Below are 72,089 nucleotides of genomic sequence, written 5' to 3'. Positions count from 1 at the left end.
TTCGTGGCAAAGTGATATTTCCAGCAGAGAGTACGGGTGTAGGACAGTAAATCTTTGACGAGGGCTGTTTGGTTAAATCTGGGTGTGGGGCTGAAGGTGAGGCCTTTGGATAGGACAGAGGTTTCGGATTGGGAGAGAGGTTTGGAGGAAAGGTTAACTACTGAATTGGGGTGTTGTGGTTCCAGATTGTGTTGATTGGAATTTTGAGGTTTTGGAGGGAGTGGAGCTGGAAGTGGGAGATTGAGTAGATGGGAGAGACTGGGTTTGTGTGCAATGAGAGGAGGTTGAGGTTTGCTGGAAAGGTTGTGAAGGGTGAGTGAGTTGCCTTTCCGGAGGTGGGAAACCAGGAGATTGGATAGTTTTTTAAGGTGGAGGGTGGCATGCTGTTCTAATTTGCGGTTGGCCTGTAGGAGGATGCTCTGAACAGGTGGTGTGGATGTGGGACAGGAAAGATTGAGGACTTTTATTAAGGATAGGAGTTGACGGGTGTGTTGATTGGCTGAGTGGATGTGTAAGTGAAGGATTAGGTGGGTGAGGGCAATGGATTGTTCAGTTTGGAACTGGTATAGGGACTGATGGAAAGAAGGGTTGCATCCAGAGATGGGAACTTTAAGTGTGAGGCCTTTGGGGGTGATGCCAAATGTCAGACAAGCCTGAGAAAATAAAATATGGGAGTGTAATTTGGCTAGGGCGAAGGCATGTTTGCGGAGGGAATGTAAACAAAACTTAATGGGGTCGTTGTGGAGGTGTTGTGAGGGTGACATGGTACTAGAAGATGGAAAGTGTAACATGAGGCTGAAATGAAAATGAAAATAAATATAAAAATATATGGGGAGAGATAAAGGTGAAGTAGAAAGTAAATGGAGATCTGGTGTGAAAAAAGGGCGAAAAAGGGTTGCTTAGAGCTGGGCTATGTTGATCCTGTGGTGAACTTGTGTAGGTAGATAACGATGTGCATAAAGGTTAGGTGGTTGTGTTGCCACCAAAACACGTTAAAGGGTGGAGAAATTCGGGAAAATTTCGAGAAAACTACGTGAGGATGTATTAAAAGGAGTGGTATGGTGGTGGCAGATTATGGAAATGAGGCTAAAAATTGTCTGATGAAGAAATAATGACGTTAAAACCTGTGGGAGGCAGCTAAAAATGATCGGTGATGTGAGAAAAATGGAAATGGAAATAAAGCAAAAGTTATTAAAACTAGCCGAAAAGGTTGTTTAATAGCTGAAAGGAACTGTTTGTGAACTAGAAACGGTGGATTTTATAGCAGCGGTAGTGTTGAAAGCGAAAAAAAATTTTTTTGGTTATGGTTTGGAAGTGGGTTACGTGTTATTACGTATTATTGAGTATATATCGGCGGGATAAAATTGTATAGTGGATTACGGTACAAAGGAGAAGGTGAATATAAAGTGAAACTACTGGCAAAAACAGAAGGAGGAAATAAGACGACAGAAAAGACTTCGAAATGTAACAGTGACAATAACAAACGTAATTGTTGGGTTCAAATTAATGATATGAATATAATAGAGGGAAACATTCCACGTGGAAAAAAATATATCTAAAAAGAAAGATGATGAGACTTACCAAACAAAAGCGCTGGCAGGTCGATAGACACACAAACAAACACTAACAAACACACAAAATTCAAGCTTTCGCAACCAACGGTTGCCTCATCAGGAAAGAGGGAAGGAGAGGAAAGACGAAAGGGTTTGGGTTTTAAGGGAGAGCATAAGGAGTCATTCCAATCCTGGGAGCGGAAAGACTTACCTTAGGGGGAAAAAAGGACAGGTATACACTCGCGCACACACACACACATATCCATCCGCATATACACAGACACAAGCAGACATTTGTAAAGGCAAAGAGTTTGGGCAGAGATGTCAGTCGAGGCGGAAGTACAGAGGCAAAGATGATGTTGAAAGACAGGTGAGGTATGAGCGGCGGCAGATTGAAATTAGAAATTAGCGGAGATTGAGGCCTGGCGGATAGCGAGAAGAGAGGATATGCTGAAGGGCAAGTTCCCATCTCCAGAGTTCTGACAGGTTGGTGTTAGTGGGAAGTATCCAGACAACCTGGACGGTGTAACACTGTGCCAAGCTGTGCTGGCCGTGCACCAAGGCATGTTTAGCCACAGGGTGATCCTCATTACCAACAAACACTGTCTGCATGTGTCCATTCATGCGAATGGACAGTTTGTTGCTGGTCATTCCCACATAGAAGGCTTCACAGTGTAGGCAGGTCAGTTGGTAGATCACGTGGGTGCTTTCACACGTGGCTCTGCCTTTGATCGCGTACACCTTCCGCGTTACAGGACTAGAGTAGGTGGTGGTGGGAGGGTGCATGGGACAGGTTTTACACCGGGGGCGGTTACAAGGGTAGGAGCCAGAGGGTAGGGAAGGTGGTTTGGGGATTTCATAGGGATGAACTAAGAGGTTACGAAGGTTAGGTGGACAGCGGAAAGACACTCTAGGTGGAGTGGGGAGGATTTCATGAAGGATGGATCTCATTTCAGGGCAGGATTTGAGGAAGTCGTATCCCTGCTGGAGAGCCACATTCAGAATCTGATCCAGTCCCGGAAAGTATCCTGTCACAAGTGGGGCACTTTTGGGGTTCTTCTGTGGAAGGTTCCGGGTTTGAGGAGATGAGGAAGTGGCTCTGGTTATTTGCTTCTGTACCAGGTCGGGAGGGTAGTTACGGGATGCGAGAGCTGTTTTCAGGTTGTTGGTGTAATAGTTCAAGGATTACGGACTGGAGCAAGATCGTTTGCCACAAAGACCTAGGCTGTAGGGAAGGGACCGTTTGATGTGGAATGGGTGGCAGCTGTCATAATGGAGGTACTGTTGCTTGTTGGTGGGTTTGATGTGGACGGACGTGTGAAGCTGGCCATTGGACAGGTGGAGGTCAACGTCAAGGAAAGTGGCATGGGATTTAGAGTAGGACCAGGTGAATCTGATGGAACCAAATGAGTTGAGGTTGGAGAGGAAATTCTGGAGTTCTTCTTCACTGTGAGTCCAGATCATGAAAATATCATCAATAAATCTGTACCAAACTTTGGGTTGACAGGCCTGGGTAACCAAGAAGGCTTCCTCTAAGCGACCCATGAACAGGTTGGCGTACGAGGGGGCCATCCTGGTACCCATGGCAAATCCCTTTAATTGTTGGTATGTCTGGCCTTCGAAAGTGAAGAAGTTGTGGGTCAGGTAATGAGGAAAGAGGTTTTAGGTAGGGTGGCAGGTGATTGGCGTGAAAGGAAGTGCTCCATCGCAGCGAGGCCCTGGACATGCGGAATATTTGTGTATAAGGAAGTGGCATCAATGGTTACAAGGATGGTTTCCGGGGGTAACAGACTGGGTAGGGGTTCCAGGCGTTCGAGAAAGTGGTTGGTGTCTTTGATGAAGGATGGGAGACTGCATGTGATGGGTTGAAGGTGTTGATCTACGTAGGCAGAGATGCGTTCTGTGGGGGCTTGGTAACCAGCTACAATGGGGCGGCCGGTATGATTGGGTTTGTGAATTTTAGGAAGAAGGTAGAAGGTAGGGTGCGGGGTGTTGGTGGGGTCAGGAGGTTGATGGAGTCAGGTGAAAGGTTTTGTAGGGGGCCTCAGGCTCTGAGGATTCCTTGAAGCTCTGCCTGGACATCAGGAATGGGATTACCTTGGCAAACTTTGTAAGTAGTGTTGTCTGAAAGCTGACGCAGTCCCTCAGCCACATACTCCCGATGATCAAGTACCACAGTCGTGGAACCCTTGTCCGCCGGAAGAATGACGATGGATCGGTCAGCCTTCAGATCACGGATAGCCTGGGCTTCAGCAGTGGTGATGTTGGGAGTAGGATTAAGGTTTTTTTAAAAAGGATTGAGAGGCAAGGCTGGAAGTCAGAATTCCTGGAAGGTTAGGAGAGGGTGATTTTGAGGAAGAGGACGTGGGTCCTGCTGTGACGGAGGACGGAACTGTTCCAGGCAGGGTTCAATCTCTAGAATAATATCCTCAGTCAGTCTGAGCAAAATAATATCTTCAGTCAATTACACATTGGACTTCAGAAGAGTTGCTCAACTGAAATGCCATTTACACACACACTCAACTAATTTTACATTCACTGACTGTTTGCTGCACCAGTAGTGATGTTTCACTACCAGGTACTTTGTGTTAGGTGTGAGGCTACGCTGTGGCTGGTCGTGGCCAAATAGCAGTCAATGTGTTAAATAATAAAATAGCATCATTTGGTATATTCTGTGGCCTGTCCAAGGTGTTCAACTGTGTGAATCACAATATTTTCCTAGATAAAATGAGGTTTTATGGAAATAGTGATATAGCCAATTACTGGATAATGCCATACCTAGCCAGAAGATTGCAGAAAGTTGTACTTAATAAGTCAGTTAATGTAAGAATGTGTGATTTTTCTGCCTGGGCAGAATTCACTAATGGGGCTCCACAGAGCTCAATCTTAGGTCTAATATTCATTCTCATCTTCGCAAAAGACCTTCCATCTAATATACAGGAAGCAGAATTAGATTCTTTTGCAGATGACACTAGTACTGTACTCAATCCAGACGCAAATGGTAAATAATGTCCAAAAAAGTATTATCGAGTGGTTTTCTGTGAACAGTCTTTCAATTTCAAAAAAATACAAGATATTCAGTTCTGTTCAAATAGTCGTACGGTACCAATTAAAAATATAACATATGTTGAGGAAATAATAAATAGGATTGAAACTTCAAAAATTCAAGTGTCCATATTAGTGAAATTTTAGACTTAAAAAGCACATTTTGGAATGCATAGTACAATTTAGTTCAGCTATATTCACACTTAGAATCATTGCAAATCTTGGAGAGAGACAAATCAGTAAGTTGACATATTTTCGTTCAATTTTGTCATGTGTAATAAGTTCTGGGGCAGTTTACCATTATGGAAGAAGTCTTCATTTCCAAAAACATGCTGTACAAACAACATTTGTTGCTCACCCACCATCATATTGTAGACAACTGTTTAAGGAGGTAGGGCATTTTGACAACTGGTTCTGGAATGTTTTGTGGTTTATTTTACTAGTAGGGACAAGAGGAATGGGCCTTTTAAACAGTTCAGTAGTCAATCTGCAGCTCTCGTATTTTACTGGATTTTCCAATTCTGTTATGTTTTCTGTTGGTCACTGTACAATATCAATGCTGCAACGGTCCTGCTACACAGTGCCCTTGAGCTGTGAATCAGCTTCTCTCCCTTCCTCTAATCGATGAACTACACACGTGTAAAATTCCAGCTAGATGTTTGCACAAATATGTGTCATAAGACACACTGAACAAATTTTACAATAAAATTGAAACATCCATCACCTATTTGGTGATGATTTCTTTAATGTCATGGAGGGCACAAGTACACCATGCCCTTCACTTGCAGCCCCACAGAGCAAAAAACTCCACCCAGCAGGTAGAAGTGGCACTGTATTGCTCTTGTCACTGATTGCACAGGATCATTACAACTCCAACCTGCACAAACCAGCAAAAACCACCTGGTCACTAACTATCTTAACCTATGAACATCTTCCATTGGCCAATGGAGATCATGGACATGGAACATCTCTGTCTACAAACGATGTGTTACACCCCACTTCACAGTATATGTACTCACTAAGGAAGTTTGTTGTAAGTAATCCATTGCAGATCAAAAGGAACAGTGATGTACAGTTTTAGACATGTAAACTGGCCAAGAGTCAGCCTCTGCAGAGTCCGAGTTGTTCAATAAAGGTGCCAATAAAACCAGCCACCCTTCAGAACTCAGTGCAGCCATCTGCAAAATCTGGCAACACTGTGTGATGTGAACGTGTCTGGAAGAAGTGTTGTCTTCCACTCAAGATATTACTGAGCTGTAGCTGCTCATAGTCTAGTAGTAAATATTGCATAATGTAGACACGAAGATTCGAGTTCAAGTCCACTTTTTTAAACTGCAGTTAAACTGTCTACTGAAAATGACAGTCTTATAAAACCTAGAACATAATTTCTTTCATTTTCTCACCCACCAGTAACAGCAAAACCTTCCAGAGAGATTTCCACAAAACAGCTTGTGGGTGTGTCAAGATCAGATCAGTTTATGATCGGGGGTTCACTCGCCACTCAGAGGACACCAACCATTTGCTGCCTGACACCAGCTGCCATCGAGTCAGGTGATTGTGGCACACCAGGCTGCACCTTGGGAACGTTTCTCCTCTTCCACTTGTAAGCATAAAATTGTTTCTCTTTATCGTTTGATTTTATGTGTGAAATATCACTTTGATAAACTGAGTTAACACCATGCAGTACCCTCAATAAGGGTATTTATCATGTGCCATTTTTGAAATTTAAGTTCTAATATATGTCTTGCAGTGAATATTGAATTTTGCATACTTGAATGTTATGAAAGCTGTTCAAGCATTATAAAATAGAGCAGCAACTAGGAAAAGGTTTAAAATTTGTGACATGTTGTTCAGATTGGATTTTACAGAGGGGTTCACGCAATGGAGACAGCTTTAAACATTTGTTTTGTGTGAGGATAATGGAATGTAGTCAAATTAAATCAGGTGATGCTGAGGGAATTAGATTAGGAAATGAGACACTTAAAGTAGTAGATGAGTTTTGCTATTTGGGGAGCAAAATAACTGACGATGCTCGAAGCAGAGAGGATATAAAATGTAGACTGGCAATGGCAAGGAAAGCGTTTGTGAAGAAGAGAAATTTGTTAACATCGAGTATCGATTTAAGTGTCAGAAAGTCTTTTCTGAAAGTATTTGTATGGAGTGTAGCCATGTATGGAAGTGAAACATGGATGATAACTAGTTTAAACAAGAAGAGAATAGGAGCTTTCGAAATGTGGTGCTACAGAAGAATGCTGAAGATTAGATGGGTAGATCAAGTAACTAATGAGGAGGTATTGAATAGAATTGGGGAGAAGAGGAATTTGTGGCACAACTTGACTAGAAGAAGGGATCAGTTGGAAGAACATATTCTGAGGCATCAAGGGATCATCAATTTAGTATTGGAGGGCAAAAATCATAGAGGGAGTCCAAGAGATGAATACACTAAGCAGATTCAGATGGATGTGGGTTGCAGTAATTACTTGGAGATGAAGAAGCTTGCACAGGATAAGAGTAGCACGGAGGGCTGCATCGAACCAGTCTCTGGACTGAAGACCACAACAAAAAACATCATGTGAGAGGTGAGTGCTGTCAGATAATCATTTCAGAAAGGAATTCTCTCATTTCAAGAAAAATTTTTCTCACTTGACTGATTTTCTACATTCAGGAACTCTTGATTAATAGACATATGCAAGAGGACTGCATTCTCTAATTCAAAGCAACAAAAAACAATGGGATGCCTAGTTAAACTTTTTTTTTTTAATTTGAATGTTGCCAGTTCACTCAATAAGAATTCCTATGCAACATTCTTACTGGTAAAGAGTTACGATTCCTTTACATTAACCAAAAGCTGTCTCATTTGCTGGCAATAAATGACAACTGGATGGACACTTCTGCGGGCAGGAGTTTGTACTGCACAACACTCTTTTTGTGTCACCTGATGCAAAATATTATCTGTTCACACTGCTCTTTGCTCAAGGAGATGTCTTTTGTGAGGGCTCAGCCATTACTTGTCTTCTTAAGAAGTTAACATGAAGGCATCATAATTCATCACTAGTAACAACATTACATAGGAAGATTCCATGAGCAAACTATTATTGATGAATGCAAATGTCACACGAATGTTAATTATGGACAATAATGTTCAATCTCATAGAGCACGGGTGGTTGGTATTTTCTTGGCAATGGAAGAACTTGCATGCATGACATCGCCTGCTCACTCTCCCAATTTGAATCTCGTAGAGTACGTGTGGGATGCACTAGAGGCACTGGCTTCATGATGTTAGCATCCACCAATCACTCTCAAAAACTTATAAGCAGCTCTGCAGGAAGAATGGCATTATTGCCTCAAAATGAGATTGTTGACCTCACTTACAGCATGTCCCATCACTTCAGGCCTGCACTGATGCCAGAGGTGGTCACACCCTATACTGAACGCATTACCCAGTTTTCGGAGTGTATAGTGCCCAACAAGTGCAGCGAGGTGGAGGTTCCCTGTTGTTTTGGGGTGGCATTATGTGGGCTGACGTACGTCGCTGGTGGTCATGGAAGGCGCCGTAACGGCTATATGATACGTAAATGCCATCCTCCGACCGAGAGTGCAACCATATCAGCAGCATATTGGTGAGGCATTCGTCTTCAAGGATGACAATTCGCGCCCCCATCGTGCACATCTTGTGAATGACTTCCTTCCGAATTACGACATCGCTCGACTAGAGTGGCCAGCATGTTCTCCAGACATGAACCCTAACGAATATGCCTGGGATAGATTGAAAAGGGCTGTTTCTGGACGACATGACCCACCAACCACTCTGAGGAATCTACGCCGAATCGTCGTTGAGAAGTCAGACAATCTGGACCAACAGTGCCTTGATGAACTTGTGGGTAGTATGTCACAACAAATACAGGCATGCGTCAATGGAAGAGGACGTGCTGCTGGATATTAGAGGTACCGGTTTGTACTGCAATCTGGACCACCACCTCTTAAGGTCTCGTTGTATGGTGGTACAACATGCAATGTGAGGTTTTCATGAGCAATATAAAGGACGGAAATGATGCATTTGTTGATCTTTATTGCAATTTTCTGTACAGGTTCCGGAACTCTTGGAACTGAGGTGATACAAAACTTTTTTTGATGTGTGTATAAGTCCGCTGCCATGCAACAGCGAGCGTAGAACATAACAACTCATCTGATGCAACTGATATCCATGTGTCTGAATCCATTAAGTCAGACAGAACGAAGAACATACACTCCTGGAAATGGAAAAAAGAACACATTGACACCGGTGTGTCAGACCCACCATACTTGCTCCGGACACTGCGAGAGGGCTGTACAAGCAATGATCACACGCACGGCACAGCGGACACACCAGGAACCGCGGTGTTGGCCGTCGAATGGCGCTAGCTGCGCAGCATTTGTGCACCGCCGCCGTCAGTGTCAGCCAGTTTGCCGTGGCATACGGAGCTCCATCGCAGTCTTTAACACTGGTAGCATGCCGCGACAGCGTGGACGTGAACCGCATGTGCAGTTGACGGACTTTGAGCGAGGGCGTATAGTGGGCATGCGGGAGGCCGGGTGGACGTACCGCCGAATTGCTCAACACGTGGGGCGTGAGGTCTCCACAGTACATCGATGTTGTCGCCAGTGGTCGGCGGAAGGTGCACGTGCCCGTCGACCTGGGACCGGACCGCAGCGACGCACGGATGCACGCCAAGACCGTAGGATCCTACGCAGTGCCGTAGGGGACCGCACCGCCACTTCCCAGCAAATTAGGGACACTGTTGCTCCTGGGGTATCGGCGAGGACCATTCGCAACCGTCTCCATGAAGCTGGGCTACGGTCCCGCACACCGTTAGGCCGTCTTCCGCTCACGCCCCAACATCGTGCAGCCCGCCTCCAGTGGTGTCGCGACAGGCGTGAATGGAGGGACGAATGGAGACGTGTCGTCTTCAGCGATGAGAGTCGCTTCTGCCTTGGTGCCAATGATGGTCGTATGCGTGTTTGGCGCCGTGCAGGTGAGCGCCACAATCAGGACTGTATACGACCGAGGCACACAGGGCCAACACCCGGCATCATGGTGTGGGGAGCGATCTCCTACACTGGCCGTACACCACTGGTGATCGTCGAGGGGACACTGAATAGTGCACGGTACATCCAAACCGCCATCGAACCCATCGTTCTACCATTCCTAGACCGGCAAGGGAACTTGCTGTTCCAACAGGACAATGCACGTCCGCATGTATCCCGTGCCACCCAACGTGCTCTAGAAGGTGTAAGTCAACTACCCTGGCCAGCAAGATCTCCGGATCTGTCCCCCGTTGAGCATGTTTGGGGCTGGATGAAGCGTCGTCTCACGCGGTCTGCACGTCCAGCACGAACGCTGGTCCAACTGAGGCGCCAGGTGGAAATGGCATGGCAAGCCGTTCCACAGGACTACATCCAGCATCTCTACGATCGTCTCCATGGGAGAATAGCAGCCTGCATTGCTGCGAAAGGTGGATATACACTGTACTAGTGCCGACATTGTGCATGCTCTGTTGCCTGTGTCTATGTGTCTGTGGTTCTGTCAGTGTGATCATGTGATGTATCTGACCCCAGAAATGTGTCAATAAAGTTTCCCCTTCCTGGGACAATGAATTCACGGTGTTCTTATTTCAATTTCCAGGAGTGTATTTGTCTACCATTATGTATGTTGCAGTTGTTTACGTTCTGTATCCTTTACATTACTTCTACTTTACTATCACCTGTTTATAATGTTGTGTGGCAAAATAAAAGCAACTTTGCAAAATTTCCATTTGTTGCTTTAAGTTTGGACAGCAGTGTATATATACATACAATTAAGTATAATTGTAGGAGATACTATTTATCTTCTATCTTTTTGAAATACAAATACATAAATCTTTACATGTTTAGGAATCAAATGTAAGAAAATTGATGAAAATTGTAGGTATCAATTTGACATTGAATGGAAGGCGTTGAGTTTAGGTTACATGAGACCTCAACATAAAAGTGAAATTAATTTTGGATTGCTGACTCTAATTGTGTAAGTTATTCCACACAACATCTTTCATCTTAGTGCAAAAATCTGTAGTGGTACGTGTTGCTATAAAGCACAGCAACACATCTCACTGTCTTTTTACTAGGCTGACGAAAGATGTGCATGTGAAAAACATAACTTTAATTGGTACTAAAGTAAAGAGCACCTACTGTGCCCGGGTTTGTTGGAATTTTTATGTGCAGATATGAGAGAAAAAAATGTGGACACAGTGCAGAAAGTGGTAACAGGTGTGTAATTTGGAATGGCCAGGGAGGAGTCACTTGCACTTTGCAGTCATACTTTTGGGTGCTGTGGACTCCAAAGAAGAAAGGGACCTGACAACAACAGTCAAGCACTAAAGAAAAATGAATGTTGTTATATACAGTCTACGCCATGCCATCTCAAGCACGAAGTTATGGTTTTGGTGAAGCATTGAAGCATCATGTATCAAGATGTTGTCTGAAAAGCTTTGTTAATTATCAGTTGTTGCGAGTTGATAACTTATTTGAATATAGAAGAATTACGTAAACAGTGTTTTGCAATTTCGTAGTGAGTTTGTTAAATGTAGAAGCTAGCTCTCTTATAGGTCTTGCCCCTCTGCAATCTCAAACAAGGTCAGCAGTTAATTACGGGGCATTGCATAGCTGGCCCACATCATCATGATAAAACAAGACAGCGACCGGGAAATTTGGAAAAGAAGGTAACTTGTTATTACATAGGAATGAGTAAAAGACTTGGCATCTTGCAGTATATCAATTACTTAAAGTAACCCACAATGATACAAACACCTCAGAAGACAATATTTCCTCCAGAAATTTGCACATCCTACAGTGTTGAAAGATAGTGCAGATGGCTGGAGTTTAAATTTTGAGGAGCAGTCATCACATTAAGTGAACGCCTCTGATGGCCAGGTTTTATGCCTAAGACTGGACCTAATTACAACACTAGGAGAAATAATGATAGTCATTACTCCATATTTAAGTTCTATTTACCATAAAGGCAGACTGCTAACCTTGTATATGGTCAGCTTGTAACCATATTTACAAATAAATGTGAAATAAAATGTTTTGTTCCAAATTATTAGTTAACTGTACAAATGATCAATGGAACATGAAACCAACAAACATGCAGTAAAACTTCAGCATCAAGCATGTTTTGATTTACTACTACTTTACTACTAACTGTGTGCAATACATTTTGTGGACAGCATCCATATATACCACTGAACAAACTTATGAAATTACATCAACACGACACACATATATTTCTTGAGATCTGACATTATAAGCATTGAGATGCATGGAAAACTAGCTTTTGCTTAAAACGGAGTGGAAATTACCCAGAATATACTTATCCAGTGTTTGGTAATGAGAGCACTTAGCAACTTTCAACAAATTTTTAACAGGAATTCCTCCTGTTCTCAACAGTTAAATTTTATCACTACATTGGTGGTAGTTCTTTCCACATATAGAGTGACCCAAAGAAACACCAACCAACTTCAGGGCCAGCTTCCTTACACCAAAACAAGAAAAAAATTCTAGTAAACACTGGCTCTAAAATGCATACCCTAAGAGCTATGAGGACTTGTTCAGTAAAAGAGATGTGTTGCACACTAATGAAAATGAACACATGCTCATAGCTCGTGAAGTACACATTTTAGACCCCATGTTTAACAGTAATATTTTTCTTGTTTTGGTCAGTACTTCGTCCTTCCAAAATATCGAAAGCAAAGACCTTGAAGTATAAGCGATCTGTTTCATAGTATCAAATATGAACAAGTGCTTGTACATCTTAAGGTATGCATTTTTGATTCCATTTTACTAGAAATTTTTTACTTATTTCTGTATAAGGAACCTGTCCCTAAAAGTTGTTAGTAGTGATAATTTGGAATTTATTGATTATCTATTCATAGCTTTTTCACATTTGCATGTTAAACATCACACATTTAACAAATTAAATCACTTGCAAAATAATCAGATATAGGAAGCCGTTTTTACATTGGAGTTCTATTCTTTAAAGAAACAGTGGTGGGGGTTTATTAGTGTATTAGAGATCACAACTTATCCACAAAAGGATGTGTAAAGTCCAAATGAGACATTACTGAATAATAAGAACCAGATAACAAGTGTGAATGAAGAATAATGGTAATGTGATACAAGCAATTAACTAACAATCTGTAACAAAATCCTAATATTTACTTCACTCCAGCAAAGTAATGGAACACGTATGTAAGAAATCAGTAAAAAACGAAACAAAAAAATGAAACGTGGTCAAGTGTAGTCTTTGATATGGTATGTGTCAGGACAGGTACAATTCCGAAGAAGTCTAGGGAGTGTCAGCCAGTCACTAAATTTTGAACGTTACTGAATTAAAGGCAGCTCCATTGCAGTCGTATGTGAGGCAAGCAGACAAACACAGAGATGCAGGCATGTAATTTCACAAGTGAGCTTGTTTGTACACTGTAAGGTGGCTGGGCCAAGCTGCACAACTGTGGTGACACTGCAGAAAAGGCATCCAACTTCGAGCAGTCTGTGTTTCTAGCACAATTATTCACAGTCTGGCAGCACCCACGCCAGTCTCTATAGTGTTATGGCCAGCCAGCAGCTGACACCAGTATGGGCAGCCAGCTCCACCAGACCAGCCCACGGGTTCAAGTCGGCACCCTTGGACTTAGAATGACACAATGGACAAAAAATTTTCCAGGCTCCATGGCAGCAATGAACTTCTGCCTCAGAGGGCACCGGTTCGCAGCCAGGGCAGTACCGTCATCATCCTTTTGCGCCAGGGTGATTTCTAACCCAGTAGTAGCAGCTGCCTACAAGAATTCAGGGCACATATATGTCATTGGCACTCCTCATTCAGGGCTGCATAGTGCTAACTCAGGCATGTGCCTGAAGTAAACAATGTCATTAAAGTAGGAAAGATTCATCAAATGGCCATCCTGCTGCTACGACCCCCCAATATCACCTGCACTGCTGGTGGACTGTGCGCTGGCAGAGGGTGAATCCAGGGGCACTTCAGCATTGTAGTTAAAGACTAAATAAAATATGTTACATCTTTCAGCAGACATTTTCTAGCCATCCCGGCCAGCACCACCGCCTCCACACACTGCCATTCAACCACCTGTACTCAACTGCAGTCCCATTTGCCCTGGGAGGACACAGGAGGTTCAAACTGAATAAGCTTTCAAATTTATTTTCGTGAATTACCACTCAATACATATCCAATTAATAACCAATAATTTTTATTGGTCACCATAATTGCCCATATTGAATTCTCTGACAACTTCCTCGAATGATGCCAGCTTAAGTGCCTGTAGCTAAACATGTCTTCTATTTAACAACACATCATCAATTTACACTAAATGATTTGAATTTTTCTTTTAGTGTTAGTCACTATGACAACAGACTTAAGAATCTTCAGAAACTTGAGGAACTTATTGCCCTTTGAAGTTGTCTCCACCAATACTTAGTTATGGCTAATCCATGTTTCTTTGCTGGTAATGTTCAGATCAGGGCTGTTTACTGCAATGACATGTAAAACATTTCTATGGGGGACAATCTTCACCCATATATTTTACAGTCCAGACTGTAGCTTCTTGGACTTTAAACAATGGTTCAGAGTTCAAAGATGATGAAATCCAGATAGTCATTGTCAATTGGCTCCATTCCCACTGGAAGAACTTCTACGCAGGGGTGGGTGTTGAAGAAACTTCACAAAAAGCTGCTTAGAAGCAAATGGCGATCACTTGAAACAGTGAAGGTGATTTGTAGAGAACTAAATGTGACACAGCATTTTTTATGACAAAACAACCATTACTTTTCAAATATTTCTCATAACTATTACTGCAATGGAAAACCCAGGAAAAAAAATTTAAGGTGCTTCATTTTTATAGCCTATCATTACAAGATAAGAGTAAATTAAGTAGCCACCATGTGAGGAGACAAGTGAAATTTCTTTCCCTGATGGGAAGCCTTTCACTCTACATACATTATAGAATTATTTTGCAAACACTAGAATGACTGGGGGAGAGGGGGTGTTATAACATAATGTATATGCTATCAGTAGACTCAGTGAAACTTTCTAATTCTTCTTTTCAATTTGTTCAAACTGTTCACACGATATTTCGACAGACAGCATCTGTAGACACCCAATACATTCTCTAGACAAGAAAAATAATACAGATTTTATAGTCTGTTGAGAATTATCTTCATTGTAGGCTTACAACCAAACTTGCAACCACTCAATTATCAAGAAAACAAATTTTTGAAACAGACAAAATGAATATCACGTGTAAACAAACCACTGACATCATAGAAATAACCATGTTAATTTCAATAACAAACCGAAGGACAAAAATTACAAATTGTGCAATAATGTTACATTTTAATTTAATTATCTTTTGGAACCTTGTGTTTCATCCGAAAACTTAGGAACACACTGAAATGTTCCTAGTTTTGTTGGTTCTATCCTGAATAGAAAACTGCCAAATTTGAAACATGAAAATAGCTTCATAATTTTGAATTCAAAACCACTGTTGATTCTCAAAACTACTTTTGTTATATGTAAATCCTGGTATGAAACATAAAAAAGGTGTAACCCATTCATAGTAAAAACAAAAAACTGCAAACAGCTCTTTGACAATCAGACTGGAAAACACGTCCAAATCAAATTAAATATACTATTGTCAGCACAACATGAAAATCATATTCCCACAAATAATTACCAATAGTTACTGTAAGCATTATTCTCAACCTGTATGTTTCACATTTTGTAATGCTGCTAACCTGTGTGAAATACATGTAAACAAAAACCAGAATAACAACTGCAGTCTGAAGCTGGAAGTTTTAAAAGGTCTTTGACACATAAATGCAGACGACACACTTGGTTGTCAGGGATGCACCCAAGCGGATGTGTTTTACAGGATTGCTCCATAAACTGCTTTCATCAATAATATATGTGAACATTGTTATCAGTTGTGAAAGTGTATCAGAATCTACAATTAAACCATTTGGTGGAAAATGACATCATGGCCAAGACTGTTTATTGGAACTCAAATGTCAACTTAAGCTTGCACAAGAAGCAGCAGCAGCCTGGGAGACATCATTAGAACTTTGACAACATAAAAAGCTGAAGTACAATTAATTCAGCTAAGCCTTCTTCACTTTGTCCAAATTTAGATACTTCAGGGTACAAGATGAGTAATACACACACTGGTGATACCCAAAATGGTATTAGGGCAAGTGGATGAAGCGACGTTAGAGAGAGAAGGCAAAGTTTTTGTTGGAAAGCAAACACAGCATACAATCAATTTTAAACCATCAGTAACTTCTGCTTGCTCCAGGGTTTTGGAATATAATACAAGCTTGATTTGAATAACATTCCTTGAAACAAAACGGCTAAAAAATACATTTATGGTCATTCATAAGAAAGCAGTTGACTTGTTCAATTTGGTAAAATCACAGAGACAAGTTCTTAGCTGCAGTTACATTCCTAGAGAGCTAATGATGTATTAACAAAAAATAATCCATTTTTGAAAATTTAATTGGATGGAGAAGTCACCAAACAACAGTAAGAGAAAATTCTCTCAACATTTTGCCAACCACACTTAGAACAGCTTTTCGTTGCCACTACCTCCTCCTCTCTCTTCTTTGCCAATCTCCATAATCTTAGTTGTTATACTAGCCTCCATAATATCCTGGAGACTCTATAACTGCTCCTGCATCGTTTTGTACTGTGTAGCTCATACCCCTGCAACCAACCATCCCCACTGAGACTTGCCCTTTGTCCCCTACTACCACCACCTATTCCAGCCCTCTAACTGGCAAAACCTATACTATTAAAGGGAGAACCATCTGTGAAACAATACATTGTGTACCAGCTGTTATGTAAACACCGTTCTGCCTTCTTCATTTACATCACTACCGCAAAAAGTTATCAATTAGAATGAATGGGCATAGAGAGGGCGCAAACTGGCAACACAGAATATAGTGTTGCAGAGCACATTGTACAACATGACAGTTGTTACCTCGGTGCTTGTTTCACCACACATGCCATCTGGGTCTTCCCCTTGAAACTAGTCTCAGAACTCTGCAGGCAGGAACTGGCACCCACCTGGCCTTACTTTACATTTATATCCTTGGTCTCAAGCATTGCATCTTGGTAACTATTTCTTTCTTCGTTCTCTTAGTTTTCTATATCTTTTCTTTTCTGTGCTGTATACTTTTCCCCAGCCCGTCTCTACCGCATATAAACAACTTAGCTTTTCACTCTTATTAACTGACACACAATATGTGTCTTGCTTATCATCTTAATTTTGTACTTTTTAAGCTCTCAGGTTTTCTTCTCATCCTGCCTAGTAAGACTCCTGACAATGGATTCTGGGAGATTTTTCTGTAATTCTCCACATTTCCCAAACCTCATCAGTCCTTTTCTTCCACCCCTCTCCCTTATCCTTTTGCAAGAAGAAGGAACCACTGCCTCTAAAGGCTTGCATATTTCCTTAATTTTTATATGTTTTCTCCTGCCATCAATTGATGAGCATATTTTTTATCTATCCAATTACATTAGACACCTAATGAGCTAAACAGTATTGGATAGCACTGTTTATGGGGAATCATCATTAAGATTTGAGATAATCAACAAACAGCATCAAATAAAGCTTAAACATATGGCAGTATTAAAGTTTTAGGAATTAGCAATAAGGTTCTAGATTCCAATTAACATTACTTAAAAATCTACACACACACACACACACACACACACACACACACACACACACACACACACACACACACACACAGAGAGAGAGAGAGAGAGAGAGAGAGAGAGAGAGAGAGAGAGAGAGAGAGCGTGTAACATGTAACATGGCATAAATGAGAAGAATGCAGTGTGTGGTACACACACTGTTGAAGTCGTTAGAAACCAAGAACTAACTGAAATTTCAGTAGGGTGGGAAATAAGCCACTGGTTTGTCTGAGGAACCAATCAGCATTTATCTTATGTGATTTGTGGACGTAACGGAAAACATGAGTTAGGATCGCCAAACCCTCCATACATTTTCAGTAAGACAACACAATAGTACAGCATATGCCTTTGGAGAACATACTGATTGGAAGGAAACTATATGTGCAATGGGGAGAAAATGGTAAATACAAATCATGATTGCCAAAACCACCACATGTCTTAAATTAGACAGAATACTGTAACATATGCCTCTGGAGAACATGGGTAGGAAGGAAGCCAAATGGTAGTGTAAAAGGCAACGATAAAATAAAGATTTGTAAAACCAGTACATGTTAATTTCACAGATATATATTTGGTACATAATTTGCAATATAATTTGGGTATTATTCAACCTACACTAACTAACTGTTACAATAAAAAAATACAAGTATGTAGACAGTAAAAATTCGCACAAAGAGCATAAATTGTAAGAGTAAGGATAAGAATTTATACAAATAGTTTCACCTATATACAGGCATGTTAAAGAATCAGAAAAGAGAATTTTTTTGCATCTATGAGCAGATCCTTTATAACAAACATTTACAATTTTAAGTTTTAAACCTACTGCAGAAACTAATAACATGTTAAAAATAAGCTTGAATGTAAGACTTAGAAATAGAGCACAAAAACTGTTTAACAGAAACCAAAATAATGTTAAGAGAGTTCTGTATGTTTTTTTCTCTCTAAGCATGCATCATAATTTACACAATCTTTATTCAACCACATAAAAAAATTCTTTTGAAGTAACTGTGTATTATGTTTACAATATTTTTCATTTAATTAACAACACATTAGAAAAAATAACAAATTTTTATAAATATAATGTAAATGGATAGATAAAAACCAACTCAGCAAGTGCCAGCAAGAGAACTTACATATGAAAGTTTAACTTAAATACATTTATACGTGTATTCTCCTGCCACAGCTTGATGAGTAGATTTTTTCTCTGTCCAGTTACATTCTAACGACATATTAGCATTTATGAAAACTTACATGCCTGGAAACTATGCAGCATCAAAACATTTTGAGTGAACAGCACAGTAATTATAAATTTGCAAACCTCTCAGTACCTTAAAATACTACACCACATTTTTAATAAAACACCTACATCACACTTCCAGACAAAGCTAAACAGTATGCACTTAAAACTCATCAGCAGCAACAAGTTTTGTTTAGAGAGTTCCCTAAATTCTCATTTTGTAAACATCATCTTACTACAGCAACTCTTGTTCAAGGGGAATATATTACTCTGCATTAAATTTAATTTGTACATCAGACAGAGAGCCAACAACATCTCAAAGAAAAAACAGAGGAGACAGTACCACAGAATTTCTAATATATCTGAAAGTATACATTGCAATGGCAAGATTTTAGCAAACATGCTACAACTGATCAAAGCCTTTAACAATGTAACAAGAACTGAATCTATAATTTGTTTGGTTCTAATAAACTACATCTAATATGTGAAGACTATGTGTAAACAAAAGATCTGTATGTTCAACTTGAAATAAAATAAGCCACAGCTGCTCCTACACGTATGCTACTTTTACCTTTAAAAGGTGACAGTAATGCAAAAATGGACAAAATTCAAAATATTTATGACCAGACTACAAAAGGATGCAACTAATTTAACTTATGGCCACAAACTGTCATACTTACACAAATTACAATGGAAAAATACTGACATAAAGATTTGGCTTTATGTAACTATGCGTCACATTTAATTGCATTCACCACAATGTCTTCAAAATCACAATAAACTACACGACATCACAAAAAATAAGACCTGCTACAAAGTAGTTGTCAAAACCCATTAACAGTCTTGTTTCTATCAGTAAACTACTCAAGTGCTTTCTTAGATACACATTATATCTGTGATCATAAAATCTGAAAGAAACTGTACAGTTACAAAACAGATAAAAGACACACTCCATTTCAACCACATTACATTGATACTTCTTTTTAGATTCATTTTTCAGGTACTCAAATAATGGAAGCAGTAAACAAAACGCCCAGAACATTTAACCAGCAGGAGTAAGAAGAAACAATGACACTAAATACATCCACAAAATTCAGTAATACGACCTACTGTTATTTACTTGCGCAAGAACACAAAAGAAGTAAAGTAAGTGCAAACATTATTAAGAAACTAACACATATCCATTATAGTGTTATACTATATGATTGCTGTTGTATAATCTACTTCTGACATGTACGGTAGTTACACACACACACACACACACACACACACACACACACACACACACACACACACACACACACACGATATGATATGTACAATGATACGTGTTCATCAGTAGCTACACATACACAACATTTAAAATGTGGACAGAACAACTTAATCATCTACAAATCAAGACTTCAGCTACGCCATTCAATGAAGAATTTCTGTATGTCTAAGCAGGATTTCTTCCTACCACAAAAACTGCAAATGCCCTGTATGCTAACACCGGACAGGTAAAATAAATAGGGTAAAGCAATATAAAACACTATGTCTTAGTAAATACTAATCTTCAATGTCTTAACAGTAAACTAGTAACTTCCCCTTTTCAACTTACAAGAACCAAACTGCAATGTGAGACAAACTTCATTTGATTACGGGTAAACATTTTATTTGAAATAATACAATGTTAGTTTTCTACAACTATTTTATACAATTTTATTTACAAGGTATTAACTCAAAAGCCTTCTAGCATTTGATAAAACTATTTAATGAAGAATTGTGTGGATATACAAGTATCACCATTATCCAATCGCATCATTATTTTGTAGTGAGGTGCACTATTTACCCAAGTGTTCCTCCATCAGTGTATTTAATTGTTCCCTTCCATATATGGTCCACTACAGTTAAAACATGCTGATTGTATGATGGAAAATACGTTTCAATCTGCTACATCGACCTCCCTAAGAGGCTTTAAGAATGTCGAACAAACTGAAGCAATATGATAATGAATGAATTTATGTGACAAATGATTCCAGTATAGCCTATAAAAATTATTCCAGTATTAGGCTCTGAAGGATAAAATGAAAAGTTACAAGTACACAGCCTGAGAAATGATCAATGAGAGAGAGACTAAAATGGGAATACAACAGGCAGGCATTAACACTGTCCTCAATAATGTTTTAACTACTTTCAAGAAACATGCATCATGACCATGATTCAATGTGAAAGCAAACTATTCTTACACTTTGCTTGGGGACACTGCTTAGCATATTTACTGACTAATTTGAAATAAAGTCCAATAACATAACAACTGAAGTAAAAAACACATATATATTCACACATATATATTCAAAGTACCCCTACAAAACAGTATTTTACATGTACATGGACAAATGCTACTACATGTGGGTTTTCGAGAATATTTATTGCTAGCTTCACAGTCCATTCACTTTCAAATAAACAGCATGTGTAAAGCAATACACATTCAGTTATTACGACCTAAACAATGTGTTTGACGTGTATAATAAATCACTGGCACCAACAGCAGTACTTGCTCATTACTTACTATTATAAAACAGGGGTTTTCTGATTAAAAACTGAATGTTTGTAGAATGAAGAACACGGTGTGTCCTTTAAAGGAAACATCTAATGGCATTGTTTGAAATTATACAGTGCCACATATTAAATCGGACTATAAAGTATGTTACCGTAAATGTTATGAAAACTGACAAGAGTTTAGGAAGAACTGTTCTCAAAAAGCTTTCTGTCACCCATATAAGGTTTCGAAGTTGTATAGATGCATTTGCTGCACTCAAGGGAACTTTGTACAATAATATGAAATTAGATACTTCCATTAAATAAATGGACTGAGTGTATCTTGTGCCCTCTTTCTTACATGTAAACAACAGAACATTTGTGTATTCATTTCTTATCCGATGTTTCCAAATATTCCACACGATACCGATTATAAGGGTGATAAGGTGTCATGTTCAAATTATTATTAGACAGAACGCGAGTTTGGTTAGACACTACATCTTCACCACGACCCAATAACCAGTCCTTACAAGCTGCATGTTGCTGATCTGTCACATTTTTTTCAACCCAATTGTTAAGCCATTTCTGAAACTTCTCACTCAAATGAAGTGAAACAGCTTGATGGGAGGTACGAGCCTTGCGCAAAGCCTGTCGTTTGTATAAATAATTTTCTTTATTTACAACAAACACCATCCTGTATTGATTAATATTAAACCGACATTGCATTCCATCACCACCAACAATTTCCCCACTGTTATCTGCATAATGGACTTTATCTCTTGAGCCTCCAGCAGATGGGCTCTTTTCATCATCTGAACTATTTGGTTTTATTTTACCCTTTCCATCTTTGGCATTCCCCCTGTCACTTTTACTGGTTTCTACTTCTCCATCCGGACTTGATTTTTCATGAACCTTATCCCTATTTTTCTCAGCCAAGCTACCTGAATGCTGTCTCCACAAGCGTACATTCCTAGCCAGGAACACAGGTTTTCTTGATCTCACTCTCGATGTGGCATCCAGTATCTTGTCTGCAGTGCCACCAGGATTGGTAAATCGCTCAATATATGTTGACCATTTTTCTACTTCTGCAGGTGGATCCGGTTCTTCTGTATCGTTGTCAAGGAGTTCAATTGTCATTCGGCAGTCACGTCTATAAATAAGTACTTTGTAGCACACCTCATCACCCATCAATCTTTCTGCACGTCTTTGATACATTTGTTCTGCTGCTGCCCTCTGGGCAGCTGTATGGCAGGGTCCACCAGCCCCATCACGTTTGGCTTCATTTCGAAGAAGTTCAATACATTTCTGACAAGTGGAATCTGATACAATATGCTGCAGCTGTCTAACTGCATAAGTTACAACTTTATCTAATGTAAAAGCTATGTACGCATGGATGCCAAACATCTCTCTCAAAGTGTCCTCATACGCGTTACTGTCCATGTTGCCATCCAACACATTCTTTACCATATCCAGAAAAGTCGGATAATAATCCTCGACATCAATTTCACTTTTAGGTTTGAGACGCAATGTTACAGCTGTTGACTCTTTCCGATCCTGTCGCTCCTTGGCTTCCTCTGCTGCCAAAATGACTGCCTGATCATATATTTTAGTGAGACGTTCACACAGTATGTGATGAAGTCTCAAAAAAAGATACCAGTTGCCATTGGCAAAAAAGAGGGTGTATGCTTCATCAGATGGTCCTGTTGGTGCATGAAGGAAACCTTTCATTTTATTTTTCTTACTGCTTGATGGTTTGTCACCATTTGGCTTACATCGGTCATCTTCTTCATCATCTTCCTGCTCATCATCACTGGGCTCTTGGCGTGGATGGAAAAACATATCAGGTAGAAGCTGACGCAGAAGTTGCTTCACACGCTGTTTGTCTTCTGATTGGATGCCAGTTTGCCTTTTGACATGATGAATCAACAGATTAGCAGCATCATCAAGCATACTTTTGTCTTTATACTGCAATATAAGATGAGGGCCTGTTGCTACTTCCCCAGTACCTTCATCAGCTTGGTCATGTCTTTCTTCATAGATGGTTTCTATTTCATTAAATAAGCTTTTGGAGCGCAGCACTTTCAAATCATTTTGTTTGAAATTAATCCCTTGATGATCAAGAGATTTTAGGTAGTACTTTTCATTCTGTTCTCTCCATATTTTGTTAAAGCCTTTCTGTGCTTCTCTCCATTCTTCTTCCTTTGCTTTAAGCCTACGAAGAACAACTGGCACTGCCACAGTAGGGTTTTTCTTCAGACCATCTATCACATCATCTGCTTTGTCTCCATAAATTCGTCTGATGGCCCTCTGATGAATTGTGGGTGAAAATCCACCAAGGCAGTCATCCAAATGGAACTTAGCTGCTTCCTCAGGTGACATTCGTGACAGTTTCTTGTTCACTCCTTGTAGCACCCGTATAGTGGCAGCATTTGTTTCTATAACCACATCAAGTTCAAACCTTTCATCTTCACATCGATATATATATTTCTCAAACTGTGTTTTTCTGGAGGTAACAAATGTTGAATCTTCTGACCAGTTTGGAAAAGACACCCAAGTATCATTTAAAACTTCCTTGCACAATGCAGTTCGACCTGAGCATTTTGGTTGTATATAATTTTTTGGAAGAGCACAGTAGCTCGCACCCAATCTTTTGCATGCTGTGTAGTCTATTTCCATTGCCAGGTCACCTGCAGGTCTGTCTTGTCGGACAACATTACTCGGAATAGATTCAACAGTAGCTGAACTGCTGCCAGAGCCATTACCTGCTGCTGAATTTTTTGTGACTCCTACAAAATCTTTGAACCAACGGAACAGTTCTGGAAATTTCCCCAAGAAAGGCGTTACCAGCTGCACCAATTCTGAACGAGAAACAATCTCTTCATTAAACAATATAAGACACCTTAAAAAATTTTCATATACTTCTTGGTTTTTTAAAGCTTTCCTCACTTTATCAAAAAAGGCATAATCTGTAAGGTTTCCATATTTTGCAGCTTCTGCAATTGACACATCTCTCAAACATGCTGTCTTGTGTCTCTTGGGAGGTGGACTTCCTGCACGTGGTGACAACATGGGTGTTGACTTGACATGACTAATGCTTGCGGTACTACTCCTGTGCTCTGTAACGACAGGTGTCTCGTGTGAATCTCGCGTGACTGAACTGTCATGGGCAGGTTTCCCAGAACCACTGTTCTTCTTCAATGGTGTGACAGTTTCACCTGTGTTCACTTTGTTGTTGCTACCAGCATTACTGGTTTGGGCAGAGGCAAGTCTATCACATACAGTCGAGTGATGGCTTGTCGCATCAGGTAAGAACTGGCCAAATTCAGCTAAAAGATCTTCTTGATTCTGAAAAAGCCTAGCAACCTGTGCATACACTTCCGCTTCTGTAAGATGTCTTGTAGGATGACCCTGTCCATCTTTTACATTCTTCTGTTCTTTCTGGTAAGTGTGTAAAATCTCCAAGAATCTTTTATACTTCTCTGGCTGACTGATGAATCTCTTTTTTATTTTGTTGACATAGTTGATAGCATGTCCAAATTCTACTGGCTGACTCTGAGCAGACTGCGCATCTGGCAATGGAGAAATACTGTGTGCAGGTGACTGCTGTAACTGCTGCTGTGGTGGTGTCTTGGGAGCAACAGAACTGGTGGCTGCCACTGCAGGTGCAGGAACAGTAGAGAAACTTGGGGGTGGCACTGGAGTATTGGTTGGGGAAGAAGGCCTACCAGATGGAACCACAGCAGTAGCTGGAACACCAATTACTGAACTTGGCATTGATACAGACACCTGGAACGTATACCCCTGGTTGTTTGGTTGTACTTCAATTTTGTATCCAGGTGGCAAAAATGTATTAAATCCAACAATCAGTTCAGGATGCCCTTTGAAGAGATTAGAGACTCTTTGTATAACTCCCGGAGTATCGATGCTCTGTGATTTAAATTCCTTCATTATGTCAAGGAATTCATTATAAACCTGAGGCTGACTTCCAAACTTATATTTAACCTGATCAAGATAAGACAAAGCATCCTCAACTTTTAGGCGCTGATACTGTGGCTGCTGCGCCTGCGCCTGTGGCTGAGGCTGAGAGGACTTTGGTCTTGAAGGCTGCTGTGGTGGAGGAGGTGGGGAACCTCCTCCATTTGCTATTACACTGTTACTGTATGATGGAACAGTCAGCTGCACGCTGGTAGGCATTGTGTTCGCCAGCCTGAAATCAAAAGGGTAATTATGTTAGATTCTTACATGTTTCGGTTATGTATGCTGGGATGTCTTTTTCTTCCAATAAGGAGTACTTAAATCATAAAAGGTTAAAACCATAATATTTGAAATAATTTTTTACCACTGTCACTGATAACGTTTACTATGCCTCTACTGTCAGCAAAGAGTTATGAATATTTAGGTCACCTATACAGATAAAAATTGGCAGTAACAATTCTGCAACACTCAATAAATTAAGTGTCAATATCTTAATATTACGTTTACCTGACTTCCGGTCTTTCATAAGGCTCATACAACTGTGTTTTTCATATAAAATTTATTCTGTGTGCATGTTTGTAGTTAATTTCTTTCCTTGTCCCCAAAGTTGTCAAAGCACATACCAGAAAACCAGCATGGTCTGTTGTTGTTGTTGTGGTGTTCAGTCCTGAGACTGGTTTGATGCAGCTCTCCATGCTACTCTATCCTGTGCAAGCTGCTTCATCTCCCAGTACCTACTGCAACCTACATCCTTCTGAATCTGCTTGGTGTATTCATCTCTTGGTCTCCCTCTACGATTTTTACCCTCCACACTGCCCTCCAATACTAAACTGGTGATCCCTCGATGTCTCAGAACATGTCCTACCAACCGATCCCTTCTTTTAGTCAAGTTGTGCCACAAGCTCCTCTTCTCCCCAATTTTATTCAATACCTCCTCATTAGTTATGTGATCTACCCATCTAATCTTCAGCATTCTTCTGTAGCACCACATTTCGAAAGCTTCTATTCTCTTCTTGTCTAAGCTATTTATCGTCCACGATTCATTTCCATACATGGCTACACTCAATACAAATGCTTTCAGAAACGACTTCCTGACATTTAAATCTATACTCGATATTAACAAATTTCTCTTCTTCAGAAACTCTTTCCTTGCCAGCCATTGCCAGTCTACATTTTATATCCTCTCTACTTCGACCATCATCAGTTATTTTGCTCCCCAAACAGCACAACTCCTTTACTACTTTAAGTGTCTCATTTCCTAATCTAATTCCCTCAGCATCAACCAACTTAATTCAACTACATTCCATTATCCTCGTTTTGCTTTTGTTGATGTTCATCTTATACCCTCCTTTCAAGACACTGTCCATTCCATTCAACTGCTCTTCCAAGTCCTTTGCCGTCTCTGACAGAATTACAATGTCATCGGCGAACCTCAAAAGTTTTTATTTCTTCTCCATGGATTTTAATACCTACTCCGAATTTTTCTTTTGTTTCCTTCACTGCTTGCTCAATATACAGATTGAATAACATCGAGGATAGGCTACAACCCTGTCTCACTCCCTTCCCAACTACTGCTTCCCTTTCATATCCCTCGACTCTTATAACTGCCATCTGGTTTCTGTACAAATTGTAAATAGCCTTTCGCACTCTGTATTTTACCCCTGCCACGTTCAGAATTTGAAAGAGAGTATTCCAACCAACATTGTCAAAAGCTTTCTCTTAAGTCTACAAATGCTAGAAACATTGGTTTGCCTTTCCTTAATCTTTCTTCTAAGATAAGTCGGAGGGTCAGTATTGCCTCACGTGTTCCAACATTTCTACGGAATCCAAACTGATCTTCCCCGAGGCCGGCTTCCATCAGTTTTTCCATTCGTCTGTAAAGAATTCGCATCAGTATTTTGCAGCCGTGACTTATTAAACTGATAGTTCGGTAATTTTCACATCTGTGAACACCTGCTTTCTTGAGGATTGGGAAATATTATAGTCTTCTTGACGTCTGAGGGTATTTCGCCTGTCTCATACATCTTGCTCACCAGATGGTAGAGTTTTGTCAGGTCTGGCTCTCCCAATGCTGGCAGTAGTTCTAATGGAATGTTGTCTACTCTGGGGGCCTTGTTTCGACTCTGGTCTTTCAGCATGGTCTACTGATGACATTACTTGCTTCTGAAGCTCTTTTTGTCAAAATCAAGCTCTCGTCTACTTCAAGCCTCTCTATTAAAAAGAGAGCAGTTCGTGGTCTTACGGTAGCATTCTCGCTTCCCGCGCACGGGGTCCCGAGTTCAATTCCCCATCATTATCATCATCACCACCATTATTATTCCCCATTATGGTTGGAGGAAGCTAATGGCAAACCATCTATGCTCGGACCTTGCCTAGTTGGTGGTGCGGGTCTCCCACATCGTCCCCCTATGCTCCTCCGAGTATGGGACATCATCATCATCATCATCATCGTCGTCATCGTCATCATCAGTTCACCTCATCACTGAAGCTACGCACACAATGCAGCTCACAATGGCTGTTACGCAAGAAGCAGATTTTACTGCTAGAAAACTACGAATTTCATCTGTATGTGTATTTCAAAATCACGGTGGATCACACAGACTGCTGAATGGGCTAGGAGTATACTAAGTTCAGCCAACTCCCAATGCAATTGAGGAGTTCGAGGAACATAACATCTTTAAGGGGAACACAAAGCTTTCTGACCTTGAACTGGTGCAGCTGGAAATATTACACTGAGAACCTAGACTTTCCGAAGAAAAGAGAAAGGATTTAGTTTGACTACATTTGTAAAAAGAGGACAATCCGTGGTTTTATGATACCCTTTCAAAATAAGTGAAAATGGGCATGATGGCACTTGTATCGTTATTTTTGTTAAAGCCATTGCATTCAGAACATTTCATTTTCTTCAAATTTTCTATCATTTTGTTCTTAAATCTACTTACATAGAATAAACACACAGATGTGACAAGAAACCTGTACAGTTTCTTTTGTCTGTGTTGTCATCCCCAACTTTTATACTGCTTTCGTATGATTATCTCTGAATCATATTTTTTGTGCTTGACCCAGTATTTACTTAAAATTTTGTATCACTCTAGATAAATTACATATGGATTATATTATTAATAATGGTAAAAATGGTGGCTGCACCACAAAAAAGTTATGAAGAGAGAGATTGGCTGGTTGGTAACTGGAGTTAAAGGGACAGAATTGCGAATTCATCAGTCCCTTCACCTTCTATCGAACCACAAATAACCCACAGAAGGAGGATACAAAAGGCAAATCCTGGGAAGTCCAATTGTAAGTAAGATATAAGACAGAAAGAAAATCAAGGAAAAGTGGGAGGGCAGTGAGAGGGGTAAGGTGGGTGAGCAGCTCTGTTCAGAATGCAGTTGCACGTCCCTGGAGGACACTGTGGGTGCCAAACGCATCCTCTGCATCCCATCAGGACCATCTCACCATCTGTTACCCCAGTGAAATGAGCAACACAGACAAGATGGTAAAAGTTTATGAAAGATAACATTAAAAATGGCAAATGTAAAGGAACTGGGAGAATAAAAAGGGGGGAAGGGTAGGTGCCAGGCCAGACTGCCAACTGCCAAGCAAGGGCCACAATAGCATGGGACCCCAGGGCCAGAGCAGGCAAGGGATGTGTCTCCAATCTTTCAGGAGGTCAATGAGGCCAAAGCACCCCACCTCAGACAGACAACTAGGGGGGAGGAGACAGACAGAGAGAGGGGGGGAGGGGGAGTGAGAGAGAGAGAGAGAGAGAGAGAGAGAGAGAGAGAGAGAGAATACACGTGCACCACAAGAAGATTAAGTTTTCAAGTCCTCCAATGAGATATTAAACAAAAACTTACAGATACCAGACAGAGAGCAAGTCATTCAACACATGAACCACCCTCTCACAGACAGCTAGAGTGCATTGTATCAATATGGGAAATACTGACAACTGTACATCACAAGCAGCATCTTCCCAATGCAGAAACAATCCAGTTGTTGACAAGAGTATCCACTTCCGACATGCATTATGACCACTTCAACTGATCTCATTGGCATTGGCCAGAAGGAGCCACACTATAGCTAAACACACTCTTTTAATAGCCACTCTTCCTACCAATAGCACACAATAAAAAAAAAAAAACTGTATTCTCTGAAGATTATCTGACACCAAAGTGTTGAGCTCATTTCTTAAGCCTGTCAATCACCACTTGAAATAGATTTATGGTAACATTATTGTTAGGCTGGAAGTGAAATAGAAGACAGAAAATTGTCCGCAAGAAGGAAATCTTGAAGAAATCTCTTACTGTACACGATACAATATTAATAGCAACTTTGAACATGACCCTGATTTCATGAACCAGCTACTCGTTCATCATGCACTCCTTGCTTAAGGTTCTGTACCTCTACCTGTAAAAACAGTACCCTTATAGGCTCGCTTTGTTATTCATCTTTCTGTCTGACTGTTCAAAATCCTTTTTCTCAGGAATAAATATACATACGAAGTTGAAATTTGTGTCACAGATTAAGGACCATGGACCCTTGGCGATGTAAAAATATGAAGCTTTTAAGTCAATGCTATCAAAGGATACAGCCATGTCTTTCACATATTTTTGATACTCGGAAACTCACTTATCAAAACCTACGTCATTCCATGTCAAATCAACACAGGTGGCAAGCTAACCCCCCTTGATTTTCATAAAATTTGGTGTTATCACTGCCCATAACAAGAGAATGAAAAGTATAAATTACAGAATTTTAGCGCAAGTATGGTGAGAGTAATGGCTACTCAAAGTTCTAAAAATGTGCAGAACATTTTTAAAATGTAGCTGAGAAAACTTCTGTTCTAATAAAGACAGGTCACTGAACCAGGAAATTTTGGAAAGGTCTTGAAAAATACTTTTCATTGATATGTTGTTATGTCATATTCAAAGAATGGAATGTACACAATTAACATCAGTGACTTTGACCTTTTATATCTCCAAACAGGTCACCTTCAAAATTGACGAAAAAAATATATTTGCTTCATGTTACCCTATACAATGAAATAAAAACTCAAGTTTGGGACAACAATGGAATTATAAGATATAAATTAATATATGCAGCAATGTTTGAATATTTTTAGCAAAATCAGCGACTGTAAAATGTAATTATATTAAATTTCAGCCTCCAGTTGCATCAGCAAAAAAACTAAGGTTTTGGCTATAATAATGTAGCCTTCTTCAGAATCGTCACAATATAAAAAGAAATTAAACCATGCCAGATATTGGCTTAATCAAACTTAAAATGTTAGTACTACAGTACATAGCCATAAGACTGCGTCACTTCTACTTATGTTTTGCCTTTAGGTCACACGAACAGGCCAGACAGATGGGCCGCAGGCGATAGGTCGTAACTCATTGATATATAATACTGTCATATTCCAAGAATATACACAATTAACATCATGTTTGGAGATATTAAAGGTCAAAGTCACTGATGTTCATCGTGTACATTTTTTGAATATGACAATTACGTATCAATGAGTTACAACTCAGTGCCCGCGGCGCAACTGTCTGGCCCGCTGGCGTGACCTAATGGCAAAACATTAGTAGAAGTGACTCAGTCTTATTAGTATGTACTATAGTACTGACAAGGGTTCAGAAGCAACAAATCTACTGAAACTGCAGTATATGATTGCATAAATACGCTATTCGATCTGTTGGATAAAAAACAGCCCGTAACAGGCATATTTCTGAATCTGTCAAAGGCTCTTGACACTGTTGACCACAAAATATTGCTGGAAAAAATAGAACACTATGTTATCAGAGGAATTGCAAGCAATTGGATTGCTTCATTCCTAACCAATCGGATGCAGAGTGTCAGCATGAAATACACTAATAGACAAACCAACTCAATAACTGAAATCCTATCAAGTAGTAAAACTGTAAAGCAAGGTGTACCACAGGGCTCAGTATTGGGACCTTTACATTTCCTCCTGTGTCTTGATGACTTGAGCCTGAATGTAGATGCACACAAAACAATAATATTTGCTGATGACACAACTGTACTCCTCAAAGGGGAGAATACAGAGGCTGTGCAAAAAGCTGTGAACTTGGCCAATGAACAACTTAGCAACTAGGCTAAAATCAACAGATTAACTATCAACACCAAAAAGACAGCTTCCATGAACTTTCACACAACACAAAATGCAAATTCCTCTCAGTCACTTGTCACTGTAAATAACCAGCCAATAGATACTGGCACTGTTTTCAAATTCCTTGGTCTGTGGGTTCAAGATAACCTGAAATGGAATACACATACAGGAAAAGTAAATGCCAGAATTAGTACTGGCTGTTATGCATTGAGTGTACTGAAATCATGTGCTAGCCCGCAAACATTAACCAGTGCGTACTACGCAGACATACAAGCCCACCTAAAATATGGTGTGATATTCTGGGGAAATTCTCCAACTGCCCTGAACACATTCAAAATCCAGAAGAGAGCAATGAGGATTATTAGTGGGACCTGAAAACATTAACCAGTGCGTACTACGCTTACATACAAGCCCACCTAAAATATGGGTGATATTCTGGGGAAATTCTCCAACTGCCCTGAACACGTTCAAAATCCAGAAGAGAGCAATGAGGATTATTAGTGGGAGCAAACCCCGAGACTCCTGCAAACCCATCTTCAGAAAGTTGGAAATCCTTAGACTGCCTTGCCTATACATTCTCAAGACTCTAAAATTTTTCAGAAACCACATAGTGCCAACTGACTCCAGTCTCAAAAAATAATTAAATACATAAACGCAACACCAGGAAAAACTCGAAATTTGCATGTTTTACGTACAAATACTCATCTGTGTAAAAAGGGAGCTTTCCACATGGGCCTCCAACTGTTCAACAATCTTCCCACTAGTATTAAGTCCATCGAAGACAACATAAAATTTAACAAAGCCGTGAAATCATATTTGTTGATGAATGAATACTTAGAACAGTAATCTTGCTATTTATGTTAAACTGAAAACTTTGAGTAATTGGAGTGAAGTAAACTTAACCAATCTTTGCAATATAATACATTAGGATAATATATCAATATATGTTAACAATGTTAACTGATATTTTCTGACATCTGCAACACACTGTGGACCATCAGATCACATGGAATAAATAAATAAATAAATAAGTTTGATTAGGCCAATCTCTGGCATATTTTAATTTCATTTTTGATTGTGGCATTTCTGATGAAGGCTACATTATTATAGCCAAAACTTAGGTAAAGTTTCTTTGCTTATGCAACCCGAGGCTGAAATTTAATATAAATACAGCAATGTGTTGCATTAGTGCAAAATCAATTGTATTCAGAGTGCAACAATACAACACAGAGCACTGAAAACCATGTTTATTGTTAAAAAGGCAGTGTTACAACACAGCTCAAAAAAGTTAGTACCGTCAACAGACCAATAACAAGCATTTACAATGTGCAAGGTCACACACTACGACATCTGACCTTCAATGATGCCAAACATGATACAGCCGTCCCAGCCAAACAAATGTTCGGAAGGCACATTAAACAGGTTCAGATTTACAGAAACAACTGTATCCTCTAGATTTACTATGCCTCAATACTGGGAAGCAATAACAACAGTTTGTGCACCTTATGGTGAAAGGAAATGCGTCTGTCCGGTTGCTGTTCTCGCATCGACCTTTGTAAGAATGCCCTTCTTGCACACAGTTAATATGTCAGGTTTCTCACAGTATACATAAGAAGGTGAAGGCCCATGAGGATGTAGGAAGCTATCTGAAACCAAACTGACATCTTCATTAACATTCAAAACACATCCCGGCCTCCAGCGACCTTGGTACATGCATGCAAACGCCCTGTGATACCATCGAGGTACAAGTCTCATTGGGTCCTAGTTAGAACAGATTCATTTCTGATGACTGGTAAATTCAAGAAAATTTTCATTTGGATATTGTAATGGCCAGCAGGAGTAACAAAAATGGTTCAAATGGCTCTGAGCAGGAACTTAACATCTTAGGTCATCAGTCCCCTAGAACTTAGAACTACTTAAACCTAACTAACCTAAGGACATCACACACATCCACGCCCGAGGCAGGATTCGAACCTGCGACCGTAGCAGTCCCGCGGTTCCGGACTGAAGCACCTAGAACGGCACGGCCACCACGGCCGGCAGCAGGAGTAACACAATGTAACTTGTGGGTACCTACAACTGCACGAATTTGTTGTGCAAGCTGCTCTTGAAGGAAACATTCTTCATAGTACTCACTGTTAGTTGTATAATGAGAGTGACACACCACAGTGTTCTTGGAGCACCATTCAAACAACTCTCTGCCTGTCATTATCTAAGAGTTGCAGATGCGCTGCAGACTGGCACGGTCAGCAAGTCTCTTGATGACAGCAATATCATCACATGGTCCTTTGCCATGTGACGTGACAAAGAAATGCCATTCTGCAGACATTGAAATCAGTTGGCTGAAAAGTTAAATTGGCAAAATTTTTTTGATTCTTCTACTAGGCTACAGTACCACCTGAGAAGTAGTACCTGTACTAGGGTGTTCAATGAGAATGGGATCTCATGAAGATAACCAAGTGACACTGAAAAAGATGAACACTCACTGTGTCATGTTTAATGCATTCTGATATTATAACAAAAGAAATGTTATCGACTGCACGGTTTACTGGGTGTTTACAACAAACAACAAATGGATGAATGATGGCCTGTGCATTGTTCCAATGAAATCCCTGCAACTCATCCTGCAGGACAAATGCTGGTTTGCAGATAATTACCCATATTACAATGCATTTATTATTAAGAAGTGTGTCTTTCAGATGTAGAAATTCAGAGTGTTGGGTGATTATGAAGGAATGCAAGAGAAGCTTTTTTAATTTATCTGCAAGGTTTCCCAAGAAGTCTTCCACAGACGATACACATGTCCGGAGAGTTGTCCTATGTTACATGTCAACAGTCTGTATGTTATATCATCAAATCCACTTTCATCAAACAACTCTTGCAGGTGAGTTATGATAGAATGTGTAGCTAGGCATTTTTCACACGTGGGCATATAGCATTATGGCTGTGCAGGATTACAAATGATCGAAGTTCAAGACACGGTTTGTAGGCACTAAGCTGACAGTCTGCATCACACCTCAACTCTTTTAATCTGGAACCTTTGAACATGACTTTCATGTTTTGGTGTACACTGCAAACACACACACACTGTGGGTACCAAGTTGCACCAGCCAAAACTCAGTTCTTGGGTAACAACTGGCAGAATTTTGATAACCCTATTTTCAGTCCTTGGTGTTCATTTTTGAATGCCTGATACAGTTCATGCAAGTTTCCCAACACAAATCATTTTTGTTTCTGAATCCTTGTAATCCATTTTCATTGACAGAAACAAAATCCTCCAACACAGAAAAACAGAATTCTAAGACAACATTCACAATTTGTTCACTTAAGACATGTTTAGGTCTTGGATTGGAAGCTGCTAAGATACCACATTCTGTGGCTAATTGTTTTGCTTTTCTCACTAACTAGTTAGAGGCTCTAAATTCATTTTTAATCCTCTGAATGTTCCAACTTTTCAGCAGTAGTATCAGAATTTGGATCTTCTCACTGCTTGTGGTGCTGGTACTGAATTCCTCTTTTTATTGCATTACCTTTCCAGGTTCAACATTTGTTTCATAATCTACATTTTTTTTCACATTAGGAACGTAATTACTTTGGAACACTTCAGAAACTTACTCAAACTTTTTCTGTGTATACGTTTTCTCTCTCAGCCTCTTCTTTTCCACTGGAGACTCGCCATGAGATACCAAACTATAATTTAATGCGTCTAAAGCCATTTTTGGGGCTACAGATGTGTGTGACTCGTCTCTGAGGTATGCAGGTTTATGGTTTCCACTTGCGTGAATGTAGTTGGGTCAGATACAAGCCCTTGTCCCAGAGTTAATATTTTTCTACATTTTTCACATATTCTGTAGTGTGTCGTCATGCCACCCATCATATCATCCATCCACACCTGCACTTTAAGTAGATTTTTCTTCTTTCTGCTCTGCCATCTTCCCCAAATTGATTACAGCAATACATGATCTTCAAGGTAGAGTTGTACAATTTCAATGTACAACACCTTTTGCTGCAACTATCAGTTTACATTTAGTAGCCACAGTGCCATCCAATATTGGATAGCTTGATAGTGACCCGCCTACTCTGTTACTTTACTGTGCAGTGCTATAACACCACCTTTTCAACAATAAACACGTTTTTCAGTGCTTTGTCTCATATTTCTAGATCCTCAATACAATTAATTTTGGGTTAATGGAACACATTGTTGTACATGATAATTTATACCTCCTAAATACCATTGTCATTCCAACTTGATATTCTACCTTGTTACATAACATGAAGAAGCAAATATATATTTTTTTGTCAATTTCATAGGTGACAGGTTTTGAGATATTCAAGGTCAAAGTACAAGACCACTGACTTCAATTGCGTATGTTATTTGAATATGAAAAACTTGCATATCATTGAAAAAGCTTGTTTCAAGACCTTTCCGAAGTTAACTGGCTCACTGTTCCAACAACGTTTGCCAAATTTTTTACACATTTTGAGAACTTCAACTGACTGCTATTCCTGTCTTACTTGTGCTAAAATTCTGTTGTTTGGTATTTTTTGTGCTCGTCATGTGCATGAACACACCAAATTTTATTAAAATCGAACAATATTAGGTTGAAAATTGTACTTTTCTGTGTTGATCAGACATGGTTTGAACTAAAATCGTTAAATCTGGCAAGCAAGGTTTCACATTACATACAAAGGAAAAGAATATGAAAACTGTGAATTTGTAATTATATGAACAAGAACAAATATCTTTTTTTGGCATTTACTATCTGACTCTTGAAAGTAAAACATTCCTGGGAGTCTTGCGATCCCTGGGACTGATATCTTGCTAGCGTCAATGTCGATAACGCGCAAGAAACATCAAGATTCCTGGTTCTCGGAACCTGTTTATATAAATAATGAGATTTGTATGGATCCCCCAGTGTGCGAGTCCTTCTCACACCTGGCTAATTTTTTCCTAGGCAGCTTGTGTGAACACTGCTGTGATGCCTCATTGGAAACATGGCTTTCTTCCTTGTTTAAGGAGTGTAACAGTAGATTGCTAAAATAACATTATGCCACTGGATTTTGAATGTCTCGAGATTCTTTCAAGGGACTATCTGGAGACGTCACAGAAGATATTAGTGTCCTTCCCCAGGTATGGGAAATCCACTTAATGATTTCCCAAACTTTGGTGGAACTGGTACATGACTGAACATGGAAATGCTCACAATTATCTTTGTGTGCTCTCTTTTCATATACATAGCTTTCATGTTTATATTCAAAGGGCTGCAAGGTTCTTTGCAGTCAACTGACATCCAGCCACACCAAAATAGAACACTTGGCTCTGATTACAGGCCAGTGCTCCTTACTCCACTAGATGGAAAACTGCGAACCCACAGTATTATACCACAAGCAGTCGCGCAAGGAACATTCAATGGCTTGCATGTGGCTTGCTTTCATATTATGCTATATCAGTAAAATCCAAACTCTTAAGCTCTGTAAAACTCAACATGAAGAGCAATATTATACTGTTACTAACTGCATTTTGCAGTACACAGTTGTAATAGTATATATGATTACAGACAATTGATTTCGGTCCAAGATCAGACCATCACTGAGAAAGAATAGCATCTTAGCTATGCATTTATGTTACTGTAATAAGTGTTATTCCCATTACATTAATGCATAGCTGAAACGGTTTTTTGGGGCCGATGATGATCTCATCCTAGACCGGAATGTCTGCAAAAAAATATACCATTACAGCAGTGTATTGCTTAATGCAGTACTTCACATTTATTAAAACTGTACAAGCCCACCTCCATAAAATATTTCCAATATTATATTGTTACTAACTTCTGGTACAAGAAAATCAACCAACAAAAATAAAAATAATAAAGCAGGATTTGTAGTTCTATTACATCAACAATACTCCTCCCTGTAAAATTCTTACAACATTTAAACTTAGATACAGAAAAGGAAGGCAAAAACAAACAGTATCTATAGTACATGGTTAGGAGGAATAAATGTTTGCTTCACATGTAGCTGGAATCAAATACAGTTATCTAGAACTACTATATTGACACTGCAATGGCTCCATTTTTAACAAAAAAAAAGTTACAAACAAGACAAACATTCACAATTATTTATTTATTTATTTTTGGTTCACTGAAGACATAATAAAATCTATATCTGGCACAAACTGTTAGCACATGGACAGAAGTAGACAGTCTCACCACTCAAGTTGCCACAAAATCATGATTTATTTAGTTTCATTATCACAAAAAAAACCTTTCACACACATTTGTTCATCGAAACATTGATACCACTTTTGCAGCTCATTACAGTGACAGAAGAATTTATAGCACTACTGAAATGTTTTAATGCAATGGAATTTATATTTTAAATGGGACTCACACTGCAGATTAATTGGTTCTATCTGCACATACACAAGGGACTTGCAACCAAAACAGCAAATGGTTTTGAACACGGCTAAAATACGGTTGCGAGTTTGGCAATGTCCTCAAAACATTTAGGAAACTGTTCTGTAATTCTTTCAAAATTGCAACAATTTTTTTTTTTTTTCAAAATTCACCTTTTCTTTAACACCAGAGTGTTTAGGGAAATGGATAGTGCTCTTGTCAGTAGTAGTCCCTTCCACAGTGTGATTTTCTTTTTAAATGCAACCACTGTTGCTATCGAATCAGAAATAAGTTGCTTCTCACTATTCAAAGTTCTACCGCGGGTGCTCAAGTATGCAGTCAAGTCCATTAAAAATGCAAGGTCTGAACAATCTATTCAGGATCTTCTAATATTGATTCCAGATTTCCATTTTTCGTTAGAAAGCCATCACAGTGAGTCTTGAATCAAAAATCATTCCAGGGATGCATTGCCTCCTGAATTAACTAATGTGTTCACAGTAATACATTATTTCTCCATATTTTTGATTCAATCCCATAATACACTGAACGAAATTAATGTGGCTTCAGAAAATTTGCTATTTGTACCACCAATTACATCACATTCATCATGTCTGCAAATTTGATATACAATTCAATTAATCCTTTACAAATCATTCTATTAATCATTGTAACTGTTTGCTTTTTCACCGCCAACTGAAACTTTACATTCTCTGTGCACAGCATAGTAACACCGTTTCATAAGAAACACTGAGAATTCTCAACTTTCTCCTGGAGAAAGAATCAATTACATTCGGTTTTAAAGGCCTGTGACAACAGATCACCTGACTGTCTCCTTTCCAGTGTACATTGCAATAGCCAGAGGACCTTTGAACTTCCTTTACACCACAAGAAAACTATCACACCACATGCTGTAAGAAACACATTGCACTGCTGAATGAAATGTAATGCTGTACTGAGTTGTTTCAAGCAAAGCTGAGGTGAACCTAATGAAGCTGAGACATATCAAGTAGTATCGAGACAGCAGGCTAAGGTCACAGTGATGTATCAGGATGTGATCACTTGAGTGCAGATCATTAACCACTTCATAGTGAGCTACATCTGGGAGGGCAGGTAGGCATATCACAAGAACAGTGGGAGATGCTGACTGCCTAGCAGTGCTTCAGTGAGTGCTCTGCTAACAGGTATAACTCAATTCTAACTATGATGCACTCAACGAACGCCTGAAACAGGTGGCAATTAAGCACCATGGTATATTATGTGAGTTGAAGTATCAACAAAGAAGAAATAGTCAGGTGAGCCGACAGACAGCCAAGTGCCCCATTGTATTAATAATGGGCTAGGAATATAGTATTTTCTTATTTGGCACCACTTGCACTACTGCTGAAACTGCCACTAAGGTGGTGCTATGGGAGAGACGACGAACTATGCCTGTCGCTGATAAACATATCCTCTCTCTCCTTGGCTATCTCCCCACAGAAGTCACCTTTCCAAAGTTTATCTGAATCATCAGCACAGGGCTGTTATGAGTCTTTAAAATGGGTCTCTTCCACACATATACACAGGGACACACCTCATACAAAATTCATTTCAATGATGAAATTTATCCCCCCCCCCCCCTCACACTGCCAAATTTTTGTCCCTTTACTTTAGTATTCTGTGATGGATGGGGGTGGGTGGGGCAAAAGGTCTTTATGTTCTCTCTGACACACTTTCAATTATCAAACAATGGTAACTCCCAGTACAAATATCAACAATGTCGGAGCTATCTTATATGATCTCTCACTCAATATTTCTCCGTTGGCAGGAAAGTCTGTGTTTTTAAATAGCTTCTGCTGTATTCTGTCGTGACTTAATGAGTGGTGTTCTCCAAATCTTTCTTGTTTCATTTGACATTTGTAGATCTTTGTCCAATTGTACACACACATGCTGGCTTTGTCTGTCTCGAATAATGACATTAACTTTTGTAATTGCCATTTTGGCAACTGAGACAAATGATGGCAAATATTTAGATATCTGTGATGTTTATAGCATAAGTAATCTGCTTTGTCACATTCAGCTATCATCATCATCTTCTTCTTCTTCATCTTCATCATCGACACTAGACATTTGCTACTCCATGCAGCACTGTCACCCAAGCATTTCATGCAAATCCAGTGTAAGAAGCACGCAATTTTCATTTCACGAGTTGGCTGCCCAATTCTCCAACGTGTTGCTTGTACTTTAAGAAAGTGTATAGTGGATCATAATTTAAGCAAAACCAACATTAAAACATATGACCTCATTTTAAGATGGAGGGAACCTGCCCTGATGTACACCTGTGGAGAAAGCCAGGGCACACCAGCTTTGTTGTAGTTAAGTGCCTTGAGATAAGAAATACATTCAAAATCTTACCTATCCCAAGCTATTCTCACAAAAAACTATCAGTGAAAAGCAAATAGGACCCCAAACAAAGTTACAATTAAAATATGAACAAATGTAGAGGCAAACAAAAACAGAAATGAATGGTTAGCAGATTAGCTATATTAACAGTTTGCAAGAAGCAAAAACGGTGCACAATTTAAATTATAATGGGGACATTAGGATAAAAAGAAGGAAAACCAACTCATTGTTTTATGACTGACAGTTCCACATCCTCACGGACAAGCTACATTACCTTGTGTAGCACCAGTATTAGCAGTTACAAAGTTATGTGTGGAGACTAGATGGGGAATGACACCCACAACTTAACTGAAATTGCTTGTACATGGAAAAAAGTGAGAAGCAGTAATTGGTTAGGTACATAAGGGCACATACACCCTAACTTTAGGAGCCAGAGCACCTTCCTCTTCTTAATTGTATAATAAAGATCCTCTTGTTCCAGTAGTTTTTGATTCAGTGCTCGATGAGGTCTGCTTTATATTATGTTCTATAGGAGGATTTACAACGGAGTTGAGGAATTCCTGACAGGCAGAAGACAACATGTTATTTTGGCTGGAGAGTCACTGATAAACCATGAGTGACTTACAGAATGAGAACACTAGTCTTTGTATTACCCACACTAACATATAGGCAGTTGCAATATCGGACACTTAGTAGAAGATGTAGTTATCTACAAAGAAATGTTGCACATAATACTCAGCCATATCTAAGAAAATTATAAAACAAGTACCAAGACTACCAAGTCTTGCAGTTAAGTCATTTCATAGAAATACCTATAAATATTATTCCACTGAGATAAGGATTTCATAGGTGGAACAGTGTTGATGTTGTGGTCTTCAGTCCTGAGACTGGTTTGATGCAGCTCTCCATGCTAATCTATCCTGTGCAAGCTTCTTCATCTCCCAGTACCTACTGCAACCTACATCCTTCTGAATCTGCTTGTTGTATTCATCTCTTGGTCTCCCTCTACGATTTTTACCCTCCACGCTTCCCTCCAATACTAAATTGGTGATCCCTCGATGTCTCAGAACATGTCCTACCAACCGATCCCTTCTTCTAGTCAAGTTGTGCCATACGCTCCTCTTCTCCCCAATTCTATTCAGTACCTCCTCATTAGTTGCGTGATCTACACATCTAATCTTCAGCATTCTTCTGTAGCACCACATTTTGAAAGCTTCTGTTCTCTTCTTGTCCAAACTATTTATCGTCCATGTTTCACTTCCATACATGGATACACTCCATACAAATACCTTCAGAAACGACTTCCTGACACTTAAATCTACACTCAATGTTCCCAAATTTCTCTTCTTCAGAAACGTTTTCCTTGCCATTGCCAGTCTACATTTTATATCCTCTCTACTTCGACCATCATCAGTTATTTTGCTCCCCAAATAGCACAACTCCTTTACTACTTTAAGTGTCTCATTTCCTAATCTAATTCCCTCAGCATCAACCAACTTAATTCGACTACATTCCATTATCCTCGTTTTGCTTTTGTTGATTATTCATCTTATACCCTCCTTTCAAGACACTATCCATTCCGTTCAACTGCTCTTCCAAGTCCTTTGCCGTCTCTGACAGAATTACAATGTCATCGGCGAACCTCAAAAGTTTTTATTTCTTCTCCATGGATTTTAATACCTACTCCGAATTTTTCTTTTGTTTCCTTCACTGCTTGCTCAATATACAGATTGAATAACATCGGGGAGAGGCTACAACCCTGTCTCACTCCATTCCCAACCACTGCTTCCCTTTCGTGACCCTCAACTCTTATAACTGCCATCTGGTTTCTGTACAAATTGTAAATAGCCTTTCGTTCCCTATATTTTGCCCCTGACACCTTCAGAATTTTAAAGAGTATTCCAGTCAACATTGTCAAAAGCTTTCTCTAAGTCTACAAATGCTAGAAACGTAGGTTTGCCTTTCCTTAATCTAGCTTCTAAGATAAGTCGTACGGTCAGTATTGTCTCACATGTTCCAATATTTCTACGGAATCCAAACTGATCTTCCCCAAGGTCAGCTTCTACTAGATTTTCCATTGGTCTGTAAAGAATTCGCATTAGTATTTTGCAGCCGTGGCTTATTAAACTGATAGTTCGGTAATTTTCACATCTGTCAACACCTGCTTTCTTTGGGATTGGAATTATTATATTCTTCTTGAAGTCTGAGGGTATTTTGCCTGTCTCATACATCTTCTTCACCAGATGGTAGAGTTTTGTCAGGACTGGCTCTCCCAAGGCCGTCAGTAGTTCCAGTGGAATGTTGTCTACTCCGGGGGCCTTGTTTCGACTCAGGTCTTTCAGTGCTCTGTCAAACTCTTCACGCAGTATCGTATCTCAGTATCGTATCTCCCATTTCATCTTCATCTACATCCTCTTCCATTTCCATAATATTGTCCTCAAGTATATCGCCCTTGTATAGACCCTCTATATACTCCTTTCATCTTTCTGCTTTCCCTTCTTTGTTATAACTGAGGAACAGTAAGCAAAGCAATTGGCAGACTGATTCAATGGTATACCTGCTGGTAGTCTATACTGCAATGTTGTTCAGGACCGGGGATTCATAATGGGTTGATAAACAAGAGAATTTAACCATATTCAATGAAAACATCTCAAATGGTTGCAGACTTCTTTCAGTGGTGAAAATGTGACACAGAAACAGTTAGAAATCTCCACTGGCAGATACTCAAAGGCAGATACTTGATATATCATAAAAACCAATATACATGATTATGTAGGCCAGTTTTGCAAGGTGGAATCCAGGAGTGTTCTGTACTTGTTTACACACAACTCTGCTAGTATGAAGATAAAAGTAAAGTTCATAACTTACACATCCACTGTCATCTGGTAATTAGAAAGACAACATCCTACTACACACTTTTTTGTGGTTTGAACTCTACACATACTGAAATACAGTAACAGACCCACAACATTTACTCTGAATTTTTCAGATTTCATATATGGGAACTTGTTTTAGAAACAAATTATTAATTTAAAGAATCTTAATTATGCAACATTATGTGACTTACTTGACGGATGTGTTGATCTGCCTTCGGTTTCTCAATAAAAATTTGTGGCAGTGTTAAACATAATAGATGCTGCACAGTTATCTTTCACAACAGCATTACTGTAACCTGAAACATCACATTTAATTTATTTATTTTTATTCGGTCCAGCAAATCACTTTTCGTGAATTGTTTGTACACACTACATACTTATTTTTACACACAAGCAAGCCTTACAGTTACATACAAAAGGCCACTATTTATTAACTAGAAACAGACATCGTGGGAAAACAAATAATAACTCTTTTAATGTAAATGTATCATTTACACACAAATGAGCCGCACACAGGAGAAACAATAAATACATTTTGTTGCAATAATGGAGAACCCAGGACAGAATATACACACATAATACGTACAGCAATCACAATGATCTGTATACCTATTATCGTTTTGCATTTTACGTATACCACACTTCTGTACACTTTTGCAAAAATGTGACACACTTCAAATTAAAATGTGATTTTAAAAGGTAATGTACAGGGAAGAAGGGGTAAAATTTCAACATATGTTACACTACATATTTTTCAAATGGAATTCTTTTGGAATTAGCATTCTTAGTTACTATAGTACATGGGATGTCTTGCAAATTTTTTCCTAGAAATGAATGAAAGGTTAAATTTCACATTTCTGTTGAAGCCTATTTCTGTTGAATTGTACTCCTACCATGCATATTTTAACAGGGTATGAGGAACCTCTGAACACTCAAATAAAGAAGCGCTTTTTAGTTCTAAATTAAAGTTTATTTAAAGTATTGGAACCGTAACATATTTCTAAAGAAATAAATGCAGGAAAGTCACACGAAGAAGTAATTGAACTGACTGTATGAATCTTACTTTAAAATGTTTGTCTTTCTTCCTCCTGCTCTGCAAATAGAACTTTGTTGTTCATACCTGCAAACTCTACTGTTTCAAAATACTTTATTTATAGTCCTTATATCACTTTAAGTCCATACTTTCACAACCAGATAATCATAAGATCAGAAGATTCAATTACTACAGTTTTGTTGCAGCCTTGCATTTTTTTTTTTTTTTTTGTTTCTCATATTTAATCTTCTTTAAACTCTCTTTTCACTTTTTTTTTACTAGTGTCTGCAATTCATTTCAGCCTTTTTTTTTTTACAGCTATTATTAATGATTTCTCCCCCTCCCTTCGAATGAGGACAAATACCTCCTCACTCAGCTGTCTTCCCCTTGTGCTTGCTTACAGTAATTCTGTTGCAAAGAGATACATTTATTCTCCTTGTGCAAGATTCACATTCACCTGTACTTTTCACTTCAGCATACAAAGAATCAACATCAGGTTATATATCCAGTCTTCTATGAAATCGTCAGAATGAATAGCTTCTTCATAATACTCAATAATTCTGCAACATTTGTTTCTTTTGCTCATTATAAACTAGTGCTTTCAGACAGTGAGTAGTTGACACTATCAAGAAACCCTTGATCCAGTCAATTCTAGCTATTTTATTTACATCCTTGAGTTGAGAGCAGCTGTGAAGGTGGGTTAAGGTCTGATGCACAGAACCAGGTGGAGCTGTACTACGTGACTCACAACCAATTGGCAAATCAGTCTTCTTCTCTGGGGGTTGTGCTATGTTTGTGAAGCTTATTGTTTATTTCCATCATAGTATTCTGTGCCGAATGATTGGCGGCAAGCAATCATGCCATGTGTTGCACAAATAAATAAGAGAAATAGCGTTCCACGTGTATCAACACTTGAAAAAGACAGTCTTCCACTGAATCCACTACAGAACAAGCCAGATATCACACCACTGCCAAATGCCATGAACAGACAACTGAAGCTTGTGGTATTGGTTTGAGAACTGTTCAGAGAATATCCAGCAAAGCTAAGGCGTTTATGCAACCCTGCAGCTCAGATGTTTCCAAGTCAAAAGTGAGCTAAGCGATTTTGCAAAAAATCGTTTTGTGGCACACAGTATTCAGTGGCTACAATACAGATCAAGGCCAGTGGCTACAATACAGATCAGGGCCAGTGGCAGTCGCGGCTATGCTTATCTACTGTTCATAGGTTCACTATGCGTCAGTTCATGAAGCCAACAGGATGATTAGACATAACAAATAGGAAGTAAGAATAGAGGCAATGTATTTTTAGCACCTAAATTGAAACCACTGTCCTGTTTGCTGTTTCTTGAGCCCACGTCTCATAGGTTAAATTACAATGTAGAAAAGGGCAGATTGCTACTTACCATAAAGAAGACACATCAATTTGCAGACAGGAAAATTAAAGGACACTTACATATAGTTTTTGGAAGTATCTTAATTGTGCCTGTCTGCAACTGGACATTTCTTCTTTACAGTAAGTAGCAATCTGTCTTTTCTTACATTGGAGGTATTCCTACCAGAAGTTTCCATCGTTTCATAGGTTAATCACAAAGAGATGAAAACGTATCTAATGGTGTGGTGAAATAACTATGCAATGGATCTGCACAAGCAAACTGACTGAGTGGGTGAATGTTGTTGTTGTTTATTATTATTATTATTATTATTATTATTATTATTATTATTATTAAATCATGGGAGAAGGCAGGTGGATCAATGTTTATTAACAATAGAGTTGCACAATCAATATATTAATAAAAAATGATCCAACTTCCTTCTCCCATGACTTAATTAAAAAACACTGATTCCCTCAGTCAGTGTGCTAGCACAGACCGAATACATAGCAAAAAGAGCAGAGAAATATTTCACTGTTTTTATAAACAGATCATGGATTGTGACACCGCCCTTGGTTTACAGGTATTGGCACAGTTTAAATAGCTGTGACTTGGACAAGTAGCAATTAAATTCACAATCCTTGTTTACAGCAATGTTTCACCCTTTCATCTGCATGTATTACTTCAATACACATCTGCCTGCTGCTGTTGCGTTGTCTGCATACGAGTAACAGCTGACAACTTATTTTATTACCACCACACTTCACATCAAGTGCTTATAATATTCCTGTACAAATATGGAGGTATACCACTGGCCCTATCATAGTCTTTTACTGTGTTCAGCATGTTTGCTACATGCCAATTCCAAATGGACAATGTTCAGGATACTGAAAGGCATGGGGGTTAACATATCAGAAACCAATGATGGAAGGAAATTACTAATGGAATGAAGTGATTAGCTGGAAGAACAGTGTTTTGAGAGCAATCCAGGGCATCAGACAAGTTGGCATGTCTCAAATTTATTAAGTACAAGAAACTTTCATCAATCATAACCACACAAGAGATTTGTCCTGAACAATGAGCAATGGGTAAGGGTAACAGATTTATAGTGCTTCATGTAGGACCAGCAGAAGCTGATTTTTAAGGTGTCAAGGGCCAAGAATTCTGAAAATTACCATTCAGAAATGATGTACAGTGTCTTCAAATGGTCGTTTAAAGAACAATTTTCGCCTATATCCCCATGTGTATTGTTGTTGGTTAAGCTTATTGTCAGAATCGCTAGTGCAGGTGAACTAAGTTCCAACAATGAATTCCAAGAAGTCAGGCACTATTGCTTGGTTGTAATCAAACTGAGTATCTTTACGTATTCACTACGTACCAGAGTAGAATTGCTGAATCGTGTTGATGCCCACAAGCCGGTGTACAGGGTTTATGAGATACACGAAATTACAATGCAGCACGGACACTGTATTGTTAGATTACATTCATAGCATTATCATTACAACCAAAACGAGCTGGTAACGGCTCAGGTGAAAGCACATATCACAGAAAAGAACAAATACATTTAAAATTGCAGGTGCTGATACAAACACATGGCAATATAATGCATCTCAACATCTGCATGGGCATTTTGCATAAGACACTCAGGAAAACAGTAGGATGAAGATTATGACAGACAAATTGGAAGCAACAGGATATGGAACCTTTGCTGGAAATAAGTCATCTACGTCCGACAGCAAAGACAGCAGTGTGGATTTCTAACTGTGAAGCAAGTAAGTAAGTAAGTATTAATTACTCCTACTTATGACTGTTTTGTATGGCTGTCTCTGAAGCTGTATAAAAATTATTAATAGCTCAAGTATTCACCTTGTAATAAAACCGTTTTCTTTATAAAAGATGTTTCGTTCAATTTAATACATGTACCATAACTTAGTAACAGGTCGCACAATGAAAGAAAATTAGCTTTTAGTAACTCATTAAACAAGCTACATTTCATATCCATGAAGTCACACATTTTTAAAATTTGAAAATGCTTTAAATATATTCGATCACTGTGGATGCCTACTGTAATCAATGGATAAATTCATTTGATTAACAGAAACAGGCAAATATTTTGGTAATCATCATTACCAATTTAATTGTGTTATTAAGTCCCAACCTAACCACAACCTTGTTGTCTCTTCCAAACATGTCATGAATTACAAAGTTGTGGTTAAGCTGGGCTATTAGCATGAACAGCAGAAGCAATTCAGATCAGAATGAAGATAAATGGAGAAAAAAAAATTTAAAAAAGCTTTTGAAATTCTTGAATATTTTATAAGTTAAGAAAGCGCTCTAGTTAATTATTTGAAAAAGAAGCAATATTGAGACAATAAAGGTTAATAATTTAGTTTTTGCGAATAGAACTGTTGTATTCTGACCTAATCTAAACCTTGGGCTAAGCTACAGCTCAGTTTACCAAACTGTCACAGTCCAAACCATAACCTCATAATTCGTGACATATCTGGAAAAGAAACGTCGAATATTTGTGACAACCAAGTTTTAAACTATGTTCTTGGGTTCCAGCCTACCACACCCACAGAAATCATGACACACATCAGTGAAATTTATAATCTTTATGTCACAAATATTCAGCTGCTGCAATTGAAGCTAACCTAACCAGAACTTCATAATCACAATATTTGTCAGCAGTTTTTTAGCTTTCATATTCATTAGCTTTGTCAACTCACAACCAAACTGTCACAGTCCAAACCATAACCTCATAATTCGTGACATATCTGGAAAAGAAACGTCGAATATTTGTGACAACCAAGTTTTAAACTATGTTCTTGGGTTCCAGCCTACCACACCCACAGAAATCACGACACACATCAGTGAAATTTATAACCTTGATGTCACAAATATTCAGCTGCTGCAATTGAAGCTAACCTAACCAGAACTTCATAACCACAATATTTGGTAAAAACAAACATTTGTTATAATAGCAAAGAATAGAATTTTTTTGTATTTCGGCACTAGAAATTCATTGCCTCTTTTCTAGCCTCTTATTGGTTACATGAAAATAGCCTATCACTGCCTAAGCGAAACTGACGTGTTTCCGACCTGTAACCAGTACAGAAACACTGTTAGACTATCGTTCAATTCCGTGACGTCATTTATTAATATGTCAACCAAAGCACACAGCATAGAAATCTGCTCCAGTTCTACGAGACCTACCATTCACTAGTGCTTTCATGGCCTTTGCAATTTTTTGCCTTACTCACTTCTAGTCTAACACACTTTTTATTTTTGCAAGTTTGCACCATATTACTCCAGTCTACAAGAAAGCAATTTAAACTAATCTGCAACTAGTATTTCACACAGTAATGTATTACTGCCAAAATAAATCATACATAGGGGCTGAGGTTTTGCTGAAGTCCACCCTGAATGCATACATTAAGACTAGTTCATTTAGAAAAAGTATATTTAAATATGCGACCTTTTAATTAAATGGATGAGTAAATATCATTTGGATTAATTAACATTAAGTAACAAAAATGTACTATTGAAAACAGAACTTAGCTTTTCCTTTATTCACCACAAAGAAAGTATTTACTAAATGGCAATCCTCTTATGGATAGTATTGGAAAGACCCTGTTGTGGAAACTTTACTATTTACCTGCTGGTAATTCAACAGTGCTTCCAGTGATGAGAAATTCAAACTGCTGAAAGGTGAACCTAGCTGAAATGAGGCCCCTTTCCCCTATTATACACAAGGAAACTACAGTACGAACTACACATGAAAATAAAACAACTCCAGCGTCACCTACACTGTAAAGCCACATAGGATCAGAGAGCAAGGTGATACTAAAACGAGCTGTGTACCATTGCTACATGATCATATGCATTCCCTTGTTAAGTATAGCACTTTGCTGTTAATAAAAAGAGAAAGATAAGGCATGCCCCTTGATGGTAAGTAACAAATCTTGTTATGCTTATCTGACAACCTTCAAAACACTATCACAAATGCACCAACATTGTAGTTTATCTATTCTGAGGGCTAGTGGTTTGGACTGAACATGCAGTGATCACAGATTAACAATGCACTGCAAGACCTATGCATCACCCTTTTTTATATATATAAAGGAAAGAAAGTAAGTCAGTTCTTAGTGAACTGCATGCACATATTTTATTATTTAATATCCATTTCTAAGCTTCTTTTTCATCTTTTACAATGCATCTTTCTAAAGCTCTCTAGCTTCATAAACTCAACCTACAGTTAACTTCATTCACCAACAAAGCTGCTGGAACTCTTCCATATGTAGTTCAATTAATTTATAATTCAATGTTAATTATTTGTTCGAAACATTCCATTCTAACACAATGATTCAGAATTTAAAATTGTACTTCTCACTGTAAATTTTCAGAACAGTCTCATTCAATTTCTGCAATATACTACCTATTTCAGGAGTTTTCAAGCAGTTCATGAAATTATCTACCCCACTTCCCTAAAAAAATAATCCTATTCAGTAGTCAAGACAAGACGGCATTGTGGAACATACAGTAACTATCGGTAATTGAGGGTGTTATTACAAAAGTCCAAACTGTTAGTTCTTATGTACACAGTATCGTGTTTGAACATACACTTTTCTGAGTGTTATCATAATCAATGCAGCACTTGTGTTAAGTATGGTAACAATTTTAAACAAACTGATTACATGTAAATAAAAATTACATGTTAGTGCTGTATTTTATCAGAAGATCCTTATAATCAAGACTCAGTAATAAAAATATTGCTCAATCTTTGAAATTCACAATAATTCAAACTCTTTCTGCATAAAACCTTAAGGCTGTTCTACTGATCATTCCCTCTGAAGAAAGAATTTGTTCTTGTGACTGCAAACTTTCTGGACAGTGTTTTGTGACCTACTGATTATTACACAAGTGCAAATTTACAAATATAATAATTTTTGTATTCAATCTGCCACACTTGAGTTACCATCATTATTTTGTATTACTCTGTCTACAATAAATTTTATTAAGTATCTAAAGTTACCTCAAAATCTTACAAAAACAACAATTTTTAACTTAAAAGCATTAGAAATTGATACCAATATGGTGTTTCACACAAATTATCTCACTTGAGACAACAGCAATTTTATACACACCTAAAACTTCTGTTAATGGAGTCAGCTTATCAAATCTCTCATTACAGCTGGCATTTTCATTATCCATCATCACTACAATGCAAGTGCTTTGAGATGATTTTTAATGTGTTCCTTCACGTCACTTCCCTCCCCCTCCCCACTTATTTATAGTAAATTTTTTGGGTTTATCAATGTGAATGGCAAGCTTAAGCAACAATACCAATAAACTTTCCACTTCTTGAACATTTTCCTTCCACTGAATTAGCTGTAAACTAGCAGAAATACCATTATGGGTGATCTGTTCAACATATACTTGGATCAGAGTGACAGGGAGATATGATGTCAGTTCACCATTACACACAAGCACAATCCGGCTCAAGTAGCAGCAGCCGTGCCACTCCCTGCAAAGTACATTCCTATATTCCCCATTGAACATGCAGTAATGGGTTTGCTTTGAATGATCTGGTTTACATGCAATACTGACTTTGCTTTGTACGATCCGAACAGTCATACCAAATTCCAAATCAATTTCACAGTTACCTTCACAAATTCCATAAAAAAATGTATCACAATGAAATACAAACATGCCGCAATGAAAACAAAGTACATCAAAACAAATCACAACAATTATGTGAAAGCCTGGAATTTTGTCACCTGTAGCTGACAGATAACCCGTAGCGGAGCGACATGACACTGTGCACGGAACAGGAGGTGTAGCCAAATACATGCTCCGATTGGTTGTTCCTACATAGCGGTCCCATTATTGTTTCTTTTTCAAATAATTAACCAGAACACTTTCTTAACTTATAAAATATTCATGAACTTCAAAAGATTTTTTAATTTTTTTCTCATTTTATTCTCACTTCGATCTGAATTGCTTCTGCTGTTCATGCTAATGGCCAACCAATTACTATGTTAATTTAAAATGACAAAAAAAGGACAGGAAATTATTTTGAAATGTGGTACTTGACAATAACATGGAACACAAATGGGAGCAGCAGCAATGAACATAACAAATTCAATGTAAACAGCATAACATATTCAATGTGCCACAAAAGACTATTCATATGATGCCATTTGGTCCCAGGTGGCCCTTTGACTGGAAGGTTAAAGTAATGGTCCCTTGAGGACAAAAAGTCACAATTTCAACAGATTTATACAGATTTATTTGGTAGAGGAAACTGAAATATTAAGTTCCATCCAAGATACAATATTTTGCACTCTCACATTGAAAGAAAGAAAATTTTTTTCTAACGCAGGATTTGTAGATACGACAGTTTTTCTTCATTCTGACTTCCTGCACCTGCACTCTCTCTCTCTCTCTCTCTCTCTCTCTCTCTCTCTCTCTCCCCCCCCTCTAAACAGTTTAAAGAGGGCTCTCCACACCACTACGAAGAAAATTTCATGCGCAGCCTGTTCACTTAATAGGCAGACCATGGCTTGGCAAAACTTTCTTCCTCCACTTCCCATGAAACATTCTGTTAAAGGTTGAGGGAAGGTGAAATGGGCAGCAAACAAGTGCCAATGACAATGAATGACTCAAGAAACAAACTGGCTCTGGTATTACCAAGCACTACCACATAAAACACATTTCCAGTAACAATTCATGCTAGCTATCAGAAATCATAAATCTGATCTGAAACTCAGAAACGACAAATAATAACCCAATAGCCAAGCAGAACACTTATAACACACACTCTATAGCCCTACCGATCAGTTTAAAGATAATTTAAGGAGAAGGCAACAAAAAAACTAATTCATTTAATTCATGCAATATAGTAAGTGCAACTTTCAAACTTACTTGGCATATTACATCCAATGTCGCAAAATGAAAATTTATTTCAAACTAAAAAGTTCACTGAGGCAAATCACTCTGTAAAAAAAAGGAACAGAATTATGATTTTCCATTCAACTAAAACAACTTCGCAATTATAATCAATAATGAAACCTCATTAAGGAGCTTATCAGTTAACAAGAAGAAATAGTCTATCATCCATTACAGCTGTATCAATTTAGTTACCCTATGGCATTTAAGATTTGCACGCACTAATTTTAGGAGATTTCTGTATTTTACGTTAGTGTGAAACAAGATGATATCGTTCGTGTTTTTAAAAAAAAAAAAAAAAAAAAAAAAAAAAAAAAAAAAAAAAAAAAAGGTAGAGACACTAGAAAAAAAATACGAGACCTGAATCTCGTAGAATGTCTACGAGTCGCCATAATACATACACCTTTTTCAAACTGACATTTCAAAGGACGATATCTTAACATGTACCAGATACTAAGGTACATCACAAATCAACCAATTACAAGTTTATTGAATTACGATTAGGCCTACTGCTAAGTTTCAAATAAGAATATTACGAAGACTACTACGTTGTTCTCAGTTACGATTCAATCATGCAAAAGTATGGCAAAAAAAAAAAAAAAAAATAAAATAAAATAAAGGAAAGAAGATCCTTGTGGATGATTTAAACCCCTGGGCGGCAGTGGACTTCATTTCCTTCGTTAGGTGTCGAAAAAAAGCTATGCTGCAAACACTACAGAATTTCATACCAAAATTCCAAATTATAAAATTTCGTGAGCAGTTTACAAAATACAGCCAAATATTCCAGATACACACAAAAAATGACCCCTGTACGAATATGTCAGTATCATGAGGCTAGTGGAATGATCTTCGTACTTACCTTGAATAGCTGACTAGCAAACAGGAAAAAATAATAAACACAAATTGTCCAGCAAGCTTACAATCTGGAATTTAAAGTGCACTGTACACTTTTCGGTAGGAAGCACAATTACTTCGCTAATGCATCCTACTCAAGTAGACTGACGTCTAAAATGTCTTTTACGTGCCTGCGACAGTTCAGAATACGTATAATATTCACTGCATCGACATCATATGCCCTTTTAACTTCTTGCCTTTATTTATACGAAAATTGCCGTACTTTTCGTTTCGCTCACATTCTAGTCATCGGCTATTGGCGTACAATGAACAGCAGAATTAAAGGCATATGAAAGCACACAAATTAGCCCATATGAGCTAACACACCTCACAAAACTACACAAGCCACCATTCACAACAATAATCGACTTGTAGATGCAAACCCAAACAGCCAGACGAGACGAGCCGAGGATGCCAAATCTATATCGGCTGTGTTGCCAAACCTCACCAAAGATTTAAGAGTAGCAACTACCTCTCTGGTAAATGGAACTTCAACAGCCCGGTTTCAATCCATGTTTTCAGTAGGCATTAATACGCATTCCCCCGTCGCTAACCTTACACGGAAGTTAGCGTTCCAAACGCAAAAATTGGAAACGCTACCTACGCGACTTTCAAGATGTTGAAAAGTGATGTTTTTCCCAAGGAAAAGTCAGTGTCACGTGAAGCTTACATTTCAAGAACATTCTCCCTGACTTTTGATCTTGAATGTCTCAACCCAGAAAATTATGGAAGGACGATGTTGCCACAACTCTCTTCTACTCTCACACCGAATATTAGGCTCCTCATAAACGCAATTTTTACCAAATTTCATCAACATCGAAACTGGTGACATAAAAATACATTTATTTGAATAATCTGGTAAATTATATCTCAGTTGTTGTACGTTTAGTTTAAAATCTCATTTCTGAGATATTTATAATTTTACAAATTGTATCAAAGAAACGTACTGTACCCTACTTTGTCATAGTTCTCACAGTAAAAATGTCCTTTGACAGTTTCCTTTACTTTTTTTAACTCGTTGTCATTACGAGTGACAGTTCTCTTTGCTTTTCTTTATCAGGTAACACAAATGAAAATCAGACAGTAAAGCCAGTTTTTATCACAGCTAACACTGTTGTTCAGTACTAACGTAGTCTTCATAATCTGTAATTATGAATTCCTGCAACATAGTTTTCATGTTACTGGCAATTCTTTCATCTGAGACATCTTTAATAAGAAAATTTCCTAAGTCACTATTAATAAGGCTATGCAATATAAAACAGTTCGCCCGATTTTCAAAATATTTCATGCACTGACAAAAAGCAAATAAACTTTTATATTGCTCAGATCGTCCTCTAATAATTTACTCATTAAACTAATTATCTTACATCACAAAGCCTGTCAGCTTATTCTCCACTCCAGTGCCATATATTAATAAATACTATTGCACCTCCACGGTTGTGAAATATAATTACAAATCTTTATGTTATTGGCAGATTCAATCCGCCGAAGGGAAATGTTACATAAAAGCAGAAAGCTACTCGTAAACTGCTGTACTTGGATACGAAATTCTCGACAGAACTACGTTCAGATACTTATTTTCGAGAAATTTTTTGTAATGTCCTTCATTACCGTTTACTGTAGGTCCTATAAATTGCATAAGCGGCCTGGGCAGTTCGGTACATTGCGGTATCAATACTGAGGCAACGTACATGAGATTAAAAACTTCATTAAATATCATACAATTTTGAATATCGCGCGGAATGAATCAAGTCGTCCCTATAAAGGCGAATATAAGCTTTCACCGTCTGCCACCAGGAAGCGCTACGAGCAGCAGACCCAAGGTCATCCGAGCGCAATCGATCGGCACCCAGATTTGCTGTTCCTAGATACAAGACACAAGTTATATTATCTACAAACATAGGCATATTTCACTCACGCACAACAGAGCCTGAGAAAGAAACTAATTAGTTGATTGAAGTCCTTAGACTCCAATTGACTGTTAATAACACGCTCACTGATCGTGAGGCTAATAAATTCATGTGCGTAAAAGTGAGAAAGGTAAAAATGGACTGAGTACTGAATGTGACAAATTCACTACAGCAGTAATTCGATTCTATGAAAGATTTACAGAATATCTGCAAAAGTGGTTGGCCCCATGGAAAATTTAACGTGGTTTGTATGGATGCCTCATCAAGACTCGCCTGAGCGGAAGAATGTGGAATCACTCACTATATGTTGTTTGTGTATACCTGCATCTGTAGGGGATATGAAATGTTTCTATGAATTCTTCTGCCCCAAGAAGTCTGTGAATGAGGAACATGAATTTTCATTAATCTTCAGCCCCACAAAAAGTGGATCATATTTTGAGAAATTTAGACATTCTTCCCGTCATTTGGAACTGCTAAAAATTGTTCAGTTTTTTTTTCATTCTATCCCAAAATGCAAATTGAGAAATACTTTAAAGGACTAATATGTCTATGAACTCTCTACGAGGTCTATTGCAAGTACAATATAGTTATAAGAAATATTGGTTGCAAAGAATTCCGCATGTGTCTAATGAATGACAACGATTATTAAGGAAGATAAACTCCATAGAAAAATATTCCTGAACTACCATTAACTAGGAGCAAACGGCGAAAAACAAATAATAAGTTATGTAATTGTATATAAATATAAAAATGTAGGAATAAAGCATATATTTTACTTTGTTTACGTTTTCTCGACACACTATCCCGTTTTTCGAATCCTTACTTGGGGGTAGAAATCAGAAGACTGTCAGTCTATGTGACCTAATAACAATTTCATATTCATCACTACAAACACGCACCGTATTTGAACGTGAATATCTCGTTAACAAGCTTCCAGGAAACCTTCCACAGGTCGTTTCCAATTTCTGCGTGTCATTTCTACCATAGGATATGATCGGTACTACTCAACACGATGGCAGACGCATTCCGCCGTATCACCATGCAGTAGTCTAGTGCTGCTTATTCGGCATCCGGAGCCCATCAAAGTTTACGGGTCAACAATAGAAGTACACTTAGTGGTTTTTAAAGTAAATATTGGGTCATTCCACACCAAGTGGTCTAAAACTGAAAAAAGTTCCCACCATCATGGTCTCCAATTTTCGTCAAATTTTAACTGTAGCTTTAGTCAAGTGTTGAAGTAAGTTTCCCAAGATTTCAGGCCTCTAGCTGCAATAGCTGCTGATCTAGACCCCCTTGTCTGAAGTGTACTTAGTCCGTGTGCATGCAACATAAAAAAAATGTCATATTTGGAGTCTAATAAAATCGAAACTAATTCATAAGAATGGTTAGTAAGATGCGACCCTGTACAGTTTTTTTTGCTGATTCCAACGAAATTATGTATAACATTACTCATGCAAACCCCGGTCAAATAACTCGACTCAAAGTATACTTCAAAATTTGTCGTGACACAACGCGACAAATTTTGACCAATATTAAGACTGCAATGATTTCCTTGCAGTTGAAGATATGGACTTGAACTTTTGGCCAAGCTTCATGCTTGTGCTAGACATAATGCAGCCGGATTTGCAATGATCCAGGCCATATGGTCGCCCTGCAGTATCTCTTCAAATTAGGCAGTGTCAGCACAAACGGTAAAATTTACCAAAGTTTCAAGCCAATTACTAAAAAATAGTTGGCCTGAATCTGCTTGTGAATAGTATCACCTAAAAGAGAAACTCTTGCTCTACAAGACTGACATTTGTTTTTTTTGCAACGCGACCATTAAGTACTCATTAACTCACATCAAAGTTGTTATATTTTGTATGCGCGATGCACTAATTTTTCTTCATTTCTAGGAATTTGAATCTTAATAGTCGCTTAGAATTACTGATATAATTGGATATTTCATTCGTGTTTTATTCAGTGATTGGCCAGTGAGAGATGTCAGAAGTTAATGAAGAAGAAGAATCGTTGGCCCCCTGTTCAATTGGAAAAGATGCTGCTGCATCAAAGTGCCATGTTATCTTCTATGCTAAGAAGACTGGATTCAAAGCGTTTAGTGATTTCACAGAATGTGACCAGAAATTGCTTGTTTCGCGTTCAGAAGCCAAACTTGACGAAAATTCCATCATTTGCTTCCACCATGAAGCCCTCTTCCTACATGAATATCAAGCGATGCAAAAGAAATGTTGCAATCCATTCAAGAAGAGGAATCACAATGTAAAAGCTGGACTTAGACTGCTTGATAATGAAACAGCTGCCAAACTTTGCCTGTTAAAGAAAAAAGAAGTGATTGATATAAAACCTGGTCAGAAGCTTTGCCCTCGCTGCATGTCGGCACTGAACCAAAAGCTAGAAGATTCATCATCACTATCAACCCAATCTGAACAAGATTTCACAACGGATGAAACTGAACCAGCCATCAACAAAAGTTTATCATTTATTGGTGCTTCACCATTGAAAAGAAGACAACTAAGTAAAAGAGATAAGCAAAGCTATGCAAAAAGAAAGATCTTGGATGCACAAAGTTTAATTGGGAATCAAATTGCTGCTGCTGTAGGAATCAATTACGATGAACAGCCAAGTTCAAGTAAAAGTCGCCCATGCAATAATTGTGCAGATCTTGATAATCTTATAGAAGAGTTGAAAGAAAAATGTAAAGTGTCAAATCGTAGGACAAAAGTTCAAATATTGACCTTGGTTCCAAGAAGCTGGACAATTAAAGATACGACAACAGCATTTAATGTATCAGAAAGAATGGTAAAGCAAGCGAGAAAACTGAAGAATGAGCAAGGTGTTCTAGCTTTTCCAGCAAATCGGCAAGGAAGGAAGCTTTCAGATGAAGTTGTCCAGAAAGTACATGACTTTTTTCAAGATGACGAATTCAGCAGACTTTGTCCAGGGAAGAAAGACTGTGTGCCTGTGAGAATTTCAGGAACAAAGGTGTACAAGCAAAAGCGGTTGTTGCTTTGCAATTTGAAGGAAATGTACGTGTCTTATCAGAAGCAAAATGGACCAGAAATTGGCTTCTCAAAGTTTTGCGAGCTTAGACCAAAATGGTGTGTTACAGTTGGCTCTGCTGGAATGCACTCAGTTTGTGTCTGTACAATACACCAAAATGTCAAGCTTATGCTCACTGGTGCATCAATCAATGAAGACTACAAGGAAATTCTTAGCAAAGCTGTTTGCAGCTTGGAAAACAAGGATTGTATGCTTCATCGTTGTGAAAACTGCCCTGGTCCAGAAGGTGTAGAAGCAGTTATTGCAACATATTTTGAAGATAATGACCCTGAAGAACTGATTGAGTACAAACAATGGATTCATACCGACAGGGATACTTTAGAAACAAAGCAGCTTTCAACAGAAGAGTATGTTGAAGATATTGCAGCAAAAATTTGGAACCTGTCTTGTCATCACTACATTGCCAAGCATCAAAGCCAGCACCTGAAAGCTCTCAAAACTGATTTGAAAGAAGGCGAATTCATAATACTAATGGATTTTGCTGAAAACTATTCATTTATTGTTCAAGATGCAGTGCAAGGCTTTCACTGGGAAAACAGTCAAGCAACAGTTCATCCATTTGTAGTCTACTACTGTGAAAACGAAGAGGTGCAATGTGTGAATCTTTGTGTTATTAGTGACTGCCTTCGACACGATACGATTACTGTCCATGTTTACATTGGAAAAGTAATCAATTACCTGAAGACGCAATTTTCCAAAATAAGCCACATCCACTACTTCAGTGATGGTTCAGCTGCACAATATAAGAATTTCAAGAATTTTCTCAACTTATGCTATCACAAAGAAGATTTTGAAATAACAGCAGAATGGAATTTCTTTGGAACAAGCCATGGAAAGTCGCCTTGTGATGGCATTGGAGGCACAACAAAACGGTTGGCAGCAAGAGCAAGTTTGCAACGTCCATATGAAAACCAGATTCTAACACCCAAAGATCTTTTCAACTTCTGCAATGATAATATCAATGGAATCAAATTCTTTTTCATCAGCAAAGAGGAAGTTGAAGAAGAAAAAGCTTCTCAAGAAGAAAGATTCCTGCAAGGGCACACTCTAGCTGGCACAAGAGAAAACCACCATTTTTTGCCCATTGATATGACGACAATTAAGGTCAGTAGAGTTTCTAATGATGCGACATCTTTTTTGGCCAAAATTAGTGCTGCTGAAGTAGTAGTTCAAGTCATGGATCTTCAGCCTGGGCAGTATGTTGCTTGCATTTATGAAAAGAAATGGTGGATTGGAAACATCGTTGAAATCTCAGTCGAACAGAAAGATGCTTTCATAAGCTTTATGCATCCTCATGGTCCTGCAAGTTCATTTTATTGGCCCTTAAGACGTGATACTTGCTGGATTCCAGAACAACTTATCATTGGTGTTATTCCAGCTCCATCAGTGACATCATCTGGTCGGCAATACAGTTTTCCTGAAAGCATTCTCTTGCAAATCAACGATGCTTCCAGAATGATGAAGTAACTGAGGAAGACAGGCTTGGGAACCTGCATAAAGAAACCCACAATCAGGCTTGGGATCCTGTGGTAAAGACACCCTGTAATCAGGCTTGGGAACCTGCAGTAAAGATACCCACCCGTGGCTGTTACTGCATGGCTATCGGGCGTGGCCCCTATGGCGATGGGGATGCTGGTTTTATTGTGATAACCAGTAATGGCTCAGCCATCATGGACCAACGCAGGGCACTGCGCACACAAAATATAAGATACTTTGACCTGAGTAAATAAGCACTTAATGGAAGCGTTGCAAAAGAAAAATATATCCATCTTGTAGAGCAAGAGTTTCTCTTTCAGATGATACTATTCACAATTAAATCCAGGCTGACTATTTTGTAGTAATGGGCTTTGAACTTTGGTAAATAAAGCCATTTGCGCTGACACTGCCAAATTTGAAGAGATTTTGCAAGGCGACTATAAAGCCTGGGTAGTTGGAAATCCAGCTGTATTATGTCCAGCACAAAGATAAGACTTGGTAAAAAGTTCAAGTCCATATCTTTATCTGCAAGGAAATTATTGCAGTCTGAATATTGGTCAAAATTTGTCGCATTAAGTCACGACAGAATTAGGGGTACACTTTGAGTCGACTTGTTTGACCGGATTTTGCATCAGTAATCTTATAATTAATTTCGTTTGAATCAGCACAAAAAACTGTACAGGGTCTCATCTTACTAACCATTCTTATGAATTGGTTTCAATTTTATGAGACCCCAAAAATGGCATTTTGTCTGATGTCGCGCGCATGCGAACTTACTACCCTTCAGACAAGGGGGTGTAGATCAGCAAGTATTGCAGCTAGAGGCTTGAAATCTTGAGAAACTTAATTTAGCACTTGACTAGTGCTACAGATAAAATTTGAAGAAAATTGGAGACATGATGGTGGGAAGGTTTAGACCACTTGGCATGGAATGACCCTATTGCTACTGCAGTGTCTTAGATCTATTTGTTAAAACCTATATTAGACACTGTTTTTAGTTATATAATTAGTTTCATGTCCACGGATCATTTGCACGATAAATCATAATAATGTGGAACGAGTCGTTTTACACTCATATCACAAATTATTTTGTATTGATATTTTTTAAATGTACAAAGCGAGAGAATAATAGTGTCCCTTTTTTCATTATAAAGCTTGAAAGTGGCCACCATTTTCCTTAACGAAGTATGGTAGCCCTAGATAATAAGGAGGCGTGAATGCTAGAATGAGGTTCCTATTACACGATTTAAGACAATTACGCCAATTTACGAAGTATTTCTTTTTAAAATTGAGAACTAAGCCGATTATTTTGTCATTATATTGAAGATGTATACAGCCCAACAAATGAAAGCAGGCCCAGCTAGTGGTGTGCTGAAGCTCATTGGCATTAGTGTGGGAAGCAGCATAATACAAGAAAGTTAACCCATTAGCGTCCATTGTCCTCGATTGAGGACAGTCACTTTTTTCCAATATTGTTACAACGTGTGTTACTTCTAACCAACAACGGACTTTTCTTGTGGTAAAATGAGGTTTCAGTACAGTTATTCATATTCAGTTCAAGAATGTCAAGAAGTGCGAAATGTTTTTGCAGAGCCAGCTGATTATTTCTATTTTTATTAGTGTTGCTGTGTCTGATGTAAGACCATTGTCATTTTCTGACTGCCTCATTATGTAACACTATAATAGTGTGTGGTACGAGTAAAGTCCAAAATACTTCATTGCATTTTGTTTTTCAGTGCATGACAACTTGCTGTTCTCATTTAGGGATACAGGGCACTCCCATGGTAAATGTACAGTTTTTTACTTTTTTCAGATTTTCTTTGTCATGGTTCGCCATATTTTTAACTGTTGAAAAATCAGTAGATTACCTATCTTCCGAAGAAATTCCACATGTAGATGATCAGACAATGAGGAAAATATTGAAGAGTATTTGTTAGGAAATATCTCTCTAAGCTATATTATAGGTACTACTAAAATTTTACACGAAAGAAGACAACAAAGAAATTCCTCATGTGTCTTATAGAATAGTCCTTAAAGAGGAAGTTAAATTACATGATCTGGTTCCGAAATTTTTTCTCTGGCTTAGGGAAGAAAGCTCAGCTGAACTGAAAGAAGTTGTGTGCTGTCACTCCTGTACAGGTTTTTGAACAACTCTTTCGAGAAGAAGTTGTAAGCATGATTGTATAGGAAGCTGAAAGATACGCTAGGGAGTGTGAAAAGAAGATGCCAGGTTGAAAACTGCAAAGGAAAGCCTAGAACATATTGTGGGAAGTGGAATGTTACAATATGCATAGAATGCTTTCCAAAATATCACTTAGGCTGTAACTAAATTTTGGTTTTGGAAAGTTTATGGGTTAAAACTTTTATGAATGTGTGTTATTGTAAAATAAATAATAATTGTGAAATGTTATAACGAATGCTCAGTGTCCTCAAATGAAGACGGAGCAATTATTCACTTGTATGTTTGAAATGACCAAAATTTCCTCATATTTCATAAATTTGGTTGCCAGGAAACAGTTTTCCAAAAATTAAGAATATATGTTAATTAAAAATAAATCGGTCACTAATGGATTAAACTGCTTTTAACTTTTGTAACTTACACATACACTGTCCTGACACTGCACAAGTGGTGTGTTTTGACATGTAACTTGACTAACGCGATTGGTGGTGGGGCGACGCACAGATAAGCAATTCAAGCCTGTGGAAATCCAGCTTTAGATATGGTGTAAACAAAAGTGTAAATTCAGATTGGAGTAATACGAAGTGTCCATAAATCTATTGGTTATGAACTGTAGATTAAAACTGAAGAAATTGCAAAAAGGTGGGAATTTAAGGAGATGGGACCTGGATAAACTGACTAAACCAGAGGTTGTACAGAGTTTCAGGGAGAGCATAAGGGAACAATTGACAGGAATGGGGGAAAGAAGTACAGTAGAAGACGAATGGGTAGCTCTGAGGGATGAAGTAGTGAAGGCAACAGAGGATCAAATAGATAAAAAGACGAGGGCTAGTAGAAACCCTTGGGTAACTCAAGAAATATTGAATTTAATTGATGAAAGGAGAAAATATAAAAATGCAGTAAATGAAGCAAGCAAAAAGGAATACAAACGTCCCAAAAATGAGATCGACAGGAAGTGCAAAATGGCTAAGCAGGGATGGCTAGAGGACAAATGTAAGGATGTAGAGGCTTATCTCACTAGGGGTAAGATAGATACTGCCTACAGGAAAATTAAAGAGACCTTTGGAGATACGAGAACCACTTGTATGAACATCAAGAGCTCAGATGGAAACCCAGTTCTAAGTAAAGAAGGGAAAGCAGAAAGGTGGAAGGAGTATATAGAGGGTCTATATAAGGGTGATGTACTTGAGGACAATATTATGCAAATGGAAGAGGATGTAGATGAAGATGAAATGGGAGATACGATACTGCGTGAAGAGTTTGACAGAGCACTGAAAGACCCGAGTCGAAACAAGGCCCCCAGAGTAGACAACATTCCATTAGAACTACTGATGGCCTTGGGAGAGCCAGTCCTGACAAAACTCTACCATCTGGTGAGCAAGATGTACGAGACAGGCGAAATACCCTCAGACTTCAAGAAGAATATAATAATTCCAATCCCAAAGAAAGCAGGTGTTGACAGATGTGAAAATTACCGAACTATCAGTTTAACAAGTCACAGCTGCAAAATACTAACGCAAATTATTTACAGACGAATGGAAAAACTGATAGAAGCCGGCCTCGGGGAAGATCAGTTTGGATTCCGTAGAAATGTTGGAACACGTGAGGCAATACTGACCCTCCGACTTATCTTAGAAGAAAGATTAAGGAAAGGCAAACCTACGTTTCTAGCATTTGTAGACTTAGAGAAAGCTTTTGACAATGTTGACTGGAAAACTCTCTTTCAAATCCTAAAGGTGGCAGGGGTAAAATACAGGGAGCAAAAGGCTATTTACAATTTGTACAGAAACCAGATGGCGGTTATAAGAGTCGAGGGGCATGAAAGGGAAGCAGCGGTTGGGAAGGAAGTGAGACAGGGTTGTAGCCTCTCCCCGATATTATTCAATCTGTATATTGAGCAAGCAGTAAAGGAAACAAAAGAAAAATTTGGAGTAGGTATTAAAATCCATGGAGAAGAAATAAAAACTTTGAGGTTCGCCGATGACATTGTAATTCTGTCAGAGACAGCAAGGGACTTGGAAGAGCAGTTGAATGGAATGGACAGTGTCTTGAAAGGAGGATATAAGATGAACATCAACAAAAGCAAAACGAGGATGATGGAATGTAGTCGAATTAAGTCGGGTGATGCTGAGAAAATTAGATTAGGAAATGAGACACTTAAAGTAGTAAAGGAGTTGTGCTATTTGGGGAGCAAAATAACTGATGATGGTCAATGTAGAGAGGATATAAAATGTAGACTGGCAATGGCAAGGAAAGCGTTTCTGAAGAAGAGAAATTTGTGAACATCGAGTATAGATTTAAGTGTCAGGAAGTAGTTTCTGAAAGTATTTGTATGGAGTGTATCCATGTATGGAAGTGAAACATGGACGATAAATAGTTTGGACAAGAAGAGATTAGAAGCTTTCGAAATGTGGTGCTACAGAAGAATGTTGAAGATTAGGTGGGTAGATCACGTAACTAATGAGGAGGTATTGAATAGGATTGGGGAGAAGAGAAGTTTGTGGCACAACTTGACTAGAAGAAGGGATCGGTTGGTAGGACATGTCCTGAGGCATCAAGGGATCACAAATTTAGCATTGGAGGGCAGCGTGAAGGGTAAAAATCGTAGAGGGAGACCAAGAAATGAATACACTAAGCATATTCAGAAGGATGTAGGTTGCAGTAGGTACTAGGAGATGACTGAGCTTGCACAGGATAGATTGGCATAGAGAGCTGCCTGAAACCAGTCTCAGGACTGAAGACCACAACAACAACACCATAAATTTGTTGTCAACATGTGATAAGTCATTAAGTGGTTTTTTTTTTTTTTACCTTCCAGATGCGGCAATTTTGACAGTTGACTCAACAGAAAAGAATAGACTAATGATGCAAATGTGCATCAGTCCACACCAAACACTGATCTTGGGACTGAACTTCAAAACTGATAAAATGTGGATGTCACAGGAGAAAGCTTTGTGTGTGTGGTCTGGTTCATACAGGCAATGCCTAATATCCTAGTGCAACAAAACTTTCAAACACCGTATGGAAGGTAACCACTGTACTGACCTTACAACAGGTAGTGTTCTCCATAAATGGGAGCCAACTTGGACAAGGTATAGTAGGTGTTTGCAAGGTGTCTAACAAAACTGGTGTGTGCAGTGGCCAGAAGGTTGGAAATGAGACGATCAGCAGTCCACAATGCCTTGCATAAAAGGTTAAGGCTATATCCCTACAAAGCCTAAGGAGAAATCTCAGCATGAGCAGTATGCAGTGGATATGCAAGGCAAGAATGATGCAAACAATGATTTTTATCATTAGTCCATTCTTTTTCATTGAGCCTGCCATAAATAGTGGTGTCTATCTGGGCATGTTACAATAATCTACTGTGCCACAATGTCATATTCCAGCAGGACGGAGCACCACCCCACTGATCCCTAAATGTCCACCAATTTCTAGATGAAAAGTTTCTGGATAAGTGAATTGGACAAAATAGTTCAATTCTATGGCCACCACAATCCACTGACATCATACCACTGCACTTCTTCCTGTGAGGTTTTGAAAAGGATCTGGTATACTGAACAAAGGTTAGATACCTAAAGGGCTTTAAGGCATGCATTCACTATGAATTTGAACATGTCACCATGCAGACCTAGAATCATAAATTGAGAGAAATGGAATTCTGACTAGACTTTTCCTTGCTACTAAGGGTGCACACATTGATATGTATTTGTGAGGAAACAAAACTTTATGAATTATCTTATCACATGTTGAAAATCATTTGTTAACATCTAATATTGTGCCATAGCAAGCTGCCATGCTTTAAAATCCCCACTTGTGCAGCATGGATAGTGAAGTAACTCAGTGACAGAATTGTGCCACATGCAGCGCGACATAGGCACCACCCCGAAGACCTGCTGTAGAAGAGGAAGGAGTCTTCCTTTGGAGAGCGAGTGAGCCACAAGCAGTGAGCAGATACCAACAGGGGACGTGGCCATTGGATTTGGCTGCTGTGGTGGGACAGCGGCAATAAGGATGAGTCTAATGGTTGAATACTTGTGAGACAGCAAGGCTGGATGCAGTTTGCTTCAGGGATACCTGGCTGGTTGTTTCCCAAGCAGAACCTGAAGACAGCGAGTTTTTCTGTGTGAGTGTGTTGTAAGACAGAGCTGTTATCTGCTGGTTGGATGTCTGCAAATGTTACAAGTTAGTGTGGGCTGTTGTATGTACTGCGTGTAAGTCAGCCTGATCAGTACACATTGTATTACTGGTACTCGCTGTGTGACTTGGGTTCACATCTCTGAATTCCTTATTATGTTGTTTAAAATGTCAGATGCCTGTTTGGTTGGGCACTTTCAGTTTGATGTCATTTGAGCTTCATTTATATTTCAGTAGCCAACCCCCTCCTTATTTAGTGTGTATTTCCTTTTAAGATTTTAAGTAGAATTTGCACCCTTAACAATGATTTTAATGTATGATAAAAATTACTGGCAATTTGTGAGTAACTTAATGAGCTGTTGGGTGAAATGAATTAATTCTTTACATTGCACTTAGTTTTAATTGACTTTAATTATGAAGCAGCCCTGATGTTTCATGTAGAATATTTACAGTGCATGTGGTTTTTATACTATTTCTTGGGCATCTTGTTGTTTTTGTAACTTTTTCTATTCACATGCTACAGAGTTGACCTATTATATCATGATGTACTAATTCTTCTGCTGGTAGATGAAACTGCCTACTACCACTCCCTCTAGTGATATAAGTATACTTTTAAATACATTTTAATCTTAAGTTTTAAAGATAATTTATGGACACCTTGCACATATGTGGCCTACTATACTCAAGCCAGGACCTTCACTATGACAAAACCACACAGCAGTTATCTAGATGGCTGGACACAGACATCTCATTGCATATAAAAAAACAAAACTGGTGTGACATGCTGTTGTTATGGAAAGGTGTGGGCGATCACTGCCTTACTGGAGGTAGGTAGAAATGCCAATGATGTAGGCAGCCATCTGTTGTCAAATCTCATTATTAACAATCACACATGACCATAGGGTTACCCTGTAAATACAGGCTGGAGAGGGTGCCCATTACTCAGCTGTCTGGTACTTGCAGCTTGGCCCTGGCTATGGAGATGGCGGCAGGAGGCAGTGGCCCCAGGCTCGGGGGCGACTGTAGTTCTTGCTTCACAGCCTGAAGACAGCAAACGTAGTGATGTCATAAGTACGGCAATGACCGACACAGGCTGTATGTCATAATAGGGCCCAGCTATGCCCATGTTGATGGGGCAGTCCTGGGGGTTTCAACACCATGGCCCAGCACTGAGTTTGTGGAAGAGCCATGTTTCTATGTTGTCGGAAAAATTCTGGAGAACAGGGCAATGACTGGGATCTGGCTGTTGTTGATGTAGCAGTCAGTCAAACTGCTGAAGCTTCCTGAAGGCCGTTCCACTCCCAGGTCATTGGCGCATGGGCAAAGTGGTATAGAAGTTTTGGCATCTGCTGAATTGCAGTGTCGGCAAGGACAATGTCAAGCGGGCAGTTTGTGGCTACAACCTAGTTCTGGGTGGCTTTCCATATCACTAGAGTTCTAAGCCATTTCATTAACACATGCCCTAAAGAATGATTCACTGATATCTGCTAGTTTAAATATCCACAACAGTAAGTATAACAAATGATGAAAATTATGATAAACAGAAACTCAACACTGTGCAGCTGTCAAGTATATTGCAGAAAGTATGGTATGCACATATGTAGCACATTAAGACACAAATCTTCAATGGCAATGAATGTAAAAGATGATGACAAACTGCATCCTCTATTAAATGTAAAATGCATTATGTAGTCTAGAATGTTATTATACAGGCACTTAACTCAAAGGAATTTCATTATCAGTGTAAGCAGTGAGATGTCTGGTTTGACAAACAACACTCTTTTGGTGAGCTATTTTGGTAGGTCCATTCCAGGTTTTTGTATATCCGGAAGCAATTACTCAAAGGTAAATCTAAAAAGATTGTAAAGCAGGAAAACATGAGCTATGTGAACACAACCTCCATTAAGTAAACATTTTAAATGTTTTATGGTAGGATAAAATTTTGTATGGTGTTTGAAATTGATAGGTACTTTGCTTTATGTTGTTCTGTCACTGCAGTTTCTTAATCAGGAAAACTAACAGGTAAAAATTAAAATCAGGTATATCAGAACAAGATATGACACTAATCCAGTATATGTCTTATTTGACATATTTTCGGCTGAACTGTATAAGGAAGTAGCCTAATACTTTTACAACTGAAACTTCATGACAAAAATGGATCATGTACCCACTCTCTGGCCACAAAAGAGCACTTGCCTCATGGCTCAGAAGCACCTAGGAATGAAGCAACTGAGTCAAATTCTCCACCAGGGTTTCAACTATTTCTCATCATGCCCTGAAATGAAGGATACCCTACCCACTATTCTTCCCACTCCTCCCACGAAAGTATTCTGCTGTCCACCACCAAACCTACACAACATCCTGTCCCATCCCTACTCTGCCCTGATCCCAGCTCCTTGCTTCATGGCTCATATCCCTGTAAGAGACCTAGGTGCCAGAACTGTCCCATACAGCCTCCCACCACCACTTACTCCATTCTGGCCACACACATCACCTATATCCTATCTGTGAAAGCATTCATGTAGTCTACAAACTAAGCTGCAGCCACTGTGCTACATTCTATGTGGACATGAAAATCAACAACCTGTCTGTCCTCATAAACAGCCACTGACAAACTGTGACCAAGAGACAGCTGGACCACGCAGTTGCTGAACATGCTGCTGAACACAACATGCTACACTTTGATGATTACTTCACAGCGTGTGCCTTCTATGTCCTTTCTTCTAAAACCAGGTTTCCTGGATTGCGCTGCTGGGAACTCTCCCTGCAATATATCCACATTCCAATAACTCCCTGGTCTCCACCTTTGCTAGACTCTGTCCTCCACCCACCTTGCTGCTCCCATTCCTGTGCTACACACCCTTCTATTCCACCAACACACCCCCTAGTCTCTCTCTTTCTTTTTCCCCTTCCCTAAACCCCTCCCCACCCTGAAACCTCCCGAATCTACCTAGCAGCCCTCCCTCTCACCACTATGTTCCTGCATACTCCTACAAGGAGCACAACACCCGCACCCACCCTTAGTGCTACCCCTCCCCCTTCCCGCCACAGTCTGCTCTTTACCCCCACCCCTCAGACTGCTTCTCGCGTTAGGTGCAGTTGCTCACAGTGCAGCCTCTGTGACCAGAGACAGTGGTCGTGTGTGTGTGTGTGTGTGTGAGAGAGAGAGAGAGAGAGAGAGAGTTGTGCTTGCATGAATGTGTGTGTGTGTGTGTGTGTGTGTGTGTGTGTGTGTGTGTATTCTAGTTAGAAGAAGGCCTTTGGCCAAAAGCTCATATTTATGGCAGTATTTTTGTTGTGCCTGTCTGTACCTCAACATTTCCCCTATGTGGTGATATGTGGTGAGTAGCAATCTATCCTTTTCATAATATTGGAAATTATACAACTGTTCCTCAGAATTGCTCTGTGTGTGTCCATGTCTGTCGAGAACAGGAATACCATGGTGTAGCTCTTATTGCCACTATAATAACAACTGTTTGCACATCCTGTGCCATTTATTTATTTTTCATCCTTTGATCAGTTCTGGTAGTGATATTGGATATATCAGGTTGCATTACAAAATATTAGGTGTCCACATTAGAAATGTAGATATTCACAATTTTTCAGGCATTTGTAAAGAAAGAGATTTAGAGTTTACACCATATATGTATATAATTACATGCATGAATACACAAAGTAGTGCAGATAGAGTTAAGAAAAATGTATACAGTTGTGATACATACAGTAGCCAGAACACCAACCTTTATTGCCCTCATGTTCAGAAAAAAGCAGAACACCTTGAACATTTTGTCCCTCATGAGCAGCAGTTCCTGGAGGGTGCATCACATTCTCTCATGCCAACAATGCGCTGTCTTTCAAACTCATTGATATGATGGTATGGTTCACACATAAGTGTCTGTGAGTCATCCTGCATGTGTTCTCGAGTCACACTGATCCATTACTTTCGGTTTATACTGACAACGAGAGCTGCAGGCACACTCTACTGGTAGGTGATGTTGCGCAGCAGTGCTAATGTTGACCCTGAACCCACAGGCTGACATGGTTCAAATGCTAATCATTTCTGCCGAACATACTAATGTACATATCCTGTGAGTATGAATGTCCCATCTCTAGTCATTCCAGGTCTGTGTGTTTTTTTGAGTGTATTTACATGAATCTTCAGAAGAATCTCTTATTTAAGAATTCTGTGTACTTGCATCTATCAAAGGAAACTCCCCATCGCACCACTTTCAGATTTAGCGGTAAAATGGCCCATGTGGATAACATGTCAAAAGCTGAAGACAGATAAGCATGAAAACAGAAAGAAGGGGTACTGAATTGTGAAAAAAGAAGCAAAAGAGAAACAGTGAATGGTCCAAGCTCAAGACGTGCAACATCAATCTAATTGGAAGAGACATGTGGTCACAATGGTTTACTGCAAAGCAGGAGATCCATGTTTAAATGTCCCTCATGCATCATTTTCATCTGGTCACTGACATGCCTATCTGCTGTTTTCAGATTTGTTCCTGTATCATGGTGTAAAACCCATTTGTTACAGTGAAGTGTACTGAATGGACCTGTAGTGAAAGTTGATTCTGCACAGCTACTCTTTTACCAGCCAAAAGAAAGTGGCTCTTGAATGGGAATCACAAAGTTTGAAGACAAGGTGTCAAGTCAAACGAATCCTTGTCTGGTGTGTAATAAATGATGTTGGTGACAGATTGTTTGTTTGTTTGTTTGTGTGTGTGTGTGTGTGTGTGTGTCATATGATAGGAATCTCTTATTGATGCACCTAGCTCATACTTCATAATCACAGTTTTTCCTATTCTCTGTCAACATTTATGTCTTTAATGTTTTTGAGGTTTTCCACATTTACACCATCCAATATAGCAGATGTCCAAGCAAACATGAACATGTCCTGGAATTTCGGAGAGCAAATCTGATTCTGTGTGAAAGCTTGGACTTCAATAATAGATACTCAATCACATGAACAATGCTGCTCTGTGTATCTGTGAAGCTTTAGGAAATTGTAGAGCCTTTTTCACAAAGTATTTCACTTCTCTAAATCCAAACACATCTAATGGTTGCACAAGAGGTGTGCAACATGGAGGAATGGTAATCACGTGTACTCCCACGCCAAACCTGTACAACTCTGATTCTTCTGCCCTATAGTTGTCAAGGAGTAAAGCAAAATCTTGGTTTGTGTAAGGAGCAGTCACATGTTCATTAAAATCTTTCACAAGTCTTTTCTCCATTTTGCCTGATGCACTACATTTCACAATGACATTGAGGGTTTGCACAAGTACCCTGTTCACCTGTAGCTAAACTTGTGCTCCAAATACACCATTTTCTTCCCTGCAAACATAAGTAAAATGTACATAAAAGCAATCTTGTTTTGTTAAGGGCATATTGTATAGTGTAAATGAGGGAAATGCCATGACACTGGCATCACATCATCTCTTCTTTGTGTTCTCAGCATGATCATCGACATTCTCATCATCTGATACATACAGCCACACAGCAATCAGCAACATATCTTCATCACCCTACTTACTATTTATCAGCTAATGTAGAAAAAAATCACACGAATATTGCACAGTCATCTGATCTCTATAGAAACTTGTAGATTCCGTAAAATTTGAAAAATGTTTGTGGATCTCGTTATCCAAGTTGCAAGCTATATTTGTTGGATTCATATTGCCCACATAATATAACTTATTTATTTAACATACCCGCTTCCAAAGGCACAAACAGTCCACTGCTACCTAAGCAGCTTCAACAGGACTCCTCTCTCCACAATGCACTGTAGTCAACCGATGTCCTCTGTGTGTTTGTTTCAATGTACATTTGTTTAGGCATAGCATCCTCCTATCAAATTGTGGTTATTTCATCAGATGTACTGGTTACAGTGGGGTTCCAACCACTAGCAGATTTGTATCCGAGATCTTGTGTTTTCACCAGTTCTCGATGCTGGGATCCCATGATTACAAGGTCATGAGCTTCCAGATGTACAAGTCTCCTATTTGTTCTACACAGGTTTTTTACACAGGTGTTTGTGTTCCAGTTTGGAAGTTTTGACTCTTCAAATACTTTGTTGTAATATAGTTTATACCTGTTTATTTGTTGTTTTCATTTCTGTGACAAGTCTATGCAGCATCATGCCTGCTCTCGTTGTTCATCACATTTATTTGTGATGGTAATATAGTCT

At 38.8% G+C, this 72,089-nt stretch overlaps 2 protein-coding genes across 3 annotated transcripts; one reads left to right on the top strand and one right to left on the bottom strand.

Annotated features, from left to right (window-relative positions):
• Positions 1 to 17,929: 17,929 nt before the first annotated feature.
• Positions 17,930 to 53,535, bottom strand: LOC126175238 (paired amphipathic helix protein Sin3a-like). 2 transcript variants are annotated; one of them, XM_049921872.1, is made up of 4 exons: positions 53,109 to 53,535; positions 52,226 to 52,297; positions 43,087 to 43,191; positions 17,930 to 25,344 (listed from the first exon to the last, which is right to left on the bottom strand). In XM_049921872.1, the coding sequence occupies exon 4, from the start codon at positions 25,329 to 25,331 to the stop codon at positions 21,525 to 21,527; it is 3,807 nt and encodes a 1,268-aa protein (XP_049777829.1). In that variant the 5' UTR covers positions 25,332 to 25,344; positions 43,087 to 43,191; positions 52,226 to 52,297; positions 53,109 to 53,535; the 3' UTR covers positions 17,930 to 21,524. The 2 variants fall into 2 exon arrangements, with proteins under 2 accessions (XP_049777829.1, XP_049777831.1); XM_049921874.1 differs by lacking the exon at positions 52,226 to 52,297.
• A 3,498-nt stretch (positions 53,536 to 57,033) lies between these two features.
• Positions 57,034 to 59,164, top strand: LOC126176367 (ARL14 effector protein-like). Its single transcript, XM_049923522.1, has 2 exons — positions 57,034 to 57,682; positions 59,100 to 59,164. The coding sequence occupies exons 1-2, from the start codon at positions 57,034 to 57,036 to the stop codon at positions 59,162 to 59,164; spliced, it is 714 nt and encodes a 237-aa protein (XP_049779479.1).
• Positions 59,165 to 72,089: the final 12,925 nt, after the last annotated feature.

The sequence above is a fragment of the Schistocerca cancellata genome, chromosome 3 (assembly GCF_023864275.1).
Source record: "Schistocerca cancellata isolate TAMUIC-IGC-003103 chromosome 3, iqSchCanc2.1, whole genome shotgun sequence".
NCBI lineage: Eukaryota > Metazoa > Arthropoda > Insecta > Orthoptera > Acrididae > Schistocerca > Schistocerca cancellata.
The sequence above is the reverse complement of the archived record's forward strand: the minus strand, read 5'-3'. Positions and strand labels throughout refer to the sequence as shown.

What these genes read in the sequence shown, in the direction of transcription:
- LOC126175238 (XM_049921872.1), bottom strand. Translation starts at nt 25,331, where the DNA reads ATGCCTACCAGCGTGCAGCTGACTGTTCCATCATACAGTAACAGTGTA.
- LOC126176367 (XM_049923522.1), top strand. Translation starts at nt 57,034, where the DNA reads ATGTCAGAAGTTAATGAAGAAGAAGAATCGTTGGCCCCCTGTTCAATT. An exon ending in CGATGAACAGCCAAGTTCAA is followed by an intron (nt 57,683 to 59,099) that starts GTAAAAGTCGCC and finishes CTTTTTCATCAG; the next exon opens with CAAAGAGGAAGTTGAAGAAG.